The sequence below is a fragment of the Embiotoca jacksoni genome, unplaced genomic scaffold (genome assembly GCF_022577435.1).
Source record: "Embiotoca jacksoni isolate LCO1_2020_lvr unplaced genomic scaffold, fEmbJac1.0.p SCAF_70, whole genome shotgun sequence".
In the NCBI taxonomy this organism is placed as follows: Eukaryota; Metazoa; Chordata; class Actinopteri; family Embiotocidae; genus Embiotoca; species Embiotoca jacksoni.
The window spans coordinates 111,078-173,526 of NW_027185426.1; the positions used below are offsets into that span (position 1 = coordinate 111,078).

Below are 62,449 nucleotides of genomic sequence, written 5' to 3' on the forward strand. Positions count from 1 at the left end.
TTCCTCCGACGGATCCTTCCGACGGTTCCTCTGATGGTTCCTCCGACGGTTCCACTGACGGTTCCTCCTGAAGCCGGTAAAAGCTGCAGGAACGAGAACACGATGTTCTCTCACCACCTTCCTCCCGACGTCACAGGACTCCTGCTGAATATTGGACGGAGCGACGGGGAGCTTCTTTTTATTTTGGAGGGCTGAGCGGGAACGATGGGTGAAGCCGGGTGGAAAATGGGAAGTGACGGAGGCTCTCTCTCTGGGTGGGTTCAGTTCAGCCGAACTCGACTTCCTGAAGTTCAAACCGGGTTCAGACCTTCACGGTTTCAGCTGATTAACGCCGACAGTCAGAAACGAGAGAAGTACATTTCCTCGACACGTTCAAGTAGGAATGATCATCGAAGAAGAGAAAAGATTCCTAAACTGGAAAAACAATTCAGACACTCTACGTATGAAAACATCCGTCTTCCCGAACCTCGAAGAGTTTCTTCTTCGGAGAGCAGCGATGGAGCGATTGAAAGAAAAGATTCATCATCGGCCAACAGCATCAGGGTCAAAATAAATGAAGTAGATCAACGACACGAGACGCCATCAGGAAGTGATATTTTCTCTTCGCTGATGATTAGTTGAGGCGTTTCTCCGGAAGGAGCCAATTAGATTTCAGCCTTTAAAACCACCTTAATTTCAGCTGCGATTATTTAACGTGCGTTTACGAAGTGTCGGCCGAAGTTGGATCTGAATATCACAAGTGTTGTTTTATAGAGAGAGAAGAAAAAAAAAGGCTTTCAAGTTTAGACGTGCATCTGTTTCAATATTATAACTCGTAACCACACAACTAGCACCACTATTGTTGCTATGGTTACCTGCTATTTACTACACCTTGTGAACGGAGGTTAAAGGGTCGACTGTATTCAGTAAGGTGACATTATATATCAATATAAATACATATATATAAAATGTATTTATATGTTTGTGTGTGCCTTATTATTATTATTATTGTTATTTTGAGAGCAGGCACACTTTTTATTTTGTAATGTTTAACTTCTGTCCAAGAAAACCAATTTAACATTTTTAATTTAACAGCATTTGTTTTTAATTGTAATTTTTAATGTGAGTGGACGGATTTAAACCACCTTCACTATCGCAAGGGATTGGAATTTTAATTTCATATTTGCGATATCCAACATAAACGCTGCTTGTTATTGGTTATTAAAAATGATTGAGCCAAACAAGGACGTATTGCTCCGTAAACAGATACGTCGTTCGCTCTCCTATGTAGAGGTAGTATTTAACTCGCCGTTACCACGGTAACCAGACAGGATCATTTAAATCAGCCCGGACAAAAAAATAAAATAAAATAAAAAGGCTGAGGAATTCAGATGTAAACTGACAAATTAAAACAGGTGAGGTCAACTATTACACAGCATATGTCCAGAGATGTTAATGGGTTCGAAACACACACACACACACACACACACACACACACACACACACACACACACACACACACACACACACACACACACACACACACTGCAGCCAGTATCCCGGTCTGGATGGTGGAAGAGACCATCTGGATCCGCCGCCCTACATTCAGCTCTTATCTCCTATTTTACCGCCCGGCAGCGTAAATAATGCCGAAGTGTTCAGGTTTGTCTGAACGGAGGAGATTCCTGTTTGAAGGCTCGTTCTTTCAAAAATAACACAAAAGAGGTGTCATGGCAACGACGTGCAGTGAGACGTTTCATCCCGCGTCGTCCGGACAGGTACGGACTCTGATTGATTAGTTCCTCAGCAGAGGAAAAGCTCCGCTGACTCGTTGAGTGACAGCTGATATCTCTCGACTCGGGGGAACAAAGCGCCGACGACCTTTTCGAGAACCATCACAAATAATTGGGCTCAGTCGGAGCCGGCCGCCATCACGGTTATTACTGTTTAAAAAATAAAAATAATGTGTATATGTGACAGAAAACTGTCAAGTTTTTCAATAATTGTTTCAAGCACTTCTGACGGCACTTCAAACTGATAATAAAAAATAATCATATCAAAGATCTACTGTGTACGATGATGCCGTCTCCTGGAGACGATCATCATGTGGTTAAAACCTCCTTCCGTTGCAGCCCTCATGTCTTTTCTCCCGTTTGTACGAGCCAACGTGGAAATTGTAGATTTGGAGCGAAGAAGGTGAAGACGTCGGAGGCCAAATGGTTTACCGCCAGAGGTCAGTCCAGGAGAGAAAACGGACCAGAGAACATGGTGTCAGAGGACCAGAGAACATGATGTCAGAGGACCAGAGAACATGATGTCAGAGGACCAGAGAACATGATGTCAGAGAGGACCAGAGAACATGGTGTCAGAGGACCAGAGAACATGATGTCAGAGGACCAGAGAACATGATGTCAGAGAGGACCAGAGAACATGATGTCAGAGAGGACCAGAAAACATGATGTCAGAGAGGACCAGAGAACATGATGTCAGAGAGGACCAGAGAACATGATGTCAGAGAGGACCAGAGAACATGATGTCAGAGAGGACCAGAGAACATGGTGTCAGACTTGGTAGAGATGGTAACGTGTTTATCTGCATGGCTGACCTGCACCGTCGCAGCTTTTTGTCTTCAGGAGTCCAGTTTCTGTCTCAAGGGTTTAACAGAGGAAAACTTTCTGTGACATGTTGGAAGTTTCGGAGCAATTTAGGTCCAAATGGGAGCGTTTGTGTGTGTGTGTGTGTGTGTGTGTGTGTGTGTGTGTGTGCGTGCGTGCGTGCGTGCGTGAGATGTTTGTAAAACCTGTTCAGGCTTTGTTTTACTCCAACAGATGGACGAAGTGTCTGCGGTTGGATTTAAAGCGATGTAAATACTCGTGGGAGACGCAGATGGACGGCAGGTGTCTCATTAATTAATGTAAACGAACTTTTCCAAGTTTACTTTAATTGAAAAAGTCAAATGGAAGAAACTTCCTGGAGATCAGCAGACCAGCCAGACGGACCCATGCTGGGGGGGCGGAGCTCGGTAAGAGAGGCGACCAAGAGCCCCACGGTCTCAGATTATCTGATCTGGTGAACATCTTTTGGGGTGTTTTTCCAGCAGCAGCGGAACGATGAGGGTTCAACGGAAACTGAACAGAGCAAAGATATCCTTCATGAAAACCTGGTCCAGGGCACCGAAGACCTCCGACTGACTCCGGAGGTCCAGCTGCCAACGGGACAACGATCCCAGACTCAGGAGACGCGTTGATACAACCGGACCTGATCGAACATCCCTGGAAATACGACGACGTTCCTTCAACCCGTCACGTTATTCTCAAGAAGAGCCGAGGAGGCCAGTTTGGGAATTAGGACCGTTGATGAAGATCTGGACCCGAGAAGATCTGGACCCAGAGGAACATCGGTTGTGTTTACATATGATTTGATTGACATGTTTTTTTTTTTAGGATTACGGTTGCAGGAATTCTACCACTCATAAAACTGGAGGTTATAAAACTGTTCCTGGAGAGAGAGAGAGAGAGAGAGAGAGACACACACACACACACACACACACACACACACACACACACACACACACACAGGTGTGGATTGCGAGGAGGAAGGCAGATCTGTTCAGGAGCACAATGAGCCCAGCTGTGTGGGAAGTGATTGCTAAAATTGCATCATGGCAGCCTCTCCATCATTCACACAACACATGACTGCTTCTCTTTCTCCTCTGCTGCTCTGAAAGATTTCCCGCTGCAAGAAAACAGGAAAAAAAACAAAAAAACAACAACCGTGGCGGCTGCAGATGGATGCGTCCTTATTTGAATTCTCACCTTCGCTGCCATCCCGGCTCACTCTCAGCCTTTTGTCTCATTTATTCTTTGTTCTGAAAGCTGCCGGCTTTTTATTTCTTCCTGTGTTTTCTCCTCGTTCGCCCTCTGCGACGGTAATCTTCTCTCTCTCTCTCTGTCGTACGATGATTACGACGCCTCCTCCTAATGATGTCGGTCAGATGAAAGTCTTTCTGATGGGAATAAAGCGAAGTGATCGGAGGGAGTTTCAGGCAGCGTTAATGTATAATTCCAACCACATATTCACGTCTTAATGCTGTTAATTTAATTCTGTTTTAAGGCCGACCGCGTGAAAGAAAGTCTGTTTTAAACTCAACAAACCAAACGTCTTAATTCACTCGTGGAACAATCTGGTCATATTTGAAGTCTGCTTGGAAGTTGGCTGTTCTTACCCACAATCCTTTGCAGCGGGAGATACGTCACTCATAACTCACAAAAAGGAAGATTGAGAAGAAGGAGAAGAAGAAGGAGAAGAAGAAGATGAAGGAGAAGAAGGAGAAGAAGAAGCAGAAGGAGGAAAAGAAGAAGAAGGAGAAGAAGAAGATGAAGGAGAAGAAGGAGAAGCAGAAGAAGAAGAAGCAGAAGGAGGAAAAGAAGAAGAAGGAGAAGAAGAAGCCTTTAAAGGAAGCGTACTTAAGGTAAAACAAAAAGATGCTAGCCACCTCTTATTCAGTCTACTGAGGTCCAACAAGCCGATCTGAAAGGACTTAAAAAAAAAAAACACACAAAGCAGGAAAAGAACATTGCAAAACTCAGAAAAGAAAGAAAGTGAAATTGGGCTGAATGTTGGACTTCTGAAGTCCACATACTCTGATGTTTCCTCCACTTCAACCATCAATCAAACATTTCATTTTAGATAAATTGTGCAGTAAAACTCTTCAGACTACTTCCTGCAGGCGTTTAGTTTCCCCGTGGAAAACACGTTTTCTCCAATCTGAGAAAAAGGATGTTGATGAAAATACAAACAAGTTATTAGGGCTATTAATAGGTTCTTTCATGGTCGTATATCATATTTGTTATTAGTTCTGTTCATCATAAGCCACAAATGTTTTTTTATTGTTTTTTTAATTAACTGTCATCGAATAAATCAAATATCAAAGTAAAAATACAGATATTATTTGTTGTTGTTGTTTGGAGGTAAATTTCAGCTGCGATTATTTAACATTCATCATCAGGGAATCTAAAAATGAGGAAATAAAAGATCACAACAGAAGTAATAAATCACCAAAACGTCCCCAGAAACCAAAGTGCAACCTTTAAAAAAAAAAAAAAACATGCAACATTAAAATATGAAACAATAAATCTCCATGTTTTGAGAAGTGTTTTTTTTTAATGTAGATATCAACGAGAATAATAAACAGGGTGTGATAGAAAAGTGCACAACTTCAGAAGTGAAACAAACTTTTAATATCGTGTACAAAAAGAAGAACAACGATTCAGCACAAGAGAACAAAGTAGTGAAGTACAAAAAAAACAAAAAACAGGTCAACAGTCCTGAAGAGAAACAAAAACCTGGAAGTGGAACCAGAAGACCGTTTTAATACCGTTTTATCTAGGAATCATCTGGAATGAGATAAAGTGCAGTCGGAGTTTATCGAGCTCGTAGTGCTGATGTTCGAAATCTGAACGCAAAGAAAATGCGGAGTCTCACTTCCTGTCTGAGCTCCTTTAAACGTGAAAAACAAGTTGTTCGGCGCTTTTAGCAGCTCTCCCAGAACATGAACCGCCTACTTCCTGCTTCCGTCGGCTTTAATAGATGAAACATTTTCATCAGCTGCAGTTTAAGACGTCAAAATAAAATAAAAAATCAGCTTTTCAATACAAAAAAATTGCACTTAAACATAAAAAAGCAGCATAATTTGAATAGAGTATTAAGTGCATGTGATATATATATATATATATATATATATATATATATATACACACATATATATACACTTATAGTGTTTACAGTTGAATAAAGTATGAAGTGTCATTTGATGGTAAATGTGGACGTCATTACTGCTTCAAAAGAAAAAAAGAAAAACATCTAGCAATTAAAAATTAACTAATGATTAAATGCTTTTTCACCATTTTTAAACTAACAATTTAACATTCTGCTGAATAAATGTGTTTATTGTCAGCGTTAAATGATATCGCTGACATGTCAGCGGGTTATTTCAGGACGGAGCTGGAGGCTAATAGTTTAGCATTAAGACTGGAAGCCGCTAAATTAGTGAATTTATTTCTACACTTTGAAGGGTTAAACATTCAGATTAAATAAAATAATTTGGATTTGTTACGGTAGAAAAATTAGCTGGAGCAGCTCCCTTCATTCGTTAAGACACAGAAAAATAACCAAAACCACCGGCTGTGCAGTCCGATATGAAGGTTCATTAATTACTTAATTAATTAATTAATTAATTAGCCATCCGCGAGCGCAGGCGCCATTTAATGATCTGGTGATCGCTCTCTTTCTCCTCCGGCTCTCTGCTGATGATCTAAAAACGAGACAATGAGGGCCAAATATTAAAAGATGTCAGTGTTGCTGTGTTTGACTGGAGGTGTGTGTGTGTGTGTGTGTGTGTGTGTGTGTGTGTGTGTGTGTGTGTGTGTGTGGGAGGAGGGGATGATGTCACTGGTGATGTCACTACCTGAGAGCAAACAACTGATCTATGAGAGGGAGAGTTGCTGATACGGTGGTTTTTTCTTTTCTTCTTTTTTTTTCAAACTGTCGACACCTCCCGGTTACCATGGTTACCACGGCTCACGCTGGTTGTAAATCACACCGGGACCGTTTCTATTCAGGCTTCGGTGGTGTCGTCCATCTTTATGTATACAAGACAATTTATAACCAGCTGAAGAAAGCGGAGACATGTTGACACGGAGAGTGTTCAGGTACAACGGAGAGTTTGGTGTAAAAACAACGTCCCAGTTATTGGGTTTCATTAACAGAACCTCCCCACGAGGTCCGGTTTCATTCATCAACATCCTTTTATTAAAAAAGTTATCGATGGAAACCGTCAGGAGAAAAGAACCGCGAGCTGCTGTTGAACAGAAGTCTATTTCTTCATATCATGAAGGAGCAATAAGGTGAATTATGAGGAATATTTTTGAGAAATTGTTTAAACGTGTTGTAACTTGGGGTTAAAGTGCGAACAACAACAACTCTCGAGAAAAGTCTTCTACCCGTTCATGAAATAAAGAACTGCTGAAATAAAAGTTCTGTTAGAATGAAATCAATAAAATCTACCGGTGCTTTTATTGTGAAAATCCGGGTTCATCTCGGGCCGATGTCAACAGACGGTCAGACAGTTAGCGTAACGATAAACTGTCAGGGATCCGCTCACGACTTCCTGTGTGAGTGTGTGAGTGTGTGTGTGTGTGTGTGTGTGAGTGTGTGAGTGTGAGTGTGAGTGTGTGTGTGTGTGTGTGTGTGTGTGTGCGTGTGTGTGTGCGTGTGTGTGTGTGTGTGTGTGTGTGCGTGTGAGACTTACAGGGTGAGGAGGCATGTCCATGGGGGAGGAGATCTCAGGCCGGTAGAGTTTCTTTTTGTTTTTCTTGGCTCTCAGACTGGAGGAGGGAGAGGAGGAGGAGGAAGAGGCGGCTGCTGAGTCGGCATCACTGCGACCGCTCACCAGACTCATCATCTTCTTGGCTGCAGAGACGGTTGGAGAAGAAGAGACGCTGATTAATTAATTTACTTTCATTACTTTCATTGTTCCTGATTGTGGTGGAATCTGTTGTTTTAATGAATCAGTTTGATTACAGGAAACAGAACCAGAAATAAATTCACCTGCTGACTGTTTGACTTCTGTAAACTGGACCTGCTAATTTAGTGGTCGGGTTATAGAGGAGGAGGAGGAGGAGGAAAAGGAGGAGGAGAAGGAGGAGGAGGAGGTGGTGTGTGTGTGTGTGTGTGTGGGGCGGGAGGGGTAAAATTATGAAGACAAAAGACACATGAAGGTGAGAAATAAAAGATGGAGGGATGGAGAGGAGGAGGGAGGAGGACGGAGGAGAGAGGAGGAGAGAGGAGGAGGGAGGCTCCCCAGGGCAACAATTAACGGATGGAGTGAAGCGGCCGTCTTCACGTTCTCCTCCGAGTCATCTCTCTCCTTCTCCTCCTCTCTCATCCTCCTTTCTCCTCCAAGCCATCATTAGTGTCCCCCGACTCGCTGCCCTTGCCCGGTTGCTTTATGTCCAACCTGCATTCGTCCCCGAGGTTTCGTCCTTGTGTTGTCCTACATTATGATTTTTATTTTTTTATTTCCTGGAATAAATTGTAGAGATTGTAAAACCTAATGAGGGAGAACTTCCTGCAGGAGAACACAGAAGAGAAGAGAAGAGGAGAACACAGAGGAGGAGAACAGAGGAGAAGACCAAAAGAGTCCACAAGAGGGGATACAAATGTCAGGCCAGTTCTTCTGAGGAGGAAGTAGGAATATTTTCAAAATAAAGTATTTATTTGTCAGTAATTTAATGATGTTTAAGATAAAAGCCGATTGTTTTTATTTTCTTGCTATCATCTTATTTCGTGGAGCCCTCTGTGTCGCTGTCTTCATACATCTAACATAAAACCACCCGAAGCACCGAGTCGTCACTTCTCATCGCTCTCTTCATTCTCTCGGACAAAAGACACCAGATGAACGTTAGACGTGTCCCTCGGTGAAGAGCCTGACCTTTGGAGCCGAGCCGCGTCGGGGAGCTCTGCAGGAAGTCTCCGATCTTCTGCAGCGTCCCTTCTTTTCTGCCCTGGACGCTGCTCTGGGAGTCATGGCGACCGGCCGGGGACGAGCTCTGATCACAGAAAACAGCGAAGCGACGGTTAGTCTGTCAGCAGGTGAAACCGGTGTTCAGTTGGGAAAAAGATGTCTCCGTGTCCCCCGGTCCAAACGTCCTGGGGACAGACTTCAACCGTTGTCAGGAGAAGTAGATAAACAGAACTCGACTGCACCAATGAGACAAAAACACACTAAATGTTCTTCATGGTGTTTCTATTGCTGCCGTTAAATGGACTTGGTGTGCGCTCAAGTAGTTAAATCATGAAAAAAAAAAAGGTTAATTTAATACTTTTTTAATTTTATAAAAGTTTTATTTGATGTTTTTGAGCATTCTCAGGTTTTCACTGACCAACTGTGTGTGTTTGTTTTCTCACCTCCTCGTGGCGTTGAGTCCGTTTCGGCGTCAGTTTGGCTCTCGTGTTCCTTCTATTCTCTGCCTCCACTTCCTCCTATCAACACACACACACACACACACACACACACACACACACACACACACACACACACACACACACACACACACACACACGTCATTTGTACCAGACAATCAGCAACAGTTAGAAGAGGAACTAAAAACAAGCCTGAAATGTTTCATGATGACGGGACGACGCAGACGTCAGGAGAAAAACACTCAATTCCAGTTTCACCGGCATCAATAATTTCCAAGGAGAGAAAACAGGCTCTAATTTGGGGTTATTTACCTGCCGGAGCGCCTCGAGGAGTTTCACCAGGTCGACTGAGAACAGTTCGTCTGGGTGCCTCTGAAACGGCCGATTAATCTGTTCACTCTAAACACGGGACGCTGCTGTCGGCGGCGAGCCGCTCAGCCGTGTGAGGAAAAGCTTTCATTACGGAAAACAAAAAAAACCAGAAGACTTTGTGTTGTTGTCTTCAGTCGTGGGTCAGTGAGGTTTTAAAGTGAAGCCTTTTATTTTCTTTTTTTATGTGTCCGTGTGGACGTCAAACATAATCAGCTATTCTGCAGGTATTCAATTTCATCAAGTGAAGCATCTGACGTTTTCCTCCGCGGTCTGCTGAGTGATGAGTTGAATGACATGATGGCAATGAGGTGTGAGCGAATGGAGAATGAAAAATATCATTAATTTTTCACAGAGTTTTTGTAGTTCTAAAAAGTTATTCCACCATCTTTGCTAGTTCGGAGCGGTTTGGAGCAGGAAGTGACCATATTTGGACGAGCTGGGGGAGGAGCCAGAGGTGGATCTGACCAATCTGATTGGAAACCTACTACGTCCCGCCCACCGATAGCTGTAACCTGACTGCACCACAGGCCTGTCAATCAAACAGACACACCCCCAAAAACAGGTCTTCTTGAATCTTCTTTTCTAATGAATGAGGGATTATTTTCAGATGGACCTCCAGAAAACTAATAAGAAGGAGTGACTTTAGCTAACAACACCGAGATAACTGATGGACACATTTTATTCACTTTGGATTTGATGAGAGAAGTTGAATGGGAGTCTATGGAGCCGGAGGCTTTTTGGAGCCGACCTCTAGTGGCACTCGCTGGTATTGCAGCTGAAGACACTTCTGGATCAGAACCATTTTTCAGACCTGAAGCTACGAACTCTTTTATAAACAGTCTGTTCAACTAACTCTGGTGGGTTAAAGGAAATAACTCAGTCTATAGAGGGTTTTTTTGTTTGGAAAGCTTTGTGTGTTTCAATAAAAACAGGTGTCCTTGTTTCAAGGTGTGAAAGCCAGTAAAGAATCATGTTTACATATCTACATTACCAGTAGGCTTATATGCCTACATGTAAAAACATAAATGCAACAACAATTTAAAACCCAGAGACTCAGATTAAGATGTTGATTTGTCAGTTGTTGTTTTTGCCTGCATCACTTCCATCACAACAAACCCCCGGAGGTGTTCTGGCACATCGAGCAGCTGATTGTGAGTCATAAGGAGGTGTTCGGGGACGAGGCGGACCTGAGTGGGAGGCTCACCAGCCGGGTGGAGGAGTGGGCGTGACGGAGGAGATAAAAAAAAAATACACGCTCCACTTTGGGGAAAAAAAGAAAAGGTCACAACAACACGTCAGTGACTCGGTGGACGTTTCTAAAAACTCGACGTAGAACGGGAACCGGAGGGAGGGTGAGGAGGAGGTGGGCGAGGAGGAGACGCAGATGAGCATGATGAGTGATCACGATAAACCATAATTGGAGTGTGTGGAGAAAGTAAACAAGATGAAGCGTGTGTGTGTGTGTGTGTGTGTGTGTGTGTGTGTGTGTGTGTGTGTGTGAGAGAGAGAAACGGTGGGGAGATGAGATGATAGCGGGAACGTGTGGAGAAAGTAAATGAGACGTGAGATAATGTGAATCAGGAGTGTGTGTGTATATATGTGTGTGTGTGTATATATGTGCGTGTGCACGTGTGTATATATGTGCGTGTGTGTATATATGTGTGTGTGTGTGCGCGTGTGTGTGTGTGTGTGTGGGGGGGGGGGGGGTCGGGGGTGATGCAGAAAAGATAGTTGCAGCGAGTCGGTGCCAAATTTTAAAGGTGAACTCGTTTCAGTTGTGTTTGATAATAATCGTATTCATTGAATATACTGAATATATAATAAATACAAATCACACACCTCCTCCCTCAGATCTTTAGCACTTGAAAAAAGAAACACTTTCTTTTCATGTGGATTTTTAAAGTACTTCAAACCTTTTTGAACTGTAGTTTTTAAATATTTCTCCACTGATGCATACAGAGAAACAGACATTCTTGCTATAAGCTGACATATGCTAAAATAAATACCTGACTTGGGAAACACACTCTGATACACCTGTGGACAAATGGATGTAATTACGACACTGCAGTTACATTCATGCTCTCATATTCAGGAGGAACTAATTGAGCTAATCACCTGACAGCTGTTATTTTGTTTTTGACAGCCACAATCATTATCTTGGAGTAACTGATGACTAAATAAGATGACTGCACCACAGGCCTGTCAATCAAACAGACACGCCCCCAAAAACAGGTCTTCTTGAATCTTCTTTTCTAATGAATGAGGGATTATTTTCAGATGGACCTCCAGAAAACTAATAAGAAGGAGTGACTTTAGCTAACAACACCGAGATAACTGATGGACACATTTTATTCACTTTGGATTTGATGAGAGAAGTTGAATGGGAGTCTATGGAGCCGGAGGCTTTTTGGAGCCGACCTCTGGTGGCACTCGCTGGTATTGCAGCTGAAGACACTTCTGGATTGGAACCATTTTACAGACCTGGAAGCTACGAACTCTTTTATAAAGAGTGTATGTGAGTGAATTATAAATACTCTCTACTACAATACAGGCTGAAAGAACAAAGAACAAAGAGCACATGTTGTAAATTAACAGGGTTCATATCGTGCAGTGTATCAGTGGCTGACAGATTTGACTCCTCAGCACTTCTGCTGAAAGGGCCAAGAAGTTCTTAACACCAAAAACAACTAAAAAGAAAAATCTGATAAAGATTCTCTGGAACAGAAACGATGTCTCCTCGAAAGAAAAGTGTCAGCGTCATCAATAAATCATGAAGAAGTAATCTGCTGAACGGAAAGACGGAAACGGAGAGTGAAAAACGAGAGAGAGAAACGAGCAGTTCATTCTCTGCCGTGTGTTCACGTCTTGCCGGTTTACATGTCTCAGCCTGCCGTCGCTCCATTATCTCCCAGAGAAATTGGACAGCTGATGAAATCGGCCGCCGTATCGGCGTACGGATGTCAAACCCATCAGATAAGAGCCCACTTCATGCAGCTCCCCACCCGGGTGTCACACGCATGAAATACGAGCACTCCGGTTAGGATGCGGCAATTAAATGTAAATGATCGCATGGATTTTAACAGTACAATTACTTGAAGAAGAAGATGAATGGCGAGAGCGCTGGAAGCGTCTTCTTCGCATTCAACAACATTTTGGAGTCAAAATCTCAGGAAGACAAACACGTCTTGTAAAAAGCATTTGAATAGAATTACCATATTATAATAGACAAAGGACAGAAATATAAATTATATGAGAAGTCAGTTTTGAAAAAAGATATAAATGCAGGCTCTTGGTAAATGAAATGCTGGAATGAATTTTGAATGATCAAAATAACTGCAAATATCTAATGTCATGTTCATGAATCAGAAGATGCGATCAAGGCAGAAATAGACGGAAATTTTAAAAAAAACAAAACGACAGCATTGATTAAATGTTAGCTCGGTTTGCCTGCAGCTGGAGTAATCAGAGTATGACATGAGGAGCGCTCTCCTTCGCTGCATGATTGACGGGCGGTTAAACTGCCGACCCAACTGTGACCAAGCTTTAGTTTTTAACCCAAAAACGATCCAGCACAGAAAGTTCTGCTTCTTTCTACTGAGACTTCTTGCTCACACCTCACAGAGAAATGTGTGAATGTGTTGCAGCTGCTATATAAAGGATTTGTATTTGATTATTCTGGTGGCAACTGGATCAAAGTCTTTTTAAACTAAAATTGAAGGACATCAGAAATTAGATATTTTGAAAATTCCTCACAGATCTTTTTTTTTTTTTTTAATCATATTTTAATTTGAAATACATTTTGCTTCCTTATTCACCTACCTTACCTTCCTCTCAGATGATTGACGGGACATGTGAGCCGTCCATGATTCGGTCTGTCCCCGTTATTTGAATGACAGAAGCAGCTCTCTGCATGATGCAACACAGCTCAACAGCACCATAAAGTTGCATCAACCTGAACATGATCACCGGCTCTGGGTGGGATTTATTGGATGCACATCGGTGGTGCAGACGTGTATTTACATGCATCATGGAAGATGTGAGTTATTTGAGGCTGGAGGAAATGTCTCCAGACATCAGTCACACTTTACTCTGCAGCATGGAAACGAGTGACTCAACGGAAACGCTCCAACGAGGAACCCGTGTAAACATCCTCCACCCTCGCTTATTGTCTGTAATCAGATCATGTGCATGTAAATGAGAGCCTCAATTCTTCAGACTGTGAAACCGAGGAGAGAAAACGGGGCAGTCGCACCATCTGCTCTCAAAGGTTTTCCTGATGGAGGAAAAGCTGAATGAGAAGCTGCGATTTGTGAGGGGAAGTTGGGATTGAAGCCAGCGGCCTTATGGTCACTCAGCACACACAGTGTTTTAACTTCTGCTGCCGCCACGCTGGAAGTGGCTGAAGGAACGTGTTCGAGATGAGCAGATGGTTCAGTGGCAGCGAATTAATGAGAGTGGAAGTGAAATCTAAACTATTGTGATAAACGGTGATGAAAAATGCGATGAGGGATGTTTCTTTGGTTTTTAAGGATGAAAACATGTTTGTTTGGTGAAAATTACAAAAATTAAAAAGTACCTGACGTGTAGTTTGTCGTTTACTCCTCCTGAAAATGTGACACTTCAAAAAAAAAAAAAAAAAAAAAAAAAGAGAACTTGTTAAAACAAGACTGTGATGAACCGTCAGTTTAAGAGTAATCTGATTACTTTACATCAGAGCACCGGGAAGTCCAGTATAGTGCTAATATACAAAACTACTAAATATAAAAATATTTTTCACAGCTTTTGGCAAAAATCAGTGAAACATTTTCATTTAACTGTGTTCATGAAGTGAAAAACATTATTTGTACGGTTTACTATCAGAATAACAAATACATCGCTGAGTGTGTCTCGTCTCAGCGGTGGAAACCAGGACGTGTCGGCTACATTCACAGAAACAGACTGACGGTGACAATAAAAAGGTAAGTACAGTTTACGTTAATGTCTTCAAGCATGAGTGACAACCGTTTTTTGTTTTTTTTCACTTAAATAGCAGCAATTATGGTCGGGCAACAAAACGATCCTGATAATGATTACAGGAGAAAAAAATTAAAGCGCAAACAACGAAATACTGATGAATAACTTTCAATACAATCATCTGATTTGCATTTGAATGAAACCTCGTTGGAACAATCAGCCTTTTTTCTCGGGTACAGCGACGGGATGATGTAGCTGATGAGAGGAAGGCGCCAAAACAAGTGGAAAAAAAACAAAATCACATCGTTGGAAACGGAGCGACTGATGAGATGAAACTGAACTCGCACAACACCGGTGGTTCAGAACCGGCTGGATAAACAGCAGAGAGGCCTTCGGTGAACACAACCAACCCTTTCCATCATTTACAAAGAAAAAATAAAACCTCATGATGTCGGTGAAGAAAGTCTGATCTCATAAACTGCTACACGACGAGTGAAACTCAAAAAACAAACCCGTCACGTGTTTCTGTCTTTTCAGTCATTACTCAATCTTTTTATAATTAACGTATTTCAAATTTTTATCGTATTGATGCACATAAAACTATCACAACTGTCAGCTCCACAGCGCAGCAGCACAATATGTGCAGCCTCTTTAATTAAAAGCACTGCGGAGGCATAATTGTTAGATTATATGTTGGCTGTGGAGAATATCAAATTATTGAATAATAATTTAGAGACAACAACAAAGCTTTTTTGATATATTTAGGATTTAATGCTAGACTGAACATGACGTTCCCCCTTCGACAAATGAAACACTGGATTGTGGATCCTTCTTGCAAACAAGTTCTCAAACAAACCTTTAACATTTTTATAAAAATTCATGTTGATCAATGTGAAAAATTGTCAGAAAATAACGACCCAATCTGAGCCGAGTAACCGTCGATGCTACAGGTGCCCGGATGCTAAAGCTGGTTGCCATGCCAACCAACCAAAACCTCCAGAAAGTTACCGCTCTTGACCTTCTTGATCTTCTAATCTAACAGCCGATAAGAAAACGATAAATCTATTGCTGCCTGCTTGATCATATTTAGTGTATTTGTTCTGAAACAAAAACATACATCGTGAACAACTTGCATCAGTCCAGTCAGATGATCAGAACCGGAGGGAACCGACGTGGTTTAATGTTTCATCTGGTTTTAAAAGGAAGCATTAAAAGTTGATAGAGTTCAGGCTCCTGATGGGATGTTATATGATCCTGATGTGATATGAAGTGCCACCACGCACAGTCCCAGATGGAGGACATTAATATGCATGTTCTTAAAGTATATGTTCACACGCTGTGTCGTCATGTGTATGCATGTATGTGTATATGTGTGTGTGTGTGTGTGTGTGTACTACACTGCAGTTTAAGTTCCACAGTGAAGACGAGGCCACTGAGAGGCCGTGTTAACAATTAAGGTTTTATGTCTTGAGGCCACCAGACTTTTTTTTTTTTTTTGTGTTATTTTTTTAGATACGCTCCATTAGTGTAGAAAACGCAGCGCTGGTTGTTTTATAGTGTTATTTTATGACTGTCGGTGCGACACTCCGGTCCGACACCACCGATATCGAGGAGAGACAAGTTTTTTTTTTTTTTTTTTCTCGATAAAAGATAAAACAACAATCATGAACAGAACATCACACGATATCTATACAACTTATACCGTATTAACATGTTAATAATCACAGATGCTGCAGCAGTTAAAACCAAAACATTCACGAGTAAATGCTCAGATATTCATTCATTTTCTCCTCAGTCACTTCCTCTTTCTTCCACCGCTAAATTTGTGCCAGATGGATTTGGTTCTGTTCAGTTGACCTAAAATAAAAGAATGTAAATGTGCGGTCGTGTCTGGAAGCTCTGCAGACCTCTCTGCTCTGTCTGCTCTCTCCCCGACCTTCGCAAAGTGTCGTCCCATTAATCAGCGCCGACCCTTCGCTCTCGGTCCGGAGAGGCCACGATCCCGCCGGCGGACCGAGGAGATCCGCAGAGAGACGGATCGAAGGGTCGATTACAGAACACCTGAAAACACCCTCCGACGAACACGCGTACAAAACCCGCCGGACCAACCGCAGGTCCACACTTCATATTCTGCTCATTACGCAAGAAAGTCTTCCAACAACAACACTAAGAGAACTGCAAAGATACTGAGGCTCGACTGTTTTCAACCAGCGAAGGGAAGAAAGACTTGAAAATAAACATAATTACCCCCTGAAGTTGCGTCTGCTAAGCAGATATAGAGTCTCGTTATTATTTGTAGTTAAACACAACTTCTTGTCCTCCGTTTGGTTATTTCGCGGCCACGTCTTCGTCTTTCTGGCGTCCGACCTCGTCAGCTGTTCGCTGCTTCAGGTACAAAACGTTTGCGAGTTCGTCGTCAGGGTTTCACAGCACTCGATTCTCTACTAATATCAAAAACATATCTCATAATGGGGTTTTAAAATAAAATCCGGGGACGTCAAAATCAGTCTGGGGGAGATTTTTTTATTCTGTCAAAATGCTTCACTACGACTCGACACAAATAAAATCGAGTCTTCGTCTTTTATGCCGGTTGGAAGATGAATTTAGAAGTCGTTTCGGTGCATTTATTCCTCCAATCGGTCTCCGTGACGACGGATGCGGCCGGTGATGCAACGATTTGGAGGCTCAGGTGGTGGAGCGGGTTCGTTCACTCATCCAACAGTTGGAGGTTAAGTTCCCAGCTCTTCCTCCTTTTCTTCCTCGTTATTGTGGAGTCGAGCACCTCGCACCGTGTATTTAAACATGTACGAGGTAATTTAGTACATCCGGTCACCGCAGAGCAACTTCAACACGCTGCGTCGTCTGCTGACAGTAACACTGTTGTGGACTGTATGAAGGATGTGTTGACACTCTCACGACCCCCTTTTTACTCTTTTACACTTCAAAAACCTCCCATATCTTTTTTTTTTTCTTCCTCCCATGTTCAGATGAGTTTGGTTGCTTTTCCAGTAGAAACTGGGTCACGGCAGCAGCATGAACAGAAGCAGACAACAAACTAAAAGAGCGTCTCCGGGATGCTACAAACGAGATGAACCGCATTAACCAATCTTAAGATCCTATTGGGAGACTTTTTACGTCCTTCGGTTTTACGAACGACGACCTCTTAAAAAAAAAAAGAGGTGTTCGTACTCATGAATGTCGTCGATGCCCAGAATATGTCTCGATGTCCTCCACGACACAAACATCTCTATGATTTTCATTATATCTCTCCTCTCTGTGTTTTTGCTCCAGTTCCCTGTTGAATGCAGCACCGTCAGCAGAACGCCAGTCATTAGTGGAATTACTTTGGGGTTTGATCACACTGCACCCCCCAGCCTCCACCCTCCACCCCCATACAAAAGAGAAAAATGTCGTTATACATACAGAGTACAAGGAGTCAACAAGGCCCGGGCACAATGGGAGGACGGATGGGGGAGGGGGAGGAGAAGGTTGGGGGTAATGGGTTCCAGCTAATGAGCTTCTGTCCGAACACGACCACATGACCAAACTTTCGATGTCCTTGATCGTCTGGTTTTAACGTTTACAGATTATTTATTTGGATATTTCTGGATTAAAATCAGTTTCAGTTTTGCTGATTTTAAGACTTCATTTTATTCCGCCACTTTCCCAACAACAAACAGGAAATGTCTTTGTAGACACGTTCCAACATTCACACCCACTTCACGCCACGATTGATCAATTGACTACGTCCCGCCCACCGATAGCTGTAACCTGACTGCACCACAGGCCTGTCAATCAAACAGACACGCCCCCAAAAACAGGTCTTCTTGAATCTTCTTTTCTAATGAATGAGGGATTATTTTCAGATGGACCTCCAGAAAACTAAGAAGAAGGAGTGACTTTAGCTAACAACACCGAGATAACTGATGGACACATTTTATTCACTTTGGATTTGATGAGAGAAGTTGAATGGGAGTCTATGGAGCCGGAGGCTTTTTGGAGCCGACCTCTAGTGGCACTCGCTGGTATTGCAGCTTAAGACACTTAAGACACTTTTACCACTATTTGTCAAACTGCTGGTCAAAAACTCTTCAGTTGCTGCATCACAAAGTTGTCTCATTCAGTTTCCTCCGGATGTCCCCGACACCGATCTTCATCTTTTATTCAGGACGTTTCGCTCTCCGTGGAACGAAGACCCATCTGGGAAATCTGGTCTCGAGAACATTTACATAAAGTCTCTAATTACAAGTTTGGATACTTTCCATTACAAAATTATAAGGCACCCTTTGCTCTCTGCTATTTGAACACGTTAATCTAATCTATTTTCCAATAACACATTATAAATATGGAAAAGTAGAGCAGAGCTGATGCCCATCTTGCTACCAACTGACTTAGTTTTTTTTGTTTTGAAGCCTAAAAGTCATTCTGACAGTTTGCATACCATTCAAACTTTTCTCCTCGGTGACAAAAACTCATTCAGGGAACCTTGTCGCCACTTTAGGTGTGAAACTTGCTGTCAAACGCGTCCCTGAGCAACGATGTCAAACTAATGCATCCCTCAACCTGCACGACGACGGGACGGCAACGTTAACGGGAGTCGAACTCATGTGGAAGACGCGTACATACATGTGATAACAGGGCTGCTCGTATGTTGGGGATCGTCATTATCAACCTGGAGTTACAAGCCAAGCGATTCAACAAACCAGCTAAACACTAATAAACCGTATGTTCCAGTACACTGGGACACATCAACCATATTTAAGGTCATCAAACTAAACAAACAGTTTTAACTGCAGCTCGCTCTGAATAAATAATCAATTATAAAAAAAAAAAGAAAACATTATTTCGACTTGTATTTTGTTTTTTTATAATTCCTGCAATTTTACGCAAAAAACTCACTTAAAAACTCTGCAAATTACACCGCAAAGAAAATCCGCTGCAAAATCCAGCATTTTGGATGTTTTGAGCACTTCGTGTGATGCTTTAAGAACAAAACAAGCAAGACAACAACTTGTCTACAAGTTAACCATTCGCAGCACATTAAATCTAAAGCCCTGACCTGCAGACTTCAGCATTGATATAGTCGTCACTTCATGAGCTCATATCAACCATGACTATCCAGCAGAAGCCCGTCTCCTGTGTTTGTCCTTCAGATGTTATCATGATATCATCGTTTTGTGATTTGTCCTCATTGCTCGTATGTTTTGTTTGTAAACTTTTACAAGAGAAAAAATAAACAGGCACCCGGTGTTTTCATGCCTCAGCACACTGCCGCCTGGGATTAGGTGGAAATAAGGAGGACTCGGTGTTCACAGGAGCAACAAGCAGCCAAGACCATAAAATTGCAATAATTATGATATATAACGTGGTGGTGAAAGCCAGACGCTTTACTGAGGTGTACTTGGAACTATAAAAGTAGAAGAAATGTCCCCGCTGTCAAAGCAGCGAGGAAATCATCGACTGGTTTATTTTTGGCCTCATCTGTTTGTTGTGATATATCCATGAATGCAGACAAGATGTTTCTTTAAATGTCTTTTTTCCAAAGGAGAGAAACAGAAAAGGAAAACAGTGAGTGACTCCTCCAACAGAGGAGCTGCAGCCGGCTTTAACCTTTGCAGACAATGACGGAGGAACAGCGATGTGACAGGTGACCTGTGCTCAACCCTGTGTGCCTTCGAAAGGGAAAGTTGTCTGGTGTGTTCACTGCAGGGTGTGTGTGTGTGTGTGTGTGTGTGTGTGTGTGTGGGTGTGTGTGTGTGTGTGTGTCTATGATTTATGGTGTCTATTTGTGACGGGTACATGAGTTGTTTTTTTTTACTATCTGCTCCGTTGGTTTAACATCTACAGGAATAATGTGTTGTATAATGTTGACAGCAGCGGAGATAAGCTTTTATCCATGACTGGAAATATACTGTCATTAGATAGATAGATAGATAGATACTTTATTAATCCCACAAGGGGACATTTTTTCACTACAGCAGCATTATAGGTACATCAAATAAGAGCATGATGTATTTTAATATGAATATCAAAGTGAGGCTTTTAATGCTGTAGTATATTGTGTTTATTTAGATTTTCTTGTTGCACAATTAGGAATTCGTTTTTTTTCCGTCTTTGCATCTAACTGGCTGATTGGAAAATATTCAGGAGGAAAAATTGATTATAAAATAAAATTATATTTCATCTATGATCATTTTTAAGACTGTCAATTTTTCAGGAAATATTCTAGCGTTATAAAAACAATATTACACACACACATGCACCCACACATACACACACATATGCACGTATTCGGATTGGCATGAGTCACATGCCTCTGGGAACCCGAAGCAGCAGAAGCATTAGCCTACTTCCCTAACGTTAGTAGAAACAAACAAATTAACATAAGTGCAGCTCCTCCGCTGCGTTTTATCAAAATCCAGCGAGACGGCGACCTGAAAACGACCGTGACCCCGTTCGCCCTCCGGCTCACTTCCACCTCCCGGTACGAGTCTCACGCCGTCTATTTCTCCGAGAGGAAGCTTCCATCTGTTTGGAGATCGTTTCTGAGACAATGTGACTTTCAATCTGAAGTACTGACCGATTTACAGGTGAAACCTGTGACTCGACGCGTCCGGCCGGTTGACCTTGTTATATGTACGAGTCACACGTCGCCTCCACAGCATACAAACTGCATTTGTTGTGTTTTCCACCGTGTATATTTCATACAGATATGATTTCATGACAGGGAAGAGACATTTTGAGGCGGTGCCGTCTTACAGAAACTTCTCTAAATCCAGTGAAATTTTCGTGTGACACTGATTCTGGCATGTTTGTCCAACCAGCACTTCTAATCCCTCTCTAAGCTGCATCAACACATCACAAGAGTACATTGGATGACAGCAAACAGCAAACATGTTCATTTGCAAGCTAAATTATGCCACAGATCGGTGCAACCGCTGAAACATTACAAAATAAATAAAAACAAGCCATGAAAACGTCAGCGGAAAATCCTCATCATCATCGACCACTTAAACATCCAGTAGAGCTTCAAAAACACTGCAGAGGCTATAAGTTAATAACCAAGTCACGATTACACAATTATTATACAACAGGTAGCTCCGCCCCAGAGATCTGATTGGTCAACTGAACATCTGGAACAAATCATGATGACATCACATCCTGCTCATCACGAGAAATATCACTCCACCTCCTCAATGGGAAAATAGAATTAGAATTCAATTCCATCTAATATGTAATATAATGTAGTTTCTACTTGTTATATTTCTATTAAATGACCCATTTGGTGAAGTCGGGTCTCTTTTGGTCCTTTTTGGTCGCTCCGAGCACCCGTACCGTAACACCACGGATAGTCACACACTTACAGTCCTAGCGGAGGCTAGCTGGACCGGTTTGGTTTGAACACATGACACGGAGCTAAAATGTTAAAAACACATGAGTCCATGGATATCTTTGTTCATCAGATATCTTTGTTCATCAGATATCTTTGTTCATCAGATATCTTTGTTTATCAGATATCTTTGTTCTTCAGGTATCTTTGTTCTTCAGGTATCTTTGTCCATCAGATATCTTTGTCCATCAGATATCTTTGTTCCAATCAGACTGAGCTAGCTGATCAGTTTAGTGTTTCTATGTTCTGTAATTATTCAGTTGGAGACTAGAAATCCTCTCCGTTGCTAGGGTGGTTGCTAAGGGTCGGACTACTTCCCGGAGTAATAAACATTGCGTATGTTAAGATAAGAGTTTGCTGATGCAACTGATTGTTTTCCAGTTGTTAGTCATATTCCATGTGTTGCCATGGAAACGGAGATCACACTAACAAAAAGTTTAATATTTTGAGAGTGACTCCTCCCACAATATGAAAACATGTTGATTACATATTATATTTAGTTGGTAACGACAAAATGACACTCGAGTTTGTGTTTTAACGTGATTACTGACACGACAGCGCTGCGATCGGGATGCTACTCGCTGACTTCCCACAGACGAGTCCTCACGTTGTGCTCTGAAGTTATTCCCTCAGTTCAAGTTTTTCAGCAGCAGAAACGCAAATAATGCATTTTTTATGAGTGATGTATTTTTCATCTGAGTCTACAGTACTTCAAACATATGAGAAATGCCAAACCTAACCCCTGTCAGAGCTGTTCGATTTCCCCATTTCTCTGTACAGGAGCACCAAATTGAACAGTGCCATTAGCTGCTCTTGTTCCGTTCCCAGCGGTAAACTCTTTGACCAATCCCGCGGCGCCGCCGAGGGAAAGGTTTCACTGTGACATTTTCTCCACAGAACATTTGTAAAAAAAGACACAAAAAAAAAACGATCATCCCCTGAAAATAATTGAAAAAGCTCATCTCATCTCATCTCGCGCTCTTGTTGCACAGTTGTTGTTTTTTAGGTGTCTAGAGAGGAAAGCTGGAGGAAAACATGAATGTGGCCTCAAACAATGGGATGTTTTCGTGTGCACCATTTTGTTTTGGTAGCTGGACACATATAGTAGGAAATGTACCAGCAGAAGACACGAACGAGAGGTTTGAGGCTTTCCTTCTGATGAACATGCCGATCAGTATCAGTGAGTTTGTGTGTACGGTCCTTTACCTTCTCCATCTCCCCGCTCTTCCTCTTGCGTGCCGAGCGGGTGATCTTGACGGTGACGGCGCTCGTCTCTCCCTGCCGCCTCAGAGCCATGCGGTTGGGCTGCAGGGGGCTGAAGGAGATCTCCAGCTCCGGCCGGGGGAAGCGGCTCGCTCGTCCGTTCTCCGTGGAGATCTCGGAGGAGTCCAGGACCGACGGGCAGCCGGCGGAGCTCTGAGGGAGCAACGAGACGCCGAGGCGACGGGTTAGTTCGCTGTCAACTCAACATTATGTTTCCCACAGAGGGAACTGGTGCTGCTTTAAAGGGCCGTCACACCAAATAATGACTTCAGGTAGTTACATGGTTAAAAAAATACAAAAACAGAAGCTGCAGACAAACTTCACACCGATGAAGTGAACACGATTGTGGGATTATTAGGATGTTGAAAGTTACATAAACTTGTATCGACCTCCGAAGCAGGAAGTGAAAGTGTCTCTTATGAACGTTGGTGTCTGACCAGCTGAAACTTCCCAGAGATGTCTTCCCTGTCCTCACCTGACTGCTGACCGACGCTCGGGTGTCCCTCCATCCCGTCGTCCTGTTCACGGTTTCACTCGTGGTTTTCCCGACCAGCGCAGCAGGGCTCTGATTGGCTCGAGTCTGTTTCAGGCAAAAATCAGAAAATTTACATTTATTGTATTGTTTAATGCTTTTTTTCATCCGACATTTATCTGCCAGGTGCTCTGAGGTGTTCTTGAAATATATTTTATCTAATATATATATATACATATATATATATATATATATATATATAGGAGGGGTGAAATCTTGAACATTTCATATTTTGATCCACCATAAAACCGTTGAGAGACATGAACTCGAGATGCTGCTGTGTGTAGGATGAATACCGACCTGTGTGACTGCTGAGGCTTTCAGCTCCTCCGTCAGTCGCAGGATCTCGGCCTCCTTCTCAGACAAAGCGGCCTGCAGCTCCGACACGCTGGGGCCGCCGTCGCCACGGTTACCAGCCTGCAACAGGAAGTTCATGAACGCTGAGGATGTTTTCTGTCTGCTTCAATTTTATGCTTTTCCACGAAAATCCAGAGTTATTAAACTTTATTGAAATAAAAAAAATGAGATTAAAACAACTGTAACTTCATTAGGAGCTAATAAGGTTTTTTTTGACGTCAACTACATTTCTATTATTTATCTATAAACATCAACAAAGATTAAAAAAAAAACATTCAGTGCATATTATGAAGATATGACGTACGACTAATAGAGCTGCAGGGACTGGTCAAATAATCAGCAACGATTCTGATCATTTAATAAGATCTTGCTAGTTCAGAGTGGTTTGGAGCAGGAAGTGACCATATTTGGACGAGCTGGGGGAGGAGCTAGCGCTGGATCTGACTGATCTGATTGGAAACCTGACGATACTACGTCCTGCCCACCGATAGCTGTAACTCAACAGCTTTTTGTTTAACTGTTATTCTGACCAAACCAGACAAATATTACAGTCATTTTCTGTCATTTTGTAGATAAAACAATTTATCTATTAACTGAAAATATAATGGGAAGATGAATGAGTAACAATAATGACTGTTATCTGCAGCACTGATGGTTAAAATATAAGGAAATGAAATGAGGATTGTCTTTAAATGTATGAATCTCAAATGACATGACTAAGTTTACTTTTCAATGGAAGCCAAAGCAGCCGTCACACATTCATTTTCATCACGGCCGTGTGAAAGAGTCTTTGAAGGCACCACAGCTCAGTATTGTTCTGAATTGTTTTGATTCTGATTGACCAATTTCCTACCCGCATTTCAGCATGCTCTTTTAGTCATTAAAAAATATACAAAGACAAAAATGTACAATTTAATTTGTCTTTGGTGTGATCAGCACTGCAAATTCTTCTCTCTCCCACTTCCTTCACATCATGAGTGGGGTTTTTTCTGATACAGAGACTGAATTAAATCACCTGCAGTTCTCTCTTTCTCTTTCAAAGTTTGCCCGATACAAGTTTTTAAAAAAAAAATCAATACATCCCCGGCATCAATTTGATTGTGAGAATCATTACAGCCTCCCTTCCCCTTCACACCGTGTGTTTTGATGTTATCCTGGGGAGGCTGTCTGGTCACAATGAAATAAATTACACACACACACAAAAGCTCAGTGAAAACAAAATGTGAGCAGAAAAAAACAAGAGATGTGGTTCAGGACTCCTCAGAAGTGATTCATCTACAAAACCTGGTGGAAAAGAGGAAGAAGTAGTCAAACTGGTGATCCATGGTCGAACAAGCTGCTCCAACGTCATCAATAGAAATATCATTATTATTTGTATGTCTTTCTCTGTTGACGTTTTTCTCTTCCAGGTTTCATGAGAAATCTTTTAAGACTCTTTCCCTGCACAACATCAGAGTCCTGCGCTCCAATTAAATCCTGTCTAAGGGGTGAATAAACTGTGAAAACTCTTCATCTTGTGTTTTCTACAGTATATTCTCACCTCTGACTAAATAATGTCTCAGGAGGTTGTTGTTGTTTTTTGCGTTGATAGATGACTGCTCAGATAACCGCCGATGGAGGTGAAACTTACAAGGACATTTCTCTACTTTTTGAAGGATCCATTAACAGCCTGAGGACTTTATACAGAAGAGAGATGTTGTCCGATTATCTGTGATACACCAATGCTTCAAATCAACACTTTTCCTCGACCATCTTCCCTGATTAGTATTGTAAGATTCCTGCAGTCAGGAATCAGCTCTCCCCTCCGGTGTGTGTGCTTGTCGTCATCTCTGTGTTACACTGACCTCTTGTGGTGGTCGTGTGTTACTGCACCGCAGCTGCTGGATGAGTTTATCTTTGTCTGCTTGGCTGCAGAGGAGTTTGTGGAGCTGCACCTCCAGAGCCGACACCAGAGCGTCTCTCTCCGTCCTCCACTTGTCCATCGTCTGCTCCTTCTCAGACAGCTGGCACTCCTGATGGGAGATATGAGAGATAATACTGTGAAATAACAACAAACTAAAAACTAATCTTCTGGATGGATTAAAAATAAGAAATGGGCTATTTTTCAACATGAAAAAAAAATATGTTACCAAATTAAATTCTTCTGCAGAGTTCTCAGCTCTGATTGTCAGATCTGGTTCAGCTTTCATCAGTCTCAGCTGGACTTCTGTTCGCTTCAGTCAGCTGAGCTCAGAGACTTTTAGAGATCGATGCCAACATGGCGGCACGTTTAAATGCTTCAGCTGGTGTTTGGTGTGTTTCTAACACATCCTCCTTCTTACCAGCTGGCCGTGTTGTCGAGCATAACGTTCCCGGTCGTCGGCGAACTTCCTCATCTCCTGGTTCCTCTTGTCCTCCGCCTCTTTCGCCTGGCCAATCAGGGACAGCTTCTCCTCCTGCCACCTCTTACGTTCGGCCTGGTGTTTGTCCGTATACGTCTGCAGACGGAAACTATTTCTCATTAATCGTTTGAAAGCGGTGGTTTCTATTCGAGCTGGAGAGAAATGTTGTTGTCTGTTTTAATTAGATTTCATTGAATTGTCTATAATAGAAATAACAGAAACAAAAAGAAAAACAGTTGTGAAAATTTTAAATTTGACAATATAAGTTGCTGAAACTGAAATAAAAACTAAAGGGAAAAAAAAGAAAAGAAAAAAAGCAGTTGTTTCATTTTGGCCGGAAATAAGATGCAGTTTATTATCTGAGAATCAGTAAAAGACTAATTATTATTAGGAGAATTATTTTCTTTTTAATGTAAATTCTCAAACATTTCTGTTCCCACACAAACATGTTAAAGTAAACTTCTATTTATCACCTTCAAACTCTCCTGAGCTTTAGCAGCTTCCTGTTTGGCCAGTGTGAGGTCATGTGACGGGTTGTCGACTTGTTTGCGTGCGTTGTTTCCACGATCCCGCTGTAACAACATCCCTTTCAACTTCTCCACCTCTGAAACACAAAACCAACTCGTTTCAGCAACATTGAGATCACATTACATTCAAAGATAAATACTTCAAGTATAACTTTATATAACTTTCTCATCACTAATCAAGTGAAGTGATATTTTTTTTTTACATCTGTGTCATATAAACAAGTACAATAAGTTTTGCCTTTCCTTCATGTATATTATAATCCTTGCTCGTTCTAGTTTTTGTAGTTTAAATAAACTCGCTAATGTTTCTGTGTTTTTCTGTCTTCTCAGCATTTTGTCCGCTTTAGTATGAAATCACAAATGAACACGGAGAAAGTAAAGTTATCCACATTTTCCTGCTTCTGCATTCACGTGTGCATCTTCTGGCGACGGCTAATCACTTCCCACTTCCTGTTTCTGTCTTCGCAGCGACACGACACCGATTCATTTACCGACCCAACTTTGGTGTCGAGTTAAAAAGTCTCGTTTCTGGTAGAAAACAGCAGTTTAACGGCGGCCTCAGTGTCCCGATTCATTTAACACCTTATCAACATTCGGTTTTCTCTGCTGTTCAGAGGATCAGAGGATTAAAATAATCTGTCCGTGTGTCTTTTCACATTCTTTCTTGATTTCTAAAACAATCCCGTTTCTTACCGGCGGAGAGCTCCTGGATGACGTCACGCTTCTCCTCCAGGACCTGCTCCATCTGCTCCTGCGTTTCCTCCTGCTCCATCAGGGCCGAGCGCATGTCCTCCATCACGCGCTCCTTCGCCTCCAGGTCTGCACGCCGATCAAAACGCAACAGTACTCAAAGAAATTCAAAGACATACTGGAAGACTTGTAACTGTTAAAGTTGTGACTTTGAATGAGTGAAGTGGGTTTAAATTAGGTCAAGCGCTACTTTTAAGTTAAAAGTCATTCGTTTTTTTCGGAGAACTTGTGATTATGATCATTTCTAACATTTTGTCTTTGACAAAAATGAAAACATTTAATGAATCATGCGTGTGGTGGATAAACAATTCCACACAAATTGATTAGAGTCCTAAAAAAAAAAAGAGTTGATTTTAAAAGGTTTCCCACCACATACAAAAACATGTTCTACCTTTACAGGCCTTCTGGTAGAGCAGGAGGCTCTCGGCAGACTTCGTACTCGATGATTGTTCCTAGAGGGAGGAGAGAAGGAGTCGATGAGAAGGTACATAAACGTGAACAAAGAAACCGAGCGGAGGAAGCTGATTACGTCTGATCTCACCACTTTGAGCTGCTGGATGGTTCGGTCTCTGCAGCCGACGTCAGACTGAAGCTGCTTCTTGGTTTTCTCCACGTCGCTCAGCTTCTGCTTTAAAAGCTTCTCCTCTTCTCTCATGGCCGAAATCTTCAGAGGGAAAAAACATTCAACTCGTCTGTTTATACGAGCGTCCGAAAGCTTTTCAAGTAAAGTCGTGAAGGAAAGAAGGAACGTATCAAAAAAGGAGGATATATTTTTATTTTTCCATTGGATGTGTTTTATTAAAGATTTCTGACCATTATAAATACTAAATGTGACGTTTTCAGTAAAAAAATAAATAAAATCAACCCATCAGCTCACTGATGGACAAACGCAGACTTTTTATAAACTTCAAAGCTGTTTTTTGAGCTTTATACCCTCTAATCATATATTAGAAATAAAATAATATCTATTAAAAATGCTAAAAACACCTAAATGGGCCCGTACCTCCTTCTGGACCTGCTGGATCTGCTTCTTGTAGTCGGCCAGTTTCTCTCGGAGGTCTGAAGAGTCGTCCTCTCTCCTCTGCAGGTCGACGTTCAGGCTCTTCATCTTCTCACAGTCCTGCTTGGCGTTTTCCTCCAGACTGGAAGAGAAACAGGAAAAACTATGATAAACTGCAGCCAGGCACAGAAGAGCATCAGACTCTTTGATGGTTTAATACAACTCTCCCTGGAAGTAAAGGTACTTTGGAGGAGATGAAAAAAAATAACATTTAGTTTTTCAGTTTTGATCATTTAAAGGGACAATATTTTAACTGCATTTTAACATGTTGGCTATTTTAAACAACACTCAACATAATAGAGATTGTATTTATTTTTTAAGCATTTATTATGAAGTTTATATTCCTACATAATTTATGAAGGATTGTTTCTCATGTACATGTTGACTGACTGGTAGAAAAGCAATGTGCAAAATGTGTGAAAAATGGCAATTTAAAGAGCAGAAATTGATAAATGTTGTAGAAAATGTATTTGGCATCTTATCTATAAAGAAGAATAAAGAATAAAGTCTACGGCAGAAGCTGCTTTAAAGTGTTATCTGTCTCTGAGGGAATTTGTCTGGAAAAGAAATCCATAAAATCATCAGACACACTGATTTCTTTTGAGAATTTCAGACTGCAATTCACATTGATTATCAGATTGATTATTAAAGCTGCAGATTAAATGGAAGAGAATCTGCCTTCAGTGAGGAATCTCAGTTACCTGCTGATCTCCTCGGCTCTCTTCTGCAGCTCCTCATCCTTCTGAGCGATGGCCTCGTGCGCCACAGCCAGCAGCTCCCTCCTCCTCTCCGCCTCCCTCCTCCTGGCCTCCTGGACCGCTCGGCACTCCTCCTCCTCCCGCCGCTCCTGGGCCTCCTGTAGACTTTTCTGCAGGGACGTGACCTGCGCCTCCTTCTCCAGCAGCTGTTTCCGCAGCTCTTCTTCTCTCCGTGCAGACGCCGGCGTCTCTTCCAAGGTGGAAACCTTCGTCCTCAGGGACGCCACCTCAGTCTGGAGGTCAGAGTTCAACCTCCTGAGCCGTTCCTCGGCCTCCGAGCTAGAAGAACATTTCACCTTTGCCGCTTCCAGTTCGTCTCTGAGCCGCTCTGCAGCTCCCTCCTGCTCGCTGAGCTTTTCTCTGAGTTCCTCTGAGAGTTTCTTCGTTGCTTCTTGCTCGCTCGGTTTGCGTTTGAACTCTTCCAGCTGCTGCAGCGACGACTCGTTGAGCTGCTCCGAGGCCTGAAGTTTGGCTCTCAGCTCGTCCATCTCTTCTTTAGCGGCGCGTTCTTGGCGTTCAAGTCGCGATCGCAGCTCGTCCAGCGGTCGGCGTGACGCCTCTTCTTGCTCCTGGAGCTTCACTCTCAGCTCTTCCACTTCCTGTTTGGAAGCTGCTTCCTTCTGATTCAGCGTCTCCTGCTGCTGGTCGGAGATCAGCCGTTTGTGTGCCGACTCCCGTTTGATCTGAGCCAGCTCATCCTGCAGCTCCGTCACCCGTCTCCGCTCGCTCTCAGTTTTCTCCTCTTCCTCGGCCAGATTCCTCCTCAGCTCCGACACCTCCTCTCTGAGCGGATCGCTGACACCACCTGATCCTGCAGAGGTCTGCGCTTCCTGTTTCAGTCTGTGAACTTCCTGCGTCAGGGTGGCGATCAGGGAGGATCGTTTGTCCAGTTGTTCCTGAGCGGCTCTCAGTCGGGCGAAGGCTTGTTCAGCTTCCTCCGTCCTGCTGCTCACCTGTGGAGATTTGAACAAATGTTAGTTTATTTCAGCACAAACAAAACATAAATAATAATGATTCAACATGATAAACAACTTTCTGGCACAGAAAACTCAAATATTGAACTTCTCACCTGTTGTTGTGTTGCTTCCAGTTTTTCAGTCAGTTCTTGTCGAAGTGCGTCACCCTTCTGCTCCCTCTCTCCTCTCTCCTCCACCAGCCTGCTCATCTCCTCCAGAGCATAGTGCACCTCCTCTTGGCTCTGCTTCTCTTCTGCCAGGGTCGCCATGACATCCTCCTTGGTTCTCCTCTCAGCCTCCAGGGTCGCCATGACGTCCTCCCTGGTTCTCCTCTCAGTCTCCAGGGTTGCCATGACGTCCTCCCTGGTTCTCCTCTCAGTCTCCAGGGTCGCCTCAACGTCCTCCCTGGTTCTCCTCTCAGCCTCCAGGGTTGCCATGACGTCCTCCCTGGTTCTCCTCTCAGTCTCCAGGGTCGCCTCGACGTCCTCCCTGGTTCTCCTCTCAGTCTCCAGGGTTGCCATGACGTCCTCCTTGGTTCTCCTCTCAGTCTCCAGGGTCGCCTCGACGTCCTCCCTGGTTCTCCTCTCAGCCTCCAGGGTTGCCATGACGTCCTCCCTGGTTCTCCTCTCAGTCTCCAGGGTTGCCATGACGTCCTCCCTGGTTCTCCTCTCAGCCTCCAGGGTTGCCATGACGTCCTCCTTGGTTCTCCTCTCAGCCTCCAGGGTTGCCATGACGTCCTCCCTGGTTCTCCTCTCAGTCTCCAGGGTCGCCATGACGTCCTCCCTGGTTCTCCTCTCAGTCTCCAGGGTCGCCTCGACGTCCTCCCTGGTTCTCCTCTCAGCCTCCAGGGTTGCCATGACGTCCTCCCTGGTTCTCCTCTCAGCCTCCAGGGCAGCCTTGGCCTCATCTTTGTCTTTCCTCTCTTCTTCGAGGGATGCTAACATCTCCTGTTTACTTTGCTTCAGCTCCCCGAGTGAGGCAACGGCCTCCTCTCTGGCTCTCCTCTCCTCCTCTAAGGATGCCAGCGCCTCCTCTTTTCCCACAGTCTGGTACTCCAAAGCAGCGAGCGTCTCCTCTTTGGCTCTCTTCTCCTTCTCAAGGGCAGCCACGGCTTCCTGGGTGAGTGGAGTATAGATTAACTCCTTTTTTTTTTTTTTTGACGACAGAGAATTATAACTCTTACAGGGGACTGAAAGGTGTTATTTCACTGCTGAGGATTGTTACCTGCAGCTGCTCTCTCTCCCGTGACCTCCTCTCTTCGACCGGTGAGCAGCGGCCTCGTGAGCTCAGCTCAACTTTCCTCTGCAGATCTCCTACTTGTTCCTCCAGCCGGGAAACTTCAGACGACTTCTCCTGGATCTGCGAGAGAAGCCTCCTTTTCTCCTCATCCTCTGACCCTCGAGCTTCACCTAGAAAAACACAGAGAGATGTTCGTGTTTGACCTCTACACATTTATCACTTTAAAAATACTTTATACACTCTTGAAATGATTCTCCATAGCTGCCCCTTCATGTCCACGTTCACATCCGTCCATTTACCGTTGTGTTTGTGAGCCTCAGTGGAATTCTTGATGCCGGCCAGTTCAGAGGAATAAGAGTCCAGCAATATATCCTGAAGGGAGGAAGGACACATCAGAGAAACTAGAGATGAGTGAGCACTTCTTCACAATCAGGAATTAGAAATTCAGATCTGGCTGTTGGATCCCAGCGTCCCGGGAGAAGGATACTGAACTCTTCACTGCTTGAGCGGCTGCATACATTGTTTTGGGGTAATTAATGCAGGCCTGACCGAGTGGGAATGTTAGAAAACCTTAAAATTCCCTTCAGCAAATAAAGTTAACAAGAGCATCATTATTTTAGAGGGCGATGGTGAGAAGCAGGTCAGACGAAGGTCAGCTCAATCATTAACACAACTCTGCTGCTGAAACCACGTTGAATAAAAGACTTGAAATTGAAAAGTAAAATACAACATACTTTATAATAAGTGAACAAAACAAATCATACACAGAATAAAGATCCCGTTACCATGGCTTGTGCATCCCGACTCGGTCCAGCGGCCATTTTATCAATGAGATTCTTGAAAATCTCCATCCTCCTCTCAGCTCGCTCCTCCAGGATTTCTCTCTCTCTCGCCAAGCGGTCGCTGAAACAAACACAAACCGTCTCGCATAATTTTTCCTCTTCTTCATATTCGTATTTACCGTTTTAATTATTTCAATTTACTGCTGTGAAAATTCTATAAAAATATGAATGATTATATCAGAAAAATCAGAAAATTACATAATGTGGCCTTCAGAGGAAGACGACAGAAAAACTACACACTGCTCGTAAAAGCAGGAAAACAGATGTAGCGTACAGATGTTTCTGTTCATACGTTTAAACCAAAGTGTCTCACTTGTAGTCGTTCTGCATCTCGGAGAAGAGCTCGGAGAACTCCCGGCTGATCTCCTCTCGGACTTGTGCCTCCATCAGCAGGCTCTCGGCTCGCTCCTTCTTCAGCTGAACCTGCAGCTGCTTCAACAGCGCCACCTGCCTCTGAGGAGGAGGAGGAGGAGGAAGAGGAGGAGGAGGACACACACGCACAGGGGCACGCGAGAGAGAGAGAGAGAGAGAGAGAGAGAAAGAGAGAGAGAGAGAGAGAGAGAGAGAGAGAGAGAGAGAGAGAGAGAAAAACATGTTACGACTTGTTGTGATGAGCAGACAGATTCAGACTTTAAAAAGTTCAGTATAAAAGAAGTGAACACAAACGATTTCATGTTTCCTGTACATGTTACAACCTTTCTGACGTTTTAACAGGAAAAGATTTGAGGCAACGTCTTTGTTAAAAGCGCGTCATTAAATGAAGATAGACTAACCTGATGCGTCTTCTGACAGACCAGAATTTTATCATCATTTTCATCACCGCCTCCTTCATTCGTGGTGTCCTCCATCAGGCTCTGCTCTTCTTCATACTCATCATCTTCATCCTCCTGGACAAAAATATTTCAATAACATATTAAAGATTTAATCAGAAATCTGAATTTAAAAGTGATGAATCAAGTCTTCGCACCTGTACATCCTCCAGGCTACTCTCCCAGCCAATCAGGGAGCTCCTCCTCCTGCTGCTCCGCAGAGTCTTCCTCTCGGCGTTGTTGAGGACGAAGGACTCGTCCCTGTCGGACCTCTGTGGCATGATGGGAAGGGGCCGAGAAGTCAGAACCACGACCTGGAAAGAGACGAGAAACAAAAAAGCCAATATAAACATTAAAAAAAAAAATTACATGTTAGAATATTTATGAATTAAAATGATATACAGACAAAATGTACTGCGTTTGGTCTTCCTGTACAAACTGCTAGAATAAAGATGGAGGATTTTGTGGGGGGGAACATCGAACCTTCTGCGCCACAGCGGAGAACTTGAGGACGTTGAGAGTCTCGTCGTACACGGAGGCGCACTGGTTGACGTTGACGATCATGCAGGCTTTCCCTCGGCCGCAGAAGAAGCCCTGCAGGTAGTGGGTGAGCTTGCTCTCCCTGAAGGGAATGTGCTGCAGCAGCCTGAAGGGAGGCAGCAGACGGGCGGCTCGGCTACTAGATGTTCAACTTTCTACACACTTCATCGATAAGCTGCTGCTCGTGAGTTAATCTCTTTTTTGTTTTTGGTCCTAAAAGGACTAAAAGCTGAGAACTATGATAAAACCACAGGGTAAAATAAAACAGCCATTTCTATCAGTGACCCATCAAATTGAATAATTCAAGATGAATTAAAGATTAAAATCTCACTTGGCCTGCTGATTGTGTCGCAGCGCGTTGATGCATTTCCCCAGAATGAGCAGCGAGGTGTTGATGTTTCCGGCTTCCTTCAGACGCTCTCCTTTGTTCTGGGTTTTGGCACAACGCTCGGAGCCGGCGAGATCACACAGACACAACCTGGACACACAAAAAAACAAAAACACGTTTATCCACGGAAACACGAAACAAGAGGGGAAACAAACGAGGTACAGTCACGTTGAGTTTCACTCACTCGCTGACCGCGTGGACCCTCAGACTCCCAACATCCTCGATCTTCAAAATTCGAATGGAGAAAATACTGTGACTGAAGACAGAAGCACAAACACAACATCGTTTTGAAATAAACAAATGCAAGTTGTTGTTTATTTCTGTACAAAAGCACCAAGAAAAGTAACAGGAAATGTAAAGGAAAAATAAAAATGGCAGGAACATCTGCTCCTTATTGACAAGTGTGAAAATAAATATGTTGGACTCTAATTATCTTTAGGAAGAACAAGTTTTCATGAGAGGTCCAGACCTGTTGGACAGTGAACAGACAGTCGAAGGAAAACTTTACACTTTGGAGTGGATTTCTTACTGACATCAATATAGAAAGTGGAAAAAAAAGAAAAGAAAAAGTCCTATATGATGAAATTAACGTGATGCACCCATGGCAGGATGAAGGACCTATTACATTTCTTCACTACTTAAACTCCAGCAGCCTGCTGTGATTTAACCACTCCTGGTGAACGGGGAGGAATTTATTGAGTTGACGCAACACAAAGCAGGTTGGTTGACTTTGACTTGAGACAATTGTGGGGGAAAAGCCTCGCAGGAAAAAAGTAAAAGTGCAGCAGGATTTGATTGGCTGTCGTCATCCTCACCTCCTGCTGGACACACAGTTGAGTCGGGTGGAGGAGAAGCTCTGGTTCTTCTTGCCCAGCTTCATCACTGTGAAAGCCTCTTCTGCACTGTTCACCTGAACCCAGCGCAGATCTGATGATTAAGAGACAAGAGAAAGTCTCTTATTTTAACAGCACAACAGAAACAGTTCAATTTCAAACAGAAGGCATCACGGCACACATTTCTTCTTTTTCTGTTCCTTTTATCTCGCCACAGTTCAAACATCCAACCTTTGATGAAGGCGTTGCCCTTGACGTCCTGCGACAGCCGCAGCGCTGCCCTCCTCGGGGCGCCGCTGGGCGCCGCCTCCAGGAGGTCGTGAACGTTCTCGTTGTAGATCTCGCAGAAGGAAACCCAAACAGAGAACTTGGTATTTGCTTCTAGCTCCAGGCGAATTCTGTCCTCGGTTTCGATACTCGTCATCAACACACAGGAGCCTGCAACACCCAAAAACAGTCAATCAGTTATAAATCAGTCAGCACTTTATTCTTCCAATCATGATGAGAATTTTTAAAAATACATTTCTGCTGCAGGGTTAAACCGTACATTTGTCAAAACACGGGTGTGGTTGGGATTCAGATTTACAACAACAAAACAACACGATACCGAAGGAACAGATAACAGATTAGAGGATAAATCGACATCTTGCCTTCAAGGAGACTCTTATTGGTGGAGTTCAACAGGCTGGCGTTGCTCCTCTCACTCTGAAGAGGAAACATGTTAGAAATGCATCAAAGACAACTTCATTCATTTTACACACGTCGGTCAGTTTTCACCTGCGACGCCACGAAGGAGATTCCTCGTTTGTATTTCTTGAATTTGTTATGCCCTGAACACTTTTCTTTAGACGAGGGAAGAGAAATCTGAGGCAACAGATACCTTCTTATTTTAATCAATACAGCAGTGAGTGACTCACATTCAACCCAAAAATAGAAATCCTTTATTCCTGCTTTAATTCTATGCATTCAGTTCTAGGTGCACAACTATAGAGTGTTACTGCGTGTTGCTGTGCTTGAACGCAGCCCGTTGGGACAGTTCACCTCCTTGAGTTGTCTGAAGAGGTTCCTCTTGAACGCCGCCTCCTCGGCCTGCTGCTCCCGGCCGAGTCGCGTGAACTCTCGGCAGCGGTGAGGTCTTACGCTCATCCCCGGGAAAACCTTGTCGCCGATGCTGCTGAAGACGGCGTCGAGAGAGCGTGGCAAGAGGCCGACGTCGGCGTCCGGACCTGCAGCGACAACGGTGATGAAGATGGTGTCGCGTCAGGGGGGAACTTCTGTTATCATGAACGGTGTCAAAACAGCAGCTGGAAGAAGCTCACTGGTTTGTGAGTCAAGAAATAGATCTGCACACAAAAAGATGCAACGGCTTGCAGCTCTCAGCAGTCACCTTGTAATCGGATTTATTATATTTATAATGTAAAAACGACCTGTCAAAGAGACTGTATTGTTTCGGCTCTGATTCCCTGAATGTGGGTTAAAGGTCCCGTAAAGGACGCCCCGACCTCAGGAACTCAGTGTCTGTGATAAGTGTTGATTGTGGTCCCGCTAGACACAACATGTCTGACAGTATTCAGCCAAGGACGCGTTCTTGTTCTTATCGGAGCCGATGTGTTCCTTATAGTGGAGAGTAGACGGAGAGACACGTCGTGGCCTCTCTTCTCCATCGAGCTGCTGCCAGTAAACAAACGGTCTCCTCTGACTTCTTCACGTCATCACACTACCGAAGAAAAAAGGAGCATCTCCACTTGCATGTTGTCATTCTTTCCCGTCTCTCTCTTTAGTCTGTCAGATCTCACATGAAGGCAAAATGTCCCAAAATAATCTCCAAGACTCTTTTTTTTTTTTTTTTTTTTTTAAACCAACAATCTGAAAACTTTGTTGAAATACAGTTTTTATAACTTGAGCTGAACTGAAAATCATGTGACACCGTGTGTCTTGTTAAACTGATCAAACACATGATGACGCCTGTCATACGGAGGCTGGTGGTGAAGAGTCAGACTGAGAAGCTGCTCTTCAACTTCGTCTGTCCCCACAGGGCGACTGGTTTCACAACAAGACGTAGATACAAGACGATGAACTAGAAAAAGGCGTACGGTCGGTGGGAACGAATGAGTGTCCGTGTGTCTGCGGCTGAACAGGAAGCCGGAGGGTCGGATCTGAAGCTCGAGTGACAGATCACGTTTCAGACTGTAAACAGCGATTTGAAGCCACGAGGGACGTTGACGTACCTAAAAACGTGAAGGTCTTCCCGGCGTTACTGATTCCGTATGTGAAAACCAGAGAGTTCCCTCCCTCGAGGACATCTTTCACCAGATCTTGGACGGTGCCTTCGAACAGATCTCTCTGGGTCGTCTCGGGACCATACACCTGGAAAAGGAAGGAAAAGGGATGAATATAAATATAATGAAAACAATTCATGTTTGAAACATCAGGTTCATCAATCTTTTCTGGCCTGCAGTCGCTTTTCGGCGAGAAAATGAAGAATACCAGGATTTATATTCAAAGGTAAATGTTAAATCTTTCTGTAGCCAGTGGAAGAAAACTTTGTTTTTGGTCCGACAGGAAACCGACCCGAGAGAACTGGAAGCGCTGTCCGGTCTGTGGGAGCGATTTGTCGGCGCTCAGTCTGGCTGAGTGGGACAAACCGGGAGGCTTCAGCAGAACGGAGTCGGGAGACTCGATGGTCACACAGTCCTGTTACAAACAAAAAGAAGAAATAGTATAACGTGTATATGTAGTATAATATTTGAACTGTAAATACCATAAACAGATTTATAAGAGCTACTTTGCTCATTACTCTACATATGAAGCGTTCTCATCTGCCTTTGTTTTTCTTACCTGCGACTCTCCGTTGCTGCTCTCTGCGGAGGTGAAGGGTCGGATCCTCAGGTAGACCTGAAGGTGTTCCCTCTCCTCCATGTACGATTGCTGCGGAACATATTTGGTTTTTTTTAAGGTTGAAGCTCAGTCAGAGGAAGAAGAAAGTCATTGTCAATTTTGGGCTGATGATGATGATGATGAACAGCTGGTGCATGCTGGGAGAAGGCCGAGGCCACGAGTAGGTGAAGGCGTCAGTATGATGCTGTGAAACTTTATAAACACTTTATAATGCAGTAGAGTGTGCAGATGGTATTTCTACATATTAGGGGTATATTCTGCCCTACAGATACGTATATTATCCTTCCTCTCTGCAGGTATCTACTTTATTTGCAGAGCAATTCAAAGTGCTTCACATAAAACCATTAAAAGCATCAACACATAAGGCAAAAGAAAAGGACATTTAAAAACAATTAGGAACAAGTGATTAAAACATTTTTTTTAAAGTGATCCTGATATCCTGATAAAGACATCCTGATTCAGTGAAAGCAGCACATGTATTTTGTGGTGATATTTGGAGGGATGTGGTCCAGTGTCTCGGTCTCAGTGAGGACTGGAGCTGTCTGATTGAGGTTTTTACAGAGACCCGTGAACACACCGTGTGGGGAGATGAACCACCAACCTGCCCGGTGCTCGTCACTTTACCTGTGGGTCCGGGAAGGTGCTGAACACCGATGACCGATCTTCTCCCTGTTTGTCAGCCTTGTTTTTCAGGCCTGAGTCCATCATTCTGCAACGAATACACGAGGGAACACCTTAATCAATAGTCCGGTGGGGCAGCACGTCACGTCCTGTATTTAAAATGTCACTTGGAGTGAATTCAATTTGACAACGATGCACCAAATAAATCTAAAAGTTGATTTTAACCGACACCGAAGCGCTTCAACTGAAAAATAACGTCAACTTTAATGCTCCATAAAGGAAAAGGGTCGTAAAGTGTTCGGGGTGTTTCTCTGGATTCGAGCCAAACGTTTCTTTTGTTCACGTTTTGACGCTTTTTCAGCCACTTTTAAAGCGTCAACTTTGTTTTACAGCATTTTTAAAACGTTACTCGGACTGAGCTAACGAAGCTAGCTGGAAAAATGTCCCCTGACGAGCACCTGTCAACTGGGAATTATAACACAGTTTAATATACGTACGCTTCATTTTATGAACACGACTCAACGTCTACATTTCAACGGGGTTATTCCTCGACGGATATTCTTACCTGGCAGTTATATTTGGGACATTAAGGCAGGAAAGAAGTCCTTTTGTGCGCTAACAAAACGTTGAGCCGAGCACAACACACACGAGCCGCGGTCTGAGTTTGAAACGGACCAATCGGAGACGAGCAGAAACTGCGCATGCGTGTTTTCCGTGCTGCGTTCACGAAGCTCTTCTGTTGTCGGAATCCAAAAGAAAACGTCTGACGGCAGCCGTTTATGTCTGAAGATGATATTAAGTACAGAATGTAAATGATCATGATTTAGTTACAATAATAATGATAATAATAATTTAAAAAAATTGTCTACGTGAAATTTGTGTTGCCATTTATATAAAGCTGCTATTCTACAAACAAAATCATGATTAACTTACAACAAAAATTAATATTGGTAGGCAGACCATTGGTTAGAGTGTGGGGCCACATTATTTAAAATCATGGATGTATAACAGGCCCCAACTCATCCTACAGAGAACCAGGATTTCAGGTTGTTTTCTTCCAGATGTTTTGCATCATTTTGCATCTATTTGTAGCCATTTTGCATCTCGTTGTGGTCGTTTTTACAACCCTTCACCATTGTTTTGTGTCTTAAATTGATTTTTATATCTCTTTGTGGTCATGTAGATTCAATTGCGTTTATTTAGTGCCTTTTTTGGTCAGTTTGCATCTCTTTATTTCCATTTTTTGCCTCTTTGTGATTATGTTATGCTTCTTCATTTTATTTCTCTTCAGTCACACCTCATTTTAGTGGGTTAGGGTTGCATTGTTGCATCAATGTGGTTAAAAGCATTTCTCGTATTTCCAGTTTTCTTGTGATGTGCTGCTCCTCAGAAAGAAACTGCAGTCAGTCAGACATCAGTCATCCTGAAGGAGAGCATCTAAATCAACCATGGCTTTGAATATCCCCGGTGTGATATCGATGGCGTTCTTCTACCTGCTGGTCCTGGGCACCGGCATCTGGGCTTCTTTCAAGTCCAAAAGAGAACAGAAGAAAAGCGCAGGCACTGGGATGGAGATGGTTCTGCTGGGGAACCGGCAGATCACCTTGGTGGTGGGGATCTTCACGATTACAGGTGAGGGGGGAGATCACAGCATGAGATCTGCAGGATTGTAAAAAAGGAAAAAAAAAGTTTATTCACTAAGCAACCAGATGATTTAGAAAACAATCATTTGGATGAATGCTCTGTACTGAATGCAGCCTTATGAAATACAGGCTTGAAAATATGACTTCTGCTCTGTGAGGCTGTGATTATGAACAAGACATACAATAAATCAATTGGTAAAAACAAATAGAAAAAAACTCTGCGTTTGAATTCATCTCTCAGCTACGTGGGTTGGAGGAGGCTTCATCGTCGGCACGGCTGAGATGATGTACACGCCCTCCCAGGGACTGACGTGGGTGCTCATCATGTTAACAGCGTTCAGTGCGTCTTTCATTCTCGGTAAGAGTTTAAAAAGTCAATATAACCCGATAATGTGGACATTAATGAAAACTCAGAAAACATAGAGTCAGTCAACTTTAAAAACAATTATTAATATGATAAATGGTAAAAAAAAAGCATGTATGCAAAAGAAAATGATGCAGAAAAAGTACCATGTAATTTTGTAATTTAGTATTTTTTTTAATTAAAAACGTGTCTTCAAAGTTGCATTGCAATTTAAAAAAAAAAATCGAATAATATTATAATAATAATAATAATAATAATAATAATAATAATTAATAATAATATTATTCGATTTTATATATATATATAAGTGTTAATCTGCATATTTACTGATAATTAGATAATTTTGCAATGGTAGGCTGAAACCAAATGAATTATATTATAGTTAAAATGAAAACTTTAGTGGTGGATGAGACTCACCGGTGACCTCTGGTGGGCAGAATGAGAGATGCAGGCTATGAAAAGGAAACCTGTATCTGATCTTTAAACCCTTTTTCCTTTTTTTATTGTTTTTTTTTTTTATTTTACTGTTTCCCCATCATTGAGTATGTCTTTTTAATTGTGATGCTAAATCTTGTGTCACATGGAGGCGGTTTGGTGTTCGCAAAGCTGATGAGAGAAAGAAGATGCATGACGATGCTGGACCCTTTCCATATCAAATACGGGAAAGTAGTCACAGCCAGCCTGTCCCTGGTTGCTATGTGTGCGGATGCGATCTGGGTGCCCATGACACTGATCGGTCTCGGTACACTTCACACACACTGTTCACGCTGCATTTCTATGTGATTCCTTTTACCTGTGAAGTATAATAACTCCTCGACGTGCAGGAGGAACCATGACTTGTCCTACTCTGTGTGCATCTGGATCTCTGCTGCCGTGGCGATCACCTACACCCTGCTGGGAGGCCTCTCGGCGTACACCGACATCATCCAGCTCATCCTCATCTTCATCGGCTTGGTGGGTTCGTTGTACTCTAACTTTGTGTTTAAGGCCTTTTCTTTTTTTACTGTTAATCATTGACATTTTTTAATTTGTCTCTGCAGTGCATCTGCACTCCCTTTGTTATGATGAACCCTCACTCCTTGAGCATCAGCGACACCCTGATGAACAATACCTTGCACGCTCCCTGGATTGGTTCCCCCATCCCAAAGAGGACCTGGATAATGATAGATGATTTTTTATTCATGGTAGGATGAAGCAGAAGAAGTATGGTCCATGTCCGAGGCATTGCACTCTAGTTTTAATAGATGAGTCGGGATGAAAAAGTTCATAGACTGTACTTTTAACAACCAAAACCTGTACTGGTTTAACTGGTTTACTGCTTTTTTCCTTTATATAAATGGACACTTAAGTGCTAAAAGCAGGCAGAGACTTGACAAACTTTTTTGGTCTCCAGGCGCTGGGCAGTCTGGGAAATCAGTGCTTCCACCAGAGGATCTTGTCGGCTTCTTCCGTAGCCTCGGCCAGGATCACATGCTTTGTCGCCGCTGTCCTCATTATCGTGTTCGGGATACCTCCCATGCTGCTTGGGGCTGCCGCCTCATCCACAGGTAGCGACAGCACAAACATAATGATTAAACGCTGTCCGTGTGGAGGGTCTAAATCAGTGGCAATCAGTCATTAAGGCCACACATTAAGAATTATATTCATCTTTTACTTTATTATAGAAACCAAGAGACACCTACATCTTGACTTGGACCACTTTCATTAGCAAGATTGTCTTCTTACAGATTTCTTGAGGGTTTTGAGATCCAGGTTGGTTAATAAAAATATAAAGAGAAGTGGTGAGCATTGCAAACACGCCCTGAAATGAACACAAACCCGCATTGGTAAGATTGGAGATGGCAGCGTGTCTAGAAATTAATTCACACGCTTCATTATTAAGTCAGATAAAAAGACATTTGTCAAAGAAAAATTAAGGTAATCTACACGTGATTATTAAAAGCTTTTTTAATCCATTTGCACAAAATTAATAAAAGAAATTTGCTTCAGGAGTTGTCATTTCTTAATCGCATTGACAGAATCAACTACAAAATATAAAACAGTATCATCTGCATATGGGCGAATTTACTATTGACGACTATTGTAATGTCCCCATGATTTAAATATCAGCAGTATCAAAGACTTTAAAATCACTCAAACCGAAACTGTGATCATTTCTCGGTCTCCCGTCTCCCGTCTCCGTTCTCCAGACTGGAACCTAACCTCCTACGGTTCTCCTTCTCCATACGAACGTGGGGAAGCAGCTCTCATCCTGCCCATCGCCCTGCAGCACCTCACGTCTCCATCATCGGTATCGGATGTGTGGCTGCAGCCGTGATGTCATCCACTGACTCTGCTTTGCTTTCTGCAGCTTCTATTTTCGCCACCAACATCTACAAGAACATCCTGAGGCCTCAGGTGAAGACGTGCACTTACTTATTTAATTTTTTTCTATCACACCAAAAAAAAAAAAAAACTTTGGAACATTAATTTTTCACTTTTTTCTTCAGGCATCAGACAGAGAGATCCTGTGGGTGATCCGAGCTGTTGTGGTTGTTGTGGGCTTGGTTGGTACATCACTCGCCAACTTGACAAACAGCATCATCCTTCTTTTGTTCCTCAATATGGAGATGACCTACACCATCATCTTCCCTCAACTGGTCTGCGTCCTCTTCTTCAAAGTCTCCAACGGTTACGGGGCCATTACAGGCATCCTAGTGGGAGTGGTATTAAGACTGCTCAGTGGGGACCCCACCCTCGGACTGCCGGTTGTCCTTCCCTACCCAGGATGCACTCTGGAGGACGGCGTGTATGTCCAGTACTCTCCGGTTAAGACCATCTCCATGGCGTCTGGCTTCGGTGCCAACTTGCTGTTCTCCCATCTGGCGTCCGTGCTCTTCAACAAAAACCTGCTCTCTGAGAAGTGGGACGTGCTCAACGTGAAAGCCCAGGACTCGCCACAACCGCTGACACCAGCAGGTGGCGCCACAGAACCCAGTGAGAATGAGAAATTAGATAGAAACACCTCCAATTCAGATGCATCAGAGCCAATGATCGGCACAACTTGTTAGCGTTCCTGCGTGCAGCATTTTCCCCTGTGAACCTGCAACTTTGCATGCAACAGGAACAATCTCAGAACTTTTGATCACATCTCGTAGACCAGTAACTTCTATTAAATAACTCCATCATTCTGGAAATGTCTGCATCCCAAACATAAATGTTTGAATGCGCTCCAAAGTGGTGCTCGTTCATTCTCACTGTGTTACTTGGTTGAACTTTTGCTTTGCGTGGATGCATGAAGATTTAAATATTCAAACTTTTCAGTAAAGAAATCACAACACAAACATGTAATGAGACGATGAAAACGGCATAAATTCAAAATGTTTATTTAATTCATGATTTCAATCCATAAATACAAAGAAAAAAAATTACATTTATCTTTACAAAATATAAATCAAGACCTAAATTAGCCACTGAAACTCATGTAAAACATCCTCTGAACCTTCAGTGACTTCTCAGCTCCCTCACACTCATTCGTTTGTGTGTAAATGCATCAGAAGTTCAAATTGATCTTCAGTAGAAGAAAACGTCAAAATCTGAACAAGATGAACTTTGTCTGAAGCTCATTTAAACTAAACCTGCAACCAAATCAAAGGTTTGAGGAAGTTTAGGGAGCTTTTAGCAGCAGAAACTTTAAACTGAAAGTAAATTATTCACTAGTTTATATTTAAAGAAAAGCTTGTTTTCCTGTAAAACAATTCAAACTGTAAAAGGTAGATTTTGCAAAAGACGTTTGACGACGCAACTTAAATGCATGTTGCTGCATTTGCTCCAGAGGATCCAGAATAACTGTGTTTAAATCGGCAGATCATCAACATAAAGTGAGAGTGGAGAGATTCTTCTCAACCTTTAAATAAAACGTATTTTGTCCCATCTCATCTCTCCATCTTCATAATGTATAAGACCAAAGAACAACAAGTATAACACACATCATCTACCAAAGACAGGAGGCTCAGTCTCCGTCACACTGACCAGAAATATTTTTAGAGAAATGATTAACTCCAGTTTGACGCTGGATTTGTTCTACCAGTAAACCAGGTGACGCTGAAAACAAAAGTCGTTTATCTTAGTTAATAAATAAAAATATATTTAACGTGTTGAACCTGACCATAAAAAAGTTAATTAAACCACCTACAGTACAACTAAACAATCACTTAGTTATTAAGTGTATAGTATTGAAATAAATCAATCAAACCTAATAAATGTGAGAACGATGACAACCGTCATTAAATCAATAAATAATTCACCTTCTGGATGCAGCATCACTGACTTAAAGTAAAAATTAAGAAAAAGAAACCCCGTCTTGGTAACGTCAGCCGAGACATTGTCCAGCAATATTTGGTGATCGATGAATCTATCGGAGCTAATAATCACATTATTAACGACTTCCTGGTGAGACTTCACGTCGTCGGTCGGAGGCTTGGTCGCTCCACAGCGAGCAAACAGCCTGAAGGGTCGCTAGTTCAAATCCCAGAACCGGGAGGCAGTAAGTTAAGAAGGAACGCTCTCTTGGTTCTTCGTTAGAAGATCCTCCTGCAGCCAGTTTCCTGAAGGGAAAGACTCCAGCTTCCCTGTATCGTTTACTTAATGTCACAGACTTTTTTTTCTTTTATCACTTTATCCTGATAAACCAGCAGAATCTCACTTCGACTTCCTGCTTCCTCACTTTGACTTCCTGCTTCCTCACTTCGACTTCCTGCTTCCTCCTGGACGCCGTTGGTTCCTACATTTTGGGCTTCTCCTCGCTGAAGTTGCAAAGGAGGTTCTTGGCTCCGTTCTGCCATGAGTACAACGTCTCCAGCGGAGTTTTTCCATCCTGAGGAACAAACACATGACACGGTGAATAAAAACGTTTTATTCTTTAGTATTATCTCTGTGGAGGAAGTGCATAGTTTCCTAGATGATAGTTTCCTTCTTATTAAATAATCTGTTCTTGTAATTAGATACTCTGATGCTTCGTATATCACTACTTCAGGAATTTCATGGTAAAATATGTCCACCTGATTCATTATGAAAGCATCGGGATTCAGGAAATTTAACAGAAAACCGTCTGTTAGAGTTTAATAGAAAAAGTGTTTCCTCGGTTTGTTTCCGGAGGAATGAAGCTCGTGTCGTTCTGCACTCACGCAGTTCTTCGTGTTGAGACCGGCTCCGTACATCATCAGCAGCTTGATCATCTTGAACCTGTTTATTCTCACAGCGTCGTGCATGGGCGTGTCTCCATCCTGGAGTCACGGGGAGGAGAGCAGATACAACAACAACTCTTTTTATCATCCACGTACAAAACGGGAATTTGTGCTGTAAAATTCTGAGAAACTGTTGGACTTTTTATGCTGAAGCTGTTCTGGTCTGTTCGTCTCTGATAAGTTTGGTTTGTTCCTTTTCAATTCGGTGTTTTAACAAACGAATAACTCATGGTTAGATTTGTACTGTCACGGTTTATAGGGAAAAGAACCTTAATTCATGACGGCGACACAAACATTTTAGACAACAAAATAACTTCAGATTCAAAACAGAAAATCCAGGCCAAAAAAAAAAAAAAAGGGGGAAACTGTCTAATACACACATCAAACAAGGAGTTTATATGCTGGCTGGGTTGATGAGTAAGTGACGGCATGGTGCTGATTAGGGAACTGAGAGCAGGTGAGGCGGGTGCAACAGGAAGGAGACCGAACACACTGGCGACCTCTGGTGGTTGGATGCAGTAAATGAAAAGAAACAAACCAAAGTAAAGAGCAGCAAATAACGAGTTATTGACAACTCATTCTCAGACTAGTTAAAACATATTTCCTGTCGGTCCCGTTGGGATTTTCTTACTCTGTCTTTGGCGTTGACGTCCGCTCCGCAGTGGATGAGATGCTCGGCGCACTCGCAGTGTCCGGTCCGCACGGCGACGTGGAGCGGAGTGCTGTTCAGCTGAACAGAGCAGAGAGACGAGCTCAGTTTGATTAATGCATGAAAAAAATCTCTGAAACATTCACGGCCCAGGCTGCTCGTATGCATGTTGTGGTTTGCATTACCGTCCGCCACCACAAGAGGGAGCCAAACTAAGATTTTTTTTTTTTTTTTTTTTTTTTTTTTAAAGAGGTGACCTTTCAATGACCCCTCCGTCCCGGCTAAGTGAGGACCCACCTTGTCTCTGGAGGTGATCTTGGCTCCCTGGTCGAGGAGGAGCTGCAGGGCAGGAAGGCTGCCTCCTCTGCAGGCCCAGTGGACCGCCGCGGCCTCCAGCTGAAACACACACACACACACACACACACACACACACACACACACACTGTCAGGCTGATGCTGTGTGTGTCTGTTCATGTGTTTATTAGAGACACAATGTCAGAAAGAGAAAGCATTTTTTTTTTTTTTTAACCTCTCACTTTGTCTTTTTTCTCGAGGGCGGCTCCGGCCTCCAGGAGTCTCTTCATGACCTCCACGTGACCTTTGAACGAGGCTTTGTGCAGAGCTGTCCTCTGGAACTGGATGTTACATCAGTGATTGATTAACACTCCTCTTAAAAGAGCTTCACGCACATAATTATTGTACAAATTAAAACATCTTTTTAGGGGTAGACTCACGTTGTCGGCCGCGTTGGGGTTTCCTCCGTCGCTCAGGTACTTCTCCACTACGGGAAGTTTGTTCTCCATGGCTGCCGTCAGAAACAGCTGATCATCCACCGTCTCCGGCTGCGAGAGTCAGTAAAGACTTCTGAAGCTGCATCTTCTCTAATATCAACTTATTTTCACACAATTTTTAAGTGTCAACAACAAGAGTTGATGCTTTATTGAGACACTGGAGTCACTTATAACATGTATAATACCTGATATTAAAAAGTAAGTTGTGAAAGTGGGAGGTTTGTTATTAACGTCTCACCAGGTTCTCGGGCTCCGGCTGCTGCTTCTTGTGGACGGGAGCCTTCCTCTCCCTCCTCCTCTTCTTCATCTGCAGGATGTTGAACAGGTCGTCCACCGTCTCCAGCTTCAGGCGGCCGCTTCCATCCGTCTGACCGGGTCGAGACAAGACAGAGGACTTTAACAACAACAACAATAACAATAACAACAACAACACAACAAATTGAGAATAAAGCAGCTTTTATTGTTTCATTTATTCAGTGGACAATAAACAAGTGAAAAGGCTGCTTTAAAAGACAAACAAGTATTTGGCAACATAAACCTAAATATAAAAAAAGCAGCATATTCCCGAGTGTCAATTAACGACACTGAATTTTAATGTTTTTATAGCAAACAACTTATGAGCAGATCTTTAAATTTAAAATAAAATATGCTAATTAGTTAAAATGTCCAATATTATCGCTCTAAAAAAAACGTATTTTCATTTTTCACACTGCAGCTTTTAAGGATTCATATAAATGAGGTTTGCTGCATTTAACAAAAATGTATAATCTGCACCTTAAATGTATAAATGGAGTTTGAATCAACATATCTGCCTTGTATTGTGATTTTTTTTTTTTTGTCATGTCTCATAAACTTTCAGAGCACCAACTAATGCCATTATCATCATTATGAGGTTTAGAGTTTAGATAAGTATGAAGACGACGTGTTGTACTCCTGAACGCCTCCAGGTGGCAGCACTGAAAAAGAGCTAAACAGTATGTATAGTGTCAGTAGTTTTAATATATTGACCTCGTGTACTTGTGTACAGTTTGGAGGTACATGCAAGTTACTGGAGTATTCTCCTTTTATGTTCCTTTATAATTGAACCCTATTTAAAAACATTTTTTCGTTCTAATCCCAGTGGCAGAAACTTTCGCTTTATCAGCTATAATATAATATAGTATAAAAATGACTGATTATAACACCTACAAGGTCACTGATATCATATTTACATTTAATTAGTATTAAAATAAAGACTGTGTTTGTGCTTCTTACATTGAGAACCACCAGGCTGACCTCGTCCTTCAGACCTCCACCCAACCCCATCTCCCTGTGGGACCGGAGGTCATCCTGCTTCTCCTGATTGACAGCCGCCTCGTACACGCCCCCTTGGAAGTCCTCGTCCTCTTTGCCCTCTGATCTCTTACCGGTCACCTGAAGGAGAGGAGAGGAGAAGTTGAGCTGCAGTCCTTAAAAAACGGATTCAAAAAGGCCCTAAAGTCTCAATTTCAGATTTTTATCTTTGAATTTGTGAGCATTTTTTTCTTAGTTTGTGAACTTCTTGGTATTTTAGGAACTCCGTTATATCCAGCAGCTGAAATCCTGTGCAGAAAAAAACCTGAATCTGTTATATGTCCTGAACAAAGCTTTTATTTTGTGTCAAACACTTGGAACTCAGCAGAGCTGAGTCCGTAATGGAGGAATGTGAACACACCACAGCGTCAACACATTAACACACACACACACACACACACACACACACACACACACACACACACACACACACACACACACACACACACACACACACACACACACACACACACACACACTTGAGCTCTTTCACAAGCTTCAACTGTTTGATTATCAAATCATTCCTTTAATCATTTAAACTGTAGTCTGTGAATCATTCTAACGAAACCTGATGGTTAAGAGAGTTAAAGGATTTAATTACCTCCATGTCTCATTACCTTTACTTTAAGTTGTAATTAAGCAGCTTCTCTCCTGAGCTCACAAAGTAAAGAATAATTAATCAGTGGCAGCAGGTGATTAATGGACCCCTGAGTTTAAAAAGAAGTTGTGTGCAGATAATTCAGCTCATTTTCTGTTGTTGTTTTTAAGGATCGTTTGAATATTTGTTCTGATTCTTTTCTTCTTTTTTTTAAGGTTTTCTAAAATCACATGAACATGTTTAATTTCAGTGTTAAAATGTTCAATTTGTTGTCATTTCACACACAGGTCACATGCAATAATACATACTTATACAACATACTAATATAATTAAGACTATAAATTATTATAATTTCATTATTTTAGTATGTTAAGAATTCCTTTTTCTCTTAAAAATACTTGGTTTAGTTTTACGAATTGAAACCCAAAAAAATGTAACGGCAAAAAATAAATATCTTTTCTAAATATTTTTCCCAATAAAAACACTTATTTAGCTTTTAGTTTTCATATTTTAGATTCAATTCGAGCATTTGTTTTTGGTGGGTTTCTCGTTCTTTAAAAATTTCGCACATGCTCCGGTCTAGAAATCACACCTCAGCCTCCTCGTCCTCTTCGTGACTTCCTGCAACATCTGCACACATCTGCCCAGGTCTTACCAGCTCTTCCACGCTGTGCAGTCCCATTGTTGTCCTGGATGTGAAGTCGTTGAGCAGTGATGTGGGGACCTGGAGGAGGATGTAAGTCCACTGATGTTCCTCTGTGATGGTCAGCGTGCGTCTGTCTGCCTGCAGCCGGAGCCTCGGCCTCTTTATAGTCCTGTCAAACCTCTGTAGGAAAAAAAACAAAAAGAAAGATATGACTCCTGTCACTCAGCTCAGATCACATTACTCTGTGCTCATGTGGCCTGCTTGCTGCTACCATCACCCCCCCCCCCCACACACACACACACACACACCCCCTCCACTCTCAGTCCTGCCCAGTTTGGGCTTCTACTGGCTTCCCTGTGTCACCATGCAAGATATGGGAGAGAGACGAGGTGTCACTCTGCCTCAAATACTGCTAGTGTTCATTTAAATCTTGTTAGAAAAAGCTGTAGAGGTGAAAGATGGTTAAAAAAATGTATTTACGTGATATATTATATCATATTTATCTACATTATTATTTTTGGTTTATTCTCATTAACTTCATGTGTGCATTTGTATTTGTATATTTCTGTCAGACAGTTTCTTGTATGGCACTTGTTCTAAAAAATGATGTCTGATGAGACAACAAAAATGGACGGACTGTAAAAGGCAATTTTCCCCTAATTAAAATGCATTTAGAAGCTTGAAATAGTAAATATTTCATATATCAAAATGAGAATGATGCTATTAATACACATAAACATGTAAAAACCGCATTTTTCTCCTCTGACAGTTAAATAAAAGTAACAAACTCATGAATAAAATAAAGGCACAAAATCAAAAACCTAAATCTAGAATTGAATGCCCAAATTATAGATGCAAAGTCAGTTGTTTCTAGAATAACTTAACTTAAACTTCAAACTCAAAATGCAAAATAAACAAATATTTATACAAAAATGAGCTGCAAGGGTAAATGTGACCTTTATCCAAACACAGAAACACCAAAGTCAATTTCCCAACACAGTTTGTGGAGATAAAATGTTAAGTTTTAATGTTCTTTATCATTAAGTTAAACAAAAAGTTGATGTGAACATATAACAAAAGTATGCATCATAGTTATAAAATTTTAGTTGCAGAGAGATTCATCCTCTCAAATAGACAATCTTTGTCAGCATCTTGTCACGCCGGGCATGCGGCCACAGAAATGCAGTGATGTCACTCTGAGGAGACGAGTTCACGGTGACCGAGGAATAAATAGTCACACTTCCAAGCATCTTCTCACCACCTATCACAGATCGAGGTCAAAGGTCGGCCTGACTGACTGACTGGCTGGCTGTGGCATCAAGTCAGGTGCTTTTGGACTTGCTGGTAAATGCGTCGGAGCTGCATATCAGACACCTCGGAGCGACGTACAGTACATACTGATGATGGGCCTGAGCTCCCCGAGCACCAATCAGAAGTCACAGAGTGATGATGACACATGTAATGCATGAAAGAAATGTCTTATTGTAGTCACACTCAGATTAAAGCGACACTGTGTGACTATTTCCCCGTCAAGTAACACCTTCGAGCACGTATGAGGTTCGTGGCAAAATTTAGCTTCTGATTCACGAGTTTGAAGATCATGGCGGAGCTGCAGGAAAAGTTGGAGCATCATCAAAGTCGGGAGGACGCATCGTCAGGGTGCGACGAATCACCGCACCAACGGTGGAGCCAATCAGGTGCGAGAGAATCAAATCACGGGACCATCTAGGTCGTTGGGATTCATCCTCTGGGCACCAACGACGTCTGTGCAAACTTTAATGGCAATCGATCACGTGGCTGTTGAGTTATTTCCGTCCTGATGACATGACATCAACGAGACTTCAGCCAGTCAGCAAATATAAAAAAAACTCCTCTGTTTTTTTTTTTTAGCATCAACAGTATAAATTGTACTCTGTAGGCTTAGATTAACCAAACTTCCACACTTGTACGACTCCGACCGAACTGTGCCGACATTATCTCGATAAAATCACCTGGTTTCAGTTGAAGTAACATTAAAACACCTTTTTTCTCTCTTTTCAAACCAATTCTTTCGCCTCCATACCCGTCTGAGTGGAGGTACCCTCACTGAGACCTGGATTAAACTCTTCCCCTTTCAGCTGCACGAGTCTCTGAATCAGTCACCTACCGACCACTTCAACAAAGTACCGACTCAGCACTCACAACTAATTCTTAAATCCACACTGATTATCTTTTTCAAACCACCATTTTCCTTTGCCAACCTGTCGGTCGTCCTCCAGAGGTACAATTCCCAGGGATTTATCCTTTTATGGAAATTCTTGTGTTTTGAATATAAAACATATTTTTACCAGAACAAATACATAAAGTAAAGTTAAAAGTGGCCACGGTCAGAGTTAAATAATGTAAATGATGAAGAGGGTCAGATAAGTAATCAGGAGACTTTATCATGCCGAACTTGAGACAACAGAAAGTTTCTTTAATTAGAAGTAAAAATAAGTAACAGTGTCGACTTTCTTTGTTTCTCCTCCAGCCGTCACGCGACGCTTCGATTCCTCTAAAAGTGGAATTCAGAGCCGCGAACTATTTCTGAAGCCGACCTTGTGACTGAAATAGACGGTTAAAAAGGGGGGAAACTGTTTTGATGAGGACCTTCACAGTTAATAGACACCGCTTATGACTTTGATGTCTTCTTCCAGTGAACGGCTGCGTGAAGGGCAGGAGGAGTCGGACCGAACCTGCAGCTTCTCCACCGCTGAGAGGACGGACTGAACGATGACAGCTGACTTTGCAGATTACTGCACTAAAAACAATCAACAATTAAAACTGCAAGCGCCGCTGGATCCTCGACGTGAAGCACGTGAAGGTCGGCATATTCCCGCTTGCAGTTTAAATTTTTTTCTCGATCTCGTTCCTTATTCTTCTTTTTTTTTTTAAAAAAGGCTTTTTTTGCGGCTTTAACATCTTAAAAAACTCATGAAAGTTGGTGCCTGACGCAAGTTTAATGAGGTTTGGAGCATCGTTTGACCTTAAACATCAACTTCCTGTGTCACGGCGAAACATCAAACTTACATACTATAACTATACATATATTAACTATATACTATATACTATATACTATATACAATATACTCTATACTCTATACTATATACTCTATACTATATACTATATACTCTATACTCTATACTATATACTCTATACTATATACTATATACTATATACTATATACTATATACTCTATACTATGTCCTATATACTATATACTCTATAACATATACAAAAATGAATTTTGGGTCACTTTTTGGACGACATGCTATAGTATGACTTTTCTTTGGATATTTTGGATGACTTTTCATGACTTTTTGGAGTATGACCTTTTTTCTGAACTGACATGCATGCCTCAAGTTACTTCTCACTGTGAGGTATCTGCTCTAACACCACTGTGTCATACTATATCATGTCTGAAATATGAAAAAAAAAAAAAAAGTCACTCGGTGGTTTTGCAGCTGAAGACACTTCTGCATCAGAACCATTTTTCAGACCTGGAGGCTACGAACACTTTTTATATCCAGTCTTTGGATTCATCTCCCAACAGTGGTTGTTGGAGTAACTGCGAAACAGATAGAAGAAGTGTCATATTGTTTTTTTTCCAGGTCTCTTTTCTCTTTTTTTGTTTTTTACTCTCTCAGAGTATCCAAGTGTATGTTTATACATCCACATGAGGACTTCTGAGTTTCCTCTGACTAAAAATTCATCATCACAGCTACGTTATATTTTCTGACTCTCCTCTTCCGGGAGCAGCGGAGTGTCACGAAAATGCATCAACCTTTCATTGGGGTTATTTTTTGTCCCGTGATGAAGTCTGCCGTTGCCTCGCTGACAGCTTCACGGCTCGAGCGGCAGCAGAAATATCGTGTTGTTTCAACGACGCCGCGGTGACACCAAATAAAAAAAGGTGCAAGTCCACCGAAATAAAGTGTGTCTATTAGCTGAAATAGCAGCTGAGCCACTCCTTCATCCTCAAACACACATCTCTAATATCAGTCAGCAATTTAAAAGGAGTGAGAAGATGGGGCTATCTTTGTACATGTGTGTGTGTGTGTGTGTGTGTGTGTGTGTGTGTGTGTGTGTGTAGCTCAGGTGTTAAACCTGGAGGGATACATCATAGGATTCTGTAATTATAAATAGGCCTTGTGCAGGATTCCTTCTCTGGAAATATATCTAGTTTACTCTATTATTAGCTGCGTAAATCCTCTTCATTCAAAGAGTGGGGAGGGGTTGGGGGAGGGGGGAAGGGGGGGCATCTGTGCGATCAATAGCAGGGGCCTCGCCACTGTTTACGAGTGTGTCATCGTACGAAGATAATCCTTCACTCAGAGAGACAAACCGTCCGGTCATAATTCACAGCGCTGTTTGCTTTCTGACAGGCGCCCCCCCCTCCCCCCTTCCCTCCCTCTACCCCCCCCCCCCCCCCCCCCCCTCCTCCATCCGTCTGACAAAGCTGTAACTCTGACAACGATAGAATTTAAAAGGTGATTTGTCACGCTGCTGTGTTTTTTTTAAGAGAGACACGAAGACATGAGATGAGATCAAATGTCCTCGTCGACGTTCACGTCGAGCGTCTCATTTATTATTAAACGGCCCCCAATTTACATCTAACGGCGTTACAGGAAGTTATGCGGCATTTTACCGGAGAAGACATTCATTGGAAAAACAAAAGTGGAACTGGAATTTCTGGGTTTGGTTTCAGGGATAGGAAACATTCGCAAAACCCCAAAAAGATCCAGTCTGGTAACGATTTCTTTGACGATGTAAAAAAATGATTGATGACTTTAAAGTATAACTTTAAAAAAATCACCAAACGTTCAGCACCTCGTCAAGCTGCTGGCGTTCATTCAAACTATTTTAAAAAAAAATGTTACTCAGGAAAAAAAAACTTTGTTGTATAACATCTGAAACTTTTACTGGAAGTAGAACAACATCGTTGTTCATTCTTCCAAACTTTTGTTCATTCTACATAGAGCTGTTCAATTTATGCTTTTATCAAATATTCAATCACATTTTTACAAACTGTTTGTTCACATGACAAAAAAGGCTGAAGTCACCATTGGTCGGCCGACATGCAGTAACTTCCTGTATTTCTTTCAAATTAAAAGCCCTCGTTTCAAATTAAAAGGTGTGTTTTTCACTACTCTTTTATTTACTGTAGAAATTTCAGACTACAATGATTGTGAATAACATGCGAGTGCTGACACGTATTTCATCACTAAAAATAAATATTTATTGGCCGGCTGTATTTAGCGTGTGAAAAAAGACGGGTGTTTAGATGTTCAAGTGTTCAGGTGTTCAGGTGTTCAGGTGTTCAAGTGTTCAGGTGTTCAGGTGTTCAGGTGTTCATGTGTTCAGGTGTTCAGGTGTTCAGGTGTTCAAGTGTTCAGGTGTTCAGGTGTTCAGGTGTTCAAGTGTTCATGTGTTCAAGTGTTCAGGTGTTCAGGTGTTCAGGTGTTCATGTGTTCAGGTGTTCAGGTGTTCAGGTGTTCAAGTGTTCAGGTGTTCAGGTGTTCAGGTGTTCATGTGTTCAGGTGTTCAGGTGTTCAGGTGTTCAAGTGTTCAGGTGTTCAGGTGTTCAGGTGTTCAAGTGTTCATGTGTTCAAGTGTTCAGGTGTTCAGGTGTTCAAGTGTTCAAGTGTTCAGGTGTTCAGGTGTTCAAGTGTTCATGTGTTCAAGTGTTCAGGTGTTCAGGTGTTCAAGTGTTCAAGTGTTCAGGTGTTCAGGTGTTCAAGTGTTCATGTGTTCAAGTGTTCAGGTGTTCAAGTGTTCAAGTGTTCAGGTGTTCAGGTGTTCAAGTGTTCAGGTGTTCAGGTGTTCAGGTGTTCAAGTGTTCAAGTGTTCAGGTGTTCAGGTGTTCAAGTGTTCAGGTGTTCAGGTGTTCAAGTGTTCAGGTGTTCAAGTGTTCAAGTGTTCAGGTGTTCAGGTGTTCAAGTGTTCAGGTGTTCAGGTGTTCAAGTGTTCAAGTGTTCAGGTGTTCAGGTGTTCAAGTGTTCAAGTGTTCAGGTGTTCAGGTGTTCAAGTGTTCAGGTGTTCAGGTGTTCAGGTGTTCAAGTGTTCAAGTGTTCAGGTGTTCAGGTGTTCAGGTGTTCAGGTGTTCAGGTGTTCAAGTGTTCAGGTGTTCAAGTGTTCAAGTGTTCAGGTGTTCAGGTGTTCAAGTGTTCAGGTGTTCAGGTGTTCAAGTGTTCAAGTGTTCAAGTGTTCAGGTGTTCAGGTGTTCAAGTGTTCATGTGTTCAGGTGTTCATGTGTTCAGGTGTTCAGGTGTTCAGGTGTTCAGGTGTTCATGTGTTCAGGTGTTCATGTGTTCATGTGTTCAGGTGTTCATGTGTTCATGTGTTCAGGTGTTCAGGTGTTCAGGTGTTCAGGTGTTCATGTGTTCAGGTGTTCATGTGTTCAGGTGTTCAGGTGTTCAGGTGTTCATGTGTTCATGTGTTGCTCTTGTAAACGTTCCGTTGCTCCGTGTTTTTCACGTGTTGCAGACGTTCCTGATAACGTGCGAACGGACAAACTGTTTGTGTGCAACGGTCCAGTTCATGACGCTGTGAGAATGAGGTCAGCTTGCTGGATGTTGTTGAGTCAAAAGGGAAACAATGACCTGTTGCCCCCCCCCCTCCCAAATCCCCCCCCCCCCCCACTATAAACACTTACTGTGTGAGTACTAATAAGAGCTTAACAGTGAAGTATCTCGACGTGTATTAATAGGCATGGAGAGCTCGATGGCAGTAATTGGGGGTCTTTAGGAGGGTGGAGATGTGTTGAGATTAACACACACACACACACAAACACACACACACACACACACACGCACACAAACACACACACACACACACACACACACGCACACACGCACACACAACCTGTATGCCTACATTAGCATATATGGACACACGGGAAAAAGCCTGCATATCAAGAGATTCCCCGCTCAAAGTCATGGGGGCAACTGTGTGTGTGTGTGTGTGTGTGTGTGTGTGTGTGTGTGTGTCATGTGATCGTGCCCCCTAAAAAAAAAACCTGGAGGGGGGTCAAAGGTCAAGTGCAGCGAAAGGGGCACCTGCTGTAATCAGACCAGACACGATCGCCTACAGAAGTTATTTCTGTTGGACACCTCTGATGAGAAACAAATCCCTAATCCTGTAATCTCCTTCACGGCTGCGACAACAAGAGAGGAGTTGAACAAAGAGACGTCCAGCTGCGCGACACACACACACACACACACACACACACACAACTTTAAAACTGTATTTAATACACGTCGGTTCTGTTTGAAGTCATGTTTCTTATGAATTATTCTTTACATGTAATCCACAATAGTGTTTAATGTTTCTAATATTTTCTGGTAAAACCTACACTTCATTAGGAACCGCATGCTGAAACTGGGTCAGGTCGTTCTGCCGTCTCAGGTCGTGATGATGAAGATGTTGGAAAACCTTCCTCCCAGATTTTATTTATCGCATCGTTTTCTGCAGATTTGTCGAATGCACATTCAAGCTGCTGTTCTACCACGTCCTAAAATACATGGAAATATAAAAAAAAATGTGTGCAGTTTGTAACGATTTTGAGCTGCTTTTAATTGGCTTCATATGTGAATATGTTAAAGAGAAACTGGGCCATCAAAAGTAGATTTTTGAACTTTATCTTTGTAATATATACAGTTTTAATAGTGGAACTTTGCTTCATTTACGATGAGGTCTACAAAGTACAAAATTATATTCAGTGTTTTTTATTATATAAGGTGATGAATTATTTTCTAAAGTCTTAAAAAGTAAGTAAATGTTATGTGGTGTATCATTAATAATTATTTGAATATATATCATGCATTATTATATTGTTTATACCAATGTGGCGAAATCGCTGAATTTCATTGTGCAGCCACGCCGTGATAAATAAAGGCAATTAGATATAATATAGTATCTATTAATAAATATATTCATGTGGAGAGAAAGAGGCGGAGGGACATGAATTTCTCCTTTAAAAACTTGAATCATTATCTGGCCGCTCCACATGCTGCTAACTGAAGCTGAACCAGAAACAGAGGCAGCCATCCCGTGTCATGTATTTTTGTGTGTAGCATGTCTCAGGGTGTGTGTGCGCTTTTTTTCACGCGCCCACAAGAATGCCAACTGCTCGCCACGAACAGGTGGCGTGAACAATGTTCTTGAGAAACGCACACAAACAGTAACGTCTCTGACTTTAAAGCATTTTTAGGCCCCAAGGAACTTAAAATGAAGTGGCGGCTCACCGTGACATCAACTGTTAAACTGCTAAACATTTCTGGTGTCGCCTGTCGGCGCTCAGAGCCGCGGTGTGGAGGGAATTCCTCGGACCGCTGCCCATCACGCCCTGAAAACAATCCCGGTTCGGTATCTTCTGACTCAGCTGCCGCTCAGCTGCCGGGCGCTTCCTTCAGAAGGATGGGCGCCCGAACACATTTGGCGATACCGAAACGAAAGTAAGGTTAAATTTACCGGAGCTAAGATAAATCCGGCGTGTCGATGGAGCAAAAGGACTCCAAAGTTACTCGGACACAGGACGACATTTTTGGGAACAAAAACTCCTCAAAAAACAAAATGATAAAATATCTACGTAAGAAATCGCACTTCTCACATAGTATAAAGCCTAATAACATCTTTATTGTTGCCTAATTTGGTAGCAAAAGTCTTGTGGATGCAAAAGCCCAAAAAGGGGGTGGAGCCTGTGCCATGTAGGCTACATCTTGGACCGGTCCACCAATTCATCACATGGTGCTGCCAATAGAAAATGTCTGAAACTGCTGTTTAAAGTGGACATTAGATGGAAGAACCAAAGCTTCCTGTTATTCTCTTCAGCTCTCTGATGCGTCACTCATCCACGCCGCTGCTCGCAAGGACGAAAGCGTTTCTCTGAATAGGAGCGGTGTAAATCAAGCAAAGAGAATAATGAGTCATTCAAAGTGAAATGATAACTGGGGATGAGTCAGTCATCCAGTCCGTCAGGATGCTCTGAGACAGGACAGGTGAAGGGGGGAGGGGGGGAGCGGCGAGAAAGAAATGGTCATAATTTGAGGTTTAAAAATCAAAAAGACTGAAGAAAAGGAAGCGATGGCGGTGAAAAAAGGGGGAAAGAATAAAAGAAAAGTTTGGGGTTTAAAGGGAGAAATGAGCCGAACAGGGAGCATCAGATTGGAAGAAAAGCGAGCTGGGAGAGGAAGTCGTGGAGCGGTGGTCAGTAATTGGGGGGTTCAGAAGTTGATCCACATTCCTGTAGAGTGAGGATATATAATGATCGCTGCTGGCTGCGTATGCAGGACACAGAAACGCTCCGGTACTGTTCAAGACCACGGAAATAAAGGAGGACGGATTCATCTCTGGAAGGTGCGATCAAAAAGGTGATCGACATCAGCGCCTGAGTTCCTCACGTTAGCGTGACCGCCGGTACGGGAACATTCGTTATTTCACTGTTGGACCTGAAACCGGAGCAGAGAAACATCCGATTTTGGGTCAAACTTTTGGGGAAATCTTAAACACACCTGGCTTACAGCAAAGTGTTCCTGAGCCCATGCAGTGATTTCCACCACAGAATCAGGGCTGTTTTTAAAGCAGTGCCGCCTGACGGCTCTGAGAAACATCCAGTTTTTGGGCTCAAAATGGTCAACAGAAATTTGAAATGACTCACCTTTTATTTAACTTCCTGCCCTTTGTAGGATTGTTGGCCCCGCCCCCTGATTAGTTTCATCTGTCCCTCGTTGTCCTTCCCTCCCTGCTGTATTTTAGTCTGTGCTCTTCTTCTTCCCTCTTTGGCAGTTTGTTTCAGTTACCTGTCTGTTGCTGCGTCTTTTGAGACCTGGAGAAACACAAATCACCTGAAATGTGGTGCCATGGCAACAGGGTCCTCCAACGTGACAACACGCCCACTCGTTTCTCGCCCGTTTTCAATGCACTGTGAGCGGGCGTGTTTAACATGTCCTGTTCCCCAAAACCCTATGTTTCTCCGGTGGGCGGGGCATAATGTCCTCAGTCAGTTCCACCTCTAGCTCCTCCCCAGCTCGTCCAAATATGGTCACTTCTGGTTGACCAAGATGGCAAAGGACGAAATGCTAGACTGGAGGCTTCAAAATAGGAGTTCACAAACCAACAGGTGACGACATGGTGGTTTGTTGCTTCGTCAGAGCAGCTGTAGACACTCACTTCCTCTGCAGCCGTAAAACGAAATATCCAAAATAAAAGAGTCCAAATTCATAAGGAAGAACACACTATGCACCACACACACACACACACACACACACACACACACACACACACACACACACACACACACACACACAGCTATAAAAATATATATACATGGCTTGTATATCTAAGTATATTTAGCTCGTGTATCTATGTAGACGAGCGTGAGTGTTACACAATAGATTAAGGATGACGCTCGTTGGATTTAAATAAAGAGATAAAAATAAAAAGTGGTGAAACTGTTGCCTGCAAGTTCACAGCTGAGACTCCTCTCACACACACACACACACACACACACACACACACACACACACACACACACACACACACACACACGCACACACGAACATAGCGACACACATATTTTTTATTTCTCTTTGACTCTCTGTCCTTTTTTCTCTATTTTACTTTGATATCCATCTCTACCTGCGTCCTGTCACTCTTCTTTATCTCTGCCTTCGACCCTCTTTTGTTTTTCCCGTCTTCGTGTCAGTTCTGCCCTCAAATTCTTCAACCATGTTTTTTTTCCCTCCTCGCTCTCATCGTTCCTCTCGTTATCTTCAACACGCACCAGAATATCTCCCTCACATCCTCTTTTTATTCACTTCTCTACTTTGTCTTCTCACTTTGTCTGTATTTCAGTTTTTCTCAAACTTATTGTCCGGACTCCTTCCCTCCCTTCTTCCTCTCCCGGGTTCGACCCTCACATCTCTCTTTTCCTTCTGACTCGTGTTCGAGGTTTTAACCCTAATTCGGACTGACACAAACCTCAACACGCATATTCTTACAGTTGGCACTAATTGGTCTAATGAGAGCGTCAGAAATGTTAACATCAGTCGTAAAACATCCAACCATGGATTTCTTATACCTTATTTTTTATGAGTTTATTTCCTCTTCACAAGCATCCAAACTTCTGTGGCCACATTTGAATATGAATACGTGAACACAACTAATAATTCAGCTATTTTCACACCGTTTTATATAAAATAAGTTGTGACATAAACAGACACATCATCTTGCCTTACTTGTTATTTTTTTTATTTTTTTTGCAGAAAAATTCCCAAAACGAAATATTTCTTTCGTGAAGCCTGATGGAAGAATCACAATGAACTTTCACACTTTGTTGTCTTATTTTCATGATCTCGTTACTCATCGACCCTTTTGGGAGGAAGGTGTTACTTCCATTTTGTCGGACCCGTCCTGTCTGGACCAGCTTTAAAAAGATCTGCTCGCACCTTTTGGGAACGGCAGGACCAGATTCATCCAACGCTTCTCAAGAGAAAATCACTTTTTTTTAGTCTTTTTTTTTTTTACTGTAGTTGTTGAAGAGTCACATTTTTTTGTTATTTTTTTTTTTCATTTTACAATCTCGAGGTCGGTCTCTCATTTAGAGACTTGGGAAATTTTGTTGCCATGGCGATACATTCCACTTCACCAAAACAAGAGGTCGTATCCCACAGGGTGATGTCACTGAAGACTCGGTTTTCCCTCCAGTGGCCCCTCGTGACTCAGTCAGCCCCGGACCAACAAGCCTGCTGAAGGCAAACGCAGGCAGATATGAAATTCTCTGGATTTAAAGATCATTAATTGTGCAGGTACAAGTTAGACCTCTGACTAATAAAGTTAAAGATCAACACAGTTACTGATGACATCAATGTCATGCCAATAAATTCACAAGTCATTGAGGCCTTTCACTGAAGAAGAGCAAATTTAAACCACACGGTTGCTCTTCAATAAGTCCTCCAACCCATTTGATCATATTGTTTGTTTCCAACCTCACATAAGACCCCAAAAGAAATCCAGTAGTTGATGAGATGAATCGTTCTGCACCAAGCGGCCCCCGTTGGTTTGTCATTTTAGAGCCTCTAGTTCGGTAATTCGGTCGTCGACCATCTTGCTATTTTGGAGCCAGATGTGACCATATTTGGACAAGCTGGGGGAGGAGCAAGAGGAACAACTACGCCCCGCCCACTCATAGCAGCAACATGACACCTGCACCAATCAATCAATCAAACAGACATGCCCCCAAAACATACTGCTTTTTGAGCTCTAATATCTCATTAATAATGGAATTATTCCCCCCCAAAAAAATCTTTGAAATATGAAACAAATCCATCATGAAAAGCTTTAAAAACCAACATGCTGAAGTAGTCCTGTATGTAATATTTAACATAACCAGCAGTGATGGGATGTCCCTCCTGAGCTACTGTAGGACTGGACAGCCCTCAGTGAGTTGATGAAGATGGCACAAAATGTCATTTCTTCAATATGAAGAAAAAGGATAGATTTATTAGATGCGATTGCATTTTATGTTTTGCCATGAAAAAGTAGTTCAAATAGCTCAATGTGTATTTTTTGGGGGTGCATTCAGAAATGTTATTTAGAAACTTGAGAGATTATCTGCTCATAAATGTTGATTGATGATTAACTTGAGATTTATCATAATAGATGAAACACTTTGTCATAAAAATTACAATAAATCCAATTTTCAATCATAAAATGTGTCCCTGTTCTTTTAATTTTTTGTCAGAAATGACAGT

The 62,449-nt window shown here is 42.4% G+C and overlaps 3 protein-coding genes across 7 annotated transcripts; 1 reads left to right on the plus strand and 2 right to left on the minus strand.

Annotated features, from left to right (window-relative positions):
- Positions 1-5,776: 5,776 nt before the first annotated feature.
- On the minus strand, positions 5,777-39,081 carry kif20ba (kinesin family member 20Ba). The gene is made up of 35 exons (XM_069177236.1): positions 38,996-39,081; positions 38,434-38,518; positions 37,750-37,839; positions 37,483-37,605; positions 37,140-37,278; positions 35,953-36,137; positions 35,555-35,616; positions 35,143-35,327; positions 34,894-35,005; positions 34,263-34,334; positions 34,022-34,168; positions 33,634-33,796; positions 33,309-33,464; positions 33,115-33,228; positions 32,655-32,794; positions 32,285-32,402; positions 31,799-31,871; positions 31,485-31,669; positions 30,374-31,375; positions 29,248-30,257; positions 28,490-28,628; positions 28,028-28,150; positions 27,878-27,938; positions 27,430-27,555; positions 26,683-26,813; positions 26,150-26,305; positions 25,673-25,840; positions 23,772-23,888; positions 23,415-23,519; positions 22,883-23,092; positions 13,910-13,951; positions 8,947-9,021; positions 8,471-8,588; positions 7,289-7,449; positions 5,777-6,292 (listed from the first exon to the last, which is right to left on the minus strand). The coding sequence occupies exons 2-35, from the start codon at positions 38,515-38,517 to the stop codon at positions 6,212-6,214; spliced, it is 5,973 nt and encodes a 1,990-aa protein (XP_069033337.1). The 5' UTR covers position 38,518; positions 38,996-39,081; the 3' UTR covers positions 5,777-6,211.
- Positions 39,082-39,878: 797 nt separating this feature from the next.
- LOC138215220 (high-affinity choline transporter 1-like) lies at positions 39,879-43,487 on the plus strand. Its single transcript, XM_069177269.1, is given in 9 exon segments — positions 39,879-40,062; positions 40,315-40,431; positions 41,024-41,216; positions 41,265-41,391; positions 41,478-41,621; positions 41,831-41,984; positions 42,627-42,713; positions 42,716-42,834; positions 42,927-43,487. Coding segments are annotated over 9 exon segments (1,686 nt in total).
- A 299-nt stretch (positions 43,488-43,786) lies between these two features.
- On the minus strand, positions 43,787-49,844 carry LOC138215217 (ankyrin repeat domain-containing protein 1-like). 5 transcript variants are annotated; one of them, XM_069177259.1, is made up of 9 exons: positions 49,625-49,844; positions 48,357-48,515; positions 47,341-47,469; positions 47,046-47,153; positions 46,841-46,946; positions 46,609-46,707; positions 46,294-46,392; positions 45,603-45,701; positions 43,787-45,292 (listed from the first exon to the last, which is right to left on the minus strand). In XM_069177259.1, exons 1-9 carry the CDS (start codon positions 49,712-49,714, stop codon positions 45,057-45,059), a joined length of 1,125 nt encoding a protein of 374 aa, XP_069033360.1. In that variant the 5' UTR covers positions 49,715-49,844; the 3' UTR covers positions 43,787-45,056. The 5 variants fall into 5 exon arrangements, with proteins under 5 accessions (XP_069033360.1, XP_069033359.1, XP_069033361.1 ...); XM_069177258.1 differs by having other exon boundaries at positions 47,341-47,496; XM_069177260.1 differs by having other exon boundaries at positions 47,341-47,496; positions 49,688-49,828.
- Between the last annotated feature and the right edge of the window lie 12,605 nt (positions 49,845-62,449).

Coding starts and splice junctions, on each gene's coding strand:
- LOC138215217 (XM_069177258.1), bottom strand. CDS start 49,714: ATGGGACTGCACAGCGTGGAAGAGCTGGTAAGACCTGGGCAGATGTGT. Junction 47,154..47,340: donor AGCCGGAGCCCGAGAACCTG/GTGAGACGTTAA, acceptor TGACTCTCGCAG/CCGGAGACGGTGGATGATCA. Junction 46,947..47,045: donor ACCCCAACGCGGCCGACAAC/GTGAGTCTACCC, acceptor TGTAACATCCAG/TTCCAGAGGACAGCTCTGCA.
- kif20ba (XM_069177236.1), bottom strand. CDS start 38,517: ATGATGGACTCAGGCCTGAAAAACAAGGCTGACAAACAGGGAGAAGAT. Junction 36,138..37,139: donor GAAGACCTTCACGTTTTTAG/GTACGTCAACGT, acceptor TTGTCGCTGCAG/GTCCGGACGCCGACGTCGGC. Junction 33,229..33,308: donor GTAGCCTGGAGGATGTACAG/GTGCGAAGACTT, acceptor ATTTTTGTCCAG/GAGGATGAAGATGATGAGTA.